The sequence below is a fragment of the Sciurus vulgaris genome (genome assembly GCF_902686455.1).
Source record: "Sciurus vulgaris genome assembly, chromosome: 3".
NCBI classification, from domain to species: Eukaryota; Metazoa; Chordata; class Mammalia; order Rodentia; family Sciuridae; genus Sciurus; species Sciurus vulgaris.
In genome coordinates this window covers 175,497,795-175,569,883 of record NC_136463.1, presented here as the reverse complement: position 1 = coordinate 175,569,883, position 72,089 = coordinate 175,497,795, and the positions used below count along the sequence as shown (strand labels likewise).

Below are 72,089 nucleotides of genomic sequence, written 5' to 3'. Positions count from 1 at the left end.
GTTTTCTCATTATTCACATTTGTATTATTATGTACAGAAAGGACACTTTCTACGAATATTTCTTTATTAAATTTAGAGACATACTATGTATGAAATATTATATCTTCACTTTAAAACTGAACATAAACAAGCAATTTTACATTAGTGGGTGTTAAACAACTTTGAAGGAATAGGCTCCACAATTTATTTGACTATTCTCCCATCGTGTGGATACATTCCCATTTATTATTATCCTCCTTGAAATTTAGGCTACTATTTTCTAGTTTCACAGATTTGCAACTCCCGCATGCCTCTGTCCACAAGTGCTTCCCAGTGCTTCTCCTATTTACTTAGAAAAGTTTCCTGGAAGGGAACTCACAGAATCAAACGATATTAACGTTGTTAAAGCTCTTGATGGCCCGATTGTTTTCCAGAAAAAATTGCACTCTCCTCTCTGCCTCTGTATTACAGAGCTTCTTTGGCATTCCACCTTACTCTATCTAGACTGAAATCTGTGTGAACCAGGCCCGTCTTGGATTTATTCCAAGAGATATGTTACTAAAGTAACACCCTCTGGGGTGGTCTGGCATCAAAAATGACCTCGAAGCATGGATTCCCAAAGACAGTATTATCTTGAGTCTCCTGCCTGTTGATTTCTTCATTATTCTAGGGAGATGTGTTAGTATGCGGGTCTGGTTTCTTGACCTATAAGTGAGAGAAAACTGCAGAGGAGGTTGGTTAGTTTAAATTCACTGAGCGTTTCTTCATATCGGTGAAAAATTACAATTTTTGAATAGATACCCGTATTTTGGCTGGTCCTATGGTGCCTTGAAGAATTTAGGGCATGATTAAAAGAGATGAAAGGAAACAGTGTCAAAAGACCTAGAAAATCTAGTGTGTTGAGCCTGAAAACGGATTTCAAGCTTTGTGACTTACAGTCACAGCTGGGCTTCCTGTCAGATTTGGGCCACTGGGTAAATATGTGTGCAAGCTAGCACTGACATTCAAGGAAGATTTTTTTTTAAACCTGAGAACAAGTGAAAAATTGGAATTCCAATTGTCTGACAAGTTTTCTGGAAAGCAGTCATTTTTGTTCTTAATGGGGTAGGAGATGACTCGTTGAGTCCAGTGAGTATTTTTGGCTTGTCCATCTGTGTCTTGAGTATTTAATTCTAAAATCCTATTGACTGAACGCAGTGAGGAATTGTTCACAGGTTTGACTGTGAATTGACAAGGACACAGGATCTTGCATGTGCACGTAGGGAATGGTGGTGCAGATTTATTTTTCTGTGGACAAGGAATCAAGGAAGTCCACCGAGGTTGGTCTTCTTGAGAGCCTGCGTGGCCACTGGTCCGGAGTCCAGGGAACCCAGAGCAGACAGGCTCCGTATAAACATGCCTATCTGCAAAGCATTAGTGCCAGTGCCAATACCTTCCTGTTGTCCCAGGGCTTGCGTGGCTGGATCACAGAGATCCCAATCTGTGCTTGGTCATGCTGGCCTTTGAAGGCGGCTTGAGTGTGAATTAATTACTAGGTAAATGGACTATTACTTCTAAGAGTTTAAAAAAAATTTTTTTAACAGCATGTTTCTTGATACTATGATTAGGCTATTTATAGGAATCTTTTAAAAGCACTTTTCTGAGTATCTTTCTGTAAAAGCAGAGATCCAGGGAGTGGAGATGGCAGAGGGGAGCAGCAGCCAGGGTAAACTCTTCAGGTGAGACCAAAGTGCTAATGAGGGCATGCCCCAGGAAGACCAGAAAAACAACTGTGGCTGCTAGGACACCCTCATCGTCACCAGCAATCTCAGGCTGGAGGCTGTCTGTCATGAGCCAAACCCGGTTGATGGGAGAAAATGGTCCAGTCCAGACTCACCTCCTCCTGTGGGGCCTCTCCTGGAGATGACTTATGATTACCATCCTGCAGCAGGACAGCTTTCTTCTTGGCGGAGAACTGGAATTATGCCTCATGAACCAGCCCTGGCTGTACCTTGCGATGCCAGCTGTGGACTGTCAAGGCTGATCCTTCAAGCCGGCACAGGAGGGGCAGGAGGGGCAGAGTGTTCTGAGTGGCAGCAGGAAGCCCTTGGCAGAGCCGGTTGTAAACAGGCCTTCTGTCCAGCATTAGTAGCTCTTTCTGGGCACGTTCACACCACACCACACACTCTCAGTAAAGTCCTCTCCGTGAGACAAGGCACAAAGATGCCCTTTCCAAGCCACATTTGACCGTCCCTCCAGCTTCCAGCCCCCCATGGGGAGACACAGAGCTGGCCTAACCAGGGTGGAGAAAAAAGCAGGCTAGCAGGGGACTTTCTGATCGCAAGTGTTGTTGACACTTGCAAATGATAGCTTCTTTTTAAAATTTTTATTTGTTCTAATTAGTTATACATGGCAGTAGAATGCATTTTGACACATCATAATACATGGAGTATAGCTTCTCATTCTCCTGGTTGTACATGATGTAGGCACTGGTCATATAAGCATGTGTGCATGGGGTCATAGTGTCCAATTCGTTCTATCATCGTTCTTGCCCCACTTCCCTCTCTATACTCCCCTCCACCCAATCCAAAGTACCTCTATTATTTCCTAGTTCCCCCCAACCCTGCCTTATTGCGAATATATGCCTATCAGAGAAAACATTTGGCCTTTGGTTCTTTGGGATTCACTTATTTTGCTTAGCATGATATTCTCCAGCTCCATCCATTTACTGGTAAATGCCATATTTTATTCTTCTTTAAGGCCGAATTATATTCATATATATATATGTATATATATATATATATGTAATTTCTTTATTCATTCATCTGCTGAAGGGCACCTAGGTTGGTTCCATAGTTTAGCTATTGTGAGTTGGGCTGCTAGACACAGTGATGTGACTGTGTCACTGTAATATGCTGATTTTAAGTCCTTAGGTATAAGACAAGGAGTGGGATAGCTGGGTCAAATGGTGCTTCCATTCCAAGCTTTATGAGGAATCTCCATACTGCTTGTCATAATGGTTGTACCAATTTGCAGTGCCAACATCAATGTATGTACCTTTCCCCCCACATCCTTGCCAACACATATTATTGCTTGTATTTGTGATAATTGCCATTCTGACTGGGGTGAGATGAAATCTTAGAGTAGTTTTAATCTGCATTTCTGTAATTGCTAGAAATGTTGAACATTTTTTCATATATTAGTTGATAGATTGTAGATCTTCTGTGAAGTGTCTGTTCAGTTCCTCAGCCCATTTATTGATTTTTTCTTTTTTTATGTGTATGTGTGTGTGTAAGTTTTTTGAGTTCTTTATATACTTGGAGATTAATATTCTATCTGAGGACAGGTGATAAAGATTTTCCCCCAATCTGTAGGCTCTCTCTTCATATTACTGATTATTTCCTTTGTTGAGAAGAAGCTTCTTAGTTTGAATCCATCCCATCTGGATGGATTCTTGACTTTACTTCTTGTGCTTTAGCAGTCTTGTTAAGGAAGTCAGATCCTAGGCTGACATGGTGAAGATTTGGCTCTACTTTTTCTTCTAGTAGGCAGAGAGTCTCTGTTTTGGGGTCTAAACCTTCGATCAACTTTTAGTTGAGTTTTGTGCAGGGTGAGAGATAGGGTTAAATTTCTTTCTGCTACATATGGATTTCCAGTTTTCCCAGCACCATTTGTTGATGAGGTTACCTTTTCTCCAATGTATGTTTTTGGCACCTTAGTCTAGTATGAGACAACTGTGTTTCTGTGGGTTCGTCTCTGTGTTTTCTATTTTGTACCACTGGTTTACTCATTTGGAAAACTCTAGCTTCTAACTCACTGGGAGAACTTCTCTGAAGTTTTTTTGTCATCCATCCTTTTTCCTATCATGTTTATTATTAGTGCTTAGAACTCCATTTTCAAAACCAAGTGCAGTTGAAAACATTTAAAAATGAAAAATAATACTATTACGATTATACCTTTATTAAGTGAGTAATCTTTATTTTCAAAGGATCCTAACTAATTCAAATGCAGCATTCCATTTAAGAAATAGATAGAGCTTCCGTGGTACTAGTGTGATAGAAGTAAAAGGCTCATGGTAAACAATTTGAGAGAGATGTCAAAGAGTGGCTGTTCTTTCCCTAATGAAATCTCAAAGACTCTTTGCTTTGGGTGTCCAATGAGCATAGTACAAAGTAAGAACTAATTTATTTAATCTACTGTTTTTATTTTTTTTCGTACTGGATGTTGAACCCAGGAGCGCTTAACCATGGAGCCATACCCCCAGTCCTTTTTATTTATTTTTTTTATTTTAAGACAGGGTCTCACTAAATTTCTTAGGGCCTCACTAAGTTGCTAAGGCTGACTTTGAGCTCATGATCCTCCTGCCTCAGTTTCCTGAGCCACTGGGACTACAGGTTTGCACCACCATGCTCAGCAATCTATTTTTCTGAAAGTTACCATAGCTAACATTTCTCCCTTAAGTACTGACCACTCATCACTAAAAATTAAGGACATTTCCCATTTACCCACAATGCTACTGCACCTTAACAAAATCAATAGTAATTATTTAGTAGTCTTCATCACTAGTCTTTTTTCCCCCAATTTCCCCAGTCATCCCTAAATGTCACTTGTAGTTGGCTTATTTGAACCAAGAGTCAGTCAAGGTCCACAGAATGCATTTGGCTGTTCTGTCCTGAGTTTCTTTCGATCTCCCCTCTGCCCCATCTCACTGACTGGATGAACTCTAGCCAGCCATTCTTTAGTAATTTGCTTCATTATATTAACTACCACTAAGAAGGCAGAAACAATGGGAAAAACACTTAGGATCTTAATGAAATTTGGTGACTTTATTCCATGATTGATGGTATTGATCTGGAGTTTACCAAAACCCAACCTCAAGAGCAAAGGAAACCAAATAAAACCCCTGATGTGTTGAATTCGGCCCTGCCCGTAGTAGCCTGCAGTGGTCACTGTGATTTACTTCTGCGAATGTTGGGTCGAGTGGCTGTCTTTCATTGCCCAGTTCCTTTAAATGCCCACTGTGACGTCCTGCTCCTTCGTGGCTCTCAACCCAGTTTGCAGACAGTCGACAATCTTCCCCTGTGGGCTGCCTTTAGAAGGTGCCCCACCTCCACCAGCTCTGTAAAATGCCTCCCTGGGAAGGAGATTGCCCTAAGTGGAAAGACGGCAACGAGACTTTACTTCCGCTTGGTGACAGCTGACCACTTTCTCGATTCTTTTCTCATGTGAAATGCAAGCTCCCGTGACAGAATAGCAATTGGTAGCAGCATTCTCTCTAGGAACCTTAAATCTCGCAGTACGAGTGCGTGGGGATGTGGCTGATAGGACTTCATCCACAGTGAAAGGAAATCACCATTTAAAAAATACCACTCCTACGTGAGATAGTTAGAAAATGGTACCTATTAGTTTACTGCTAGGGACTGTATCTGTATGATCACATTCTAGTTCCCATTGAATCATTAAGGCAGGTGACCTGCGGTAACCCATTGACCTTCCTCAGTCTCACAGTCTCAATCTAAAAAGTCAGGTGAGAGTGTAAGGTCCCACCCAGCTGTTGCGTGAGATGACTTCATCAGGTTTAATAGCAGCTCCAATTTTCCCATTTTGTCACTCCTCTCCTCCCGTCAGGGACCTCTCCCAGCAGGTTCTTGCCTTCCTGTGTGAGGGGAGCCTCTGTGACGATCAGGGAGCCGTGAGTCAAGAGCTCCTTGTTCTTAATCTTCCAGTCTGACTTTGCTGAACAGGTAATTTCCTGTCAAAGTCTACATGCCTTAGGTTTCCCACATATAGAAACGACTCACCTTCTCACTTCAGATTCCAAACACATGTGTAGTAAAGTGTGCTTGAAACCTTGGGTTCTGAGTTTGCTTAGAATCGGTTGGATTGGAAAAAAAAAAAAAAAAACAGAACAAACAAATATGGTAGCACTGAATGGAATTGTTGAAATTTAGCACACGTGTTGCCTATTCTGAGAAAGGAACGCATTGCTGCGCCTGCTCCCTGGGCCAGGCATGCAGTGCAGGCTCATTATCACTAATGACACAGTGACCAGAGGAAGAAGCTGGCCTGCCCATTTCAGAACAAGTAGAGCAGGTGGACCTGGCACATACCAGCTAGGATTCCAACTCAGGTCTTCTTCCTCCTGGGCCATTTCTCTTTCCAGTGTTCCAACTCAGCTTCCCAAGTTGGATATCTGAGCAATATTCTTGTTAATATTCATGCAGCCCCATTTTTCTCCAGTGTTATCCTACAGAATAGATGCCACAATGAATTTAGAAAGCTTGCAAAATGATGCATCTTTGGAGAAAGATTCTGCCACCAGGTCTTCGCAGCAGGCAGTCACAGAGTCCACAACCTCCATCTGTCTTATGAAAGTTCTCTTATAAAGGTGAATAGACCAAAACTTCCTGCTTTGTATTTGAAGAATGGATTGGTTATGAATTTCTTTCTATTTTTGCTGTCTGGTGGCACAGCCATGGCCTTTGGAAGCAGCTGGGATATAAATATAAAGTGGGAATGGAGGCCCATTAGCAGAGGGAACAGCTGACAAAGCACAGCAAAGCTCCCGGCTCTGCAGGGCGGCCGACCAGCCCGGGCACGTTGGTTTCGGTCTGATTGACTTGTCGGCTTTATGCTGAGCTGGCTTTAATGATTTAGAGGTTGGCACGGGAGGCAGGCTTCCTTGCCATGAGCCTATCCATCTTCATTTGTGATCTACGTGGTAATTAAAGCCAGACGTTTTGTTGGAGCGTCGGCTTGGGTAGCATTTGAGCCTGCGATTCTACGATGTGTCCATTTCTAGCTGATGTTTCAAGGGTGCACATTGCGTGTGGATAAAATGTTAAAAAATTGTGCATGGTTCCAAGATGTCATCCTGGCCACTTGGTAGATGGGTCGGTTGGTGAATGGAAGTCTTCACTTTAGAAAGGTGCTTGTCTAAAAGCAAGGCGAGCCTTTATAACGACATGAAGGATCAAGATTCCCTCTGCCAACCCTGGTGGGGGTTTTCTTTCTGTTCTTTTGCTTTATTTGTTTTTGGAGGGATTGTTTCTTAAACTTCTCATGGGGGAAGATGACTCTTGTTTATTAGTAAGAGCTGGCCTACAACCCAAATTATCCACTCTAATATGTTTCTATCAGGGAACTAGAAGTCGTGTGAATGTGCCCAGTGGAGAGCTCTCTTCTGCTTTCTGCTCACTAGAGCAAGTTGTCCACGGGTTGACAGCTACTCTGGTATAACAGTGGTTGGTTGTGTAGATGTGACCTCAGCTCTCCAAGAGGGCACAGCTATTTTGCCTGTTTGGCGAGCCCTAAATATTTTGTAGAAAAAAATACTTATATTCTTTTTTCCTATTACAATAATTAAAGGTTACTTTGGCTTTAAATATCAGAAAGCACATGACACAAATTTCCATGTTCCTGTGTTTTCTATATGTGCCAATGTTTAGAACTGGCATAGTGCAAGTGCTCAGTAAGTACTAGCAATGATTCTTAGTTGTCGAGCAATTGTCTGGCTTTGCTGCTGATCGGGGTAGTTAGGAGCATATTGAATCACGAACGCACATACATTGCAGTCCAGGCAAACTTGCTCTTTTTGCAGGATTTCCTATATCTTGTCATATGGTACCACCAGTAATGTAAGTTAGCTTCTTCCACTGGCCTTCCACCTGCTACAGGGCCTTTGCCTACGCTGTTCCTTATGTTGGGATGTCCTCCTCACTTTTTCCAGTTAACTCCTGCTCTCCTTCAAAGACCACACAGCTCAAGCCTCCTTCTGCAGAGATGGCCTGTTGAACACCCCTGTATAGTCAAATTCTATGTACCACCTGTCTGGCACTTAATATGTTGTGCCACTTTACATTTAATCGTGTGATTATTCGATTAATGTCTACCTCTTCCACCAGTGTATAAGCTCCTGAGAATTAAGGCTGTATCAGTTTTGTTTTTTTTTTTAAACATCATGTTATTCCCAGAACATAGTCCTATCCCTAAAGAAACAATAGTTGAAAGAATGGATTAGAAGGTTGTAGAACCTGTGTTATGTGGACTGGTTCACATATTGTTTATTATTTAATTACAAAGGTGATACATAGTGTTTGTAATAGATAGTAATAATTTAGAAATATGTGAAGAAAGAAGACTGCTCCTATACCCCATAATCTCCTCTCCCAGAGAATCCACTATGGACACACTATTAACACAAGCTTGGCTTATATACTTCCAAACTTTTTCTTCCTCTGTGTTTAACAACCAAATGCACTTATAGAATTCTTACAGGAAAACAGAATCATAAGTTACATTTTTTTTGTTTTATTTACCATTATAGTGAAACTGTCTTTCTGGGTCTGTGCATAGTAGATCATGCTTATCAAGTGATTATAAAATACTTCAAAAAGGCCTAAGGAAAATAAAATGAGCACTCTTGAATTTCCCACCCAATTTAAAAAAGATAGCACATTCCCTTCACTATTTCAAATTTTGTAGTTTTTTTTTCTTTTTTTTCTTTTTAAGAATCTTATTTCATAGTTTAATTCTTTTTTTTTTTTTTCAAATGGGGTACATCTTTTTGTTACTATGGTTGTACACAAGGTACATTCACACCATCCATGTAATCATACATATACATGGGGTAATGATGTCTGTCTCATTCCACCATTTTTCATATCCCCCCTCATTTCCCTCTACGTAATCTAAAGTTCCTCCATTCTTCTCTCACCTTCCCACCCCCCACCACCATTATATATCATCATCCACTTATCAGGGAAAACATTCAGCCTTTGGCTTTTGGGATTGGCTTGGTTCACTTAGCATGATATTCTCCAGTCCCATCCATTTCTCTGCAAATGTCATATTATTCTTCTTTATGACTGAAACATATTACATTGTGTGTGTATGTGTGTGTGTGTGTGTGTGTGTGTATATATATATATATATATCTCACAGTTTCTTTATCCATTCATCTGTGGAGGGCATCTAGGTTGGTTCCACGATCTAGCTATTGTGAATTGAGCTGCTGTGAACATTGATGTGGCTGTGTCACTGAAGTATGTTGATTTTAAGTCTTTTGGGTATAAACTGAGGAATGGGATAACTGGGTCAAAAGGTGGGTCCATTCCAAATTTTCTTAGGATTCTCCAGACTGCTTTTCAGAGTGGCTGCACCAATTTGCAACTCCACCAGCAATGTAAAAGTGTGCCTTTTCCCCACATCCATACCAATATCTATTATTGTTTGTGTTCTTGATAATAGCCATTCTAATTAGAGTAAGATGAAATCTTAGAGTTGTTTTAATTTGCATTTCTCTAATTACTAGAGATGTTGAACACTTTTTCACATATTTATTAATTGCCTCTATGTCTTCTTTTGTAAAATGTCTGTCCAGTTCCTTGGCCCATTTATTGATTGGGTTCTTTGTATTTTGGGTGTAAAATTTTGTAAGTTCTTTATAAATTTTGTAGATAAGTGCTCCATCTGAAGTGCGTGTGGAAAAGATTTTCTCCCACTCTGTAGGCTCTCTTTTCACATTCTTGATTGTGTCCTTTGCTGAGAAAAAGTTTTTTAGTTTGAGTCCATCCCATTTATTCATTCTTGTTTTGATTTCTTGTTCTTTGGGAGTCTTGTTAAGGAAGTCTTGTCCTAAGCCTACATGATAAAGATTTGGACCTACCTTTTCTTCTGTTTGGTGCAGGGTCTCTGGTCTAATTCCTAGGTCCTTGATCCATTTTGAGTCGAGTTTTGTGCAGGGTGAGAGATAGAGGTTTAATTTCATTTTACTGCATATGGATTTCCAGTTTTCCTAGCACCATTTGTTGAACAGGCTATCTTTTCTCCATTGTATATTTTTGGCTCCTTTGTCTAGTATGAAGTGACAGTATTTATGTGGTTTTTTCTCTGTGTCTTCTATTCTATACCATTGGTCTGCCTATTTTGGTGCCAATACCATGCTGTTTTTGTTACTATTGCTCTGCAGTATAGTTTAATGTCTAGTATTGTGATACCTCCTGTTTCACTTTTTCTACTCAGGATTTTTTTGGCTATTCAAGATCTCTTGTTCTTCCAGATGAAGTTCATGATTGCTTTCTCTATTTCTAGGAGGGATGTCATTGGGATTTTAATTGGAATTGCATTGAATCTGTATAGTGCCTTTGGTAGAATGGCCATTTTGACAATGGTAATTCTGCCTATCCAAGAACAAGGGAGATCTTTCCATCTTTGAAAGTTTTCTTCAATTTCTTTCCTTAATGTTCTGTAGTTTTCATTGTAGAGGTCTTTCGCCTCTTTTGTTAGATTAATTCCCAAGTATTTGTTTTTTTTTTTTTTTGAGGCTATTGTGAATGGAGTGGTTTTCCTAATTTCTCTTTCAAAGGATTCATCACTTATGAATAGAAATGCATTAGGTTTATGTGTGTTGATTTTATATCTTGCTACTTTGCTGAATTTATTTATTAGTTCTAGAAATTTTCTAGTGGAGTTTTTTGGATCTTCTAAATATAGAATCATGTCATCAGCAAATAGTGACAGCTTTAGTTCTTCTTTTCCAATTTGTATCCCTTTAATTTCTTTGGTCTGTCTAGTTGCTCTGGCAAGTTGAATAGAAGTGGTGAAAGAGGGCATCCCTGTCTTGTTCCCGTTTTTAGAGGGAATGCTTTCAGTTTTTCTCCATTAAGAATGATGTTGGCCATGGACTTAGCATAGACAGCCTTTACAATGTTGAGGTATGTTCCTACTATTCCTATTTTTTCTAGTGTTTTAAGCAGGAAGGGGTGCTGTATTTTATCAAATGCTTTCTGAGCATCATGTGATTCTTAACTTTAAGCCTACTGATGTGATGAATTACATTTATTGATTTCTGGATGTTGAACCAACCTTGCATCCCTGGGATAAAACCCACTTGATTGTGGTGCACTATCTTTTTAATATATTTTTGTATGTGATTTGCTGGTATTTTGTGAAGGATTTTTGCATCTATGTTCACCAGGGATATATTGGTCTAATGTTTTCTTTCCTTGATGTGTCTTTGTCTGGTTTTGGTATCAGAGTGATACTAGTCTCATAGAATGAATTTGGAAGGGTTCCCTCCTTTTCTGTTTCCTGGAATACTTTGAGGAGTATTGGTATCAGTTCTTCTTTAAAGGTCTTGTAGAATTTGGCTGAGAATCCATCTGGTCTTGGGCTTTTCTTGGTTGGTAGACTTTTGATGGTTTCTCTATTTTGGTGCTTGAAATTGATCTGTTTAGATTGTGTACATCTTCCTGATTCAGTTTGGGAGGATCATATGTCTCTAAAAATTTGTCAAGGTCTTCGATATTTTCTATTTTGTTGAAGTATAGATTTTCAAAGTAGCTTCTAATTATGTTATGTATTTCAATGGTGTCTGTTGTGATCTTTCCTTTTTCATTATGAATTGTAGTAATCTGAGTTTTCTCTCTCCTCTTTGTTAGTGTGGCTAGATATTTATCAATTTTGTTTACTTTTTCAAAGAACAAACTTTTTGTTTTGTCGATTTTTTGAATTATTTCTATTAATTCAATTTAATTGATTTCAGCTCTGATTTTAATTATTTCCTATCTTCTACTATTTTTGGTGTTGATCTGTTCTTCTTTTTCTAGGGCTTTGAGATGTAATGTCAGGTCATTTAGTTGTTGACTTTTTATTTTTTTAATGTATGAGCTCAATGCAATGAACTTTCCTCTTAGTACTGCTTTCAGAGTGTCCCAGAGATTTTGATATGTTGTGTAATTGTTCTCATTTACCTCTAAGAATTTTTTTTTTATTTCTTCCCTGATGTCTTCTGTTATCATTGCATCATTCAATAGCATATTATTTAGCCTCCGGATGTATGAGTAGTTTTTGTTATTTCATCATTCACAACTTCCCCTGTTTTTTCATATTGTTTCTATATATTCCCCTCTAGCAGTGAAGATCAGAGATACTGAAGTTCCCTCCTTGCAGGCTTATTATGACCCTACAGTTTTCCACTACCTCTCCTTTGAAGGGGAGATCAATACCAGGTGCACCCAACACCGAGAAAATGCAGCCCTGACCAGATAGCCCCATAAAGACTTTAACATTATTGTAATGAACAGAATCAGTTCGATTACTATTTATAGTATTTCTAGTTGTGAACAAGAGGATGGGGAAGGGTGTAGGATGTAAGTGAGTAAATAGAGGTACCTGTCAAAGGGCCTCCAGTCTCTGGTGGGTGTCTCAGAAAGGGAGCCGCTCTTCTGATGATGATGGCCACACCCTCAGGAATAATTCACCAGCCTCCAAAGAAGTTGGGGAGCCCCAGCGAGGTTGCGCGCTGAGTCAGCACAGAGGCAGGCGCAGTGTCCCTCAGCAGTAGGGGGGCAGGCGGGCAGGCTCAGCTACAGGCTGCAGTCCTGGGTGTGGGGGTGGGCTGGGGGACTCAGCGCCAGGTCCCAGGTGGGGGCGGGCTCAGCTATAAGCAGTCTTGAATCTGCCTTCCACACATAGGTGAGAAGTTTTCTCCAGTCTGTTTGGGAGGGCAAGGCTGAAGGGCAGGATGCGGTGAGCTCTAGTTCCTGAAGTTCTGTCCATTTCTTTATGCCTACATGGTATCCCATAAAAATACCATACACTCATTTATTTCATAGTATTCCATAAAAATAATGGACACTGACTTATGTATTTGTTCCCTGCTGCACATCCTGGATTTATTTGGGGTGGGTAAAGCAATGTGAAATGTGAGCTCCCGAGTTGAGATGAGGGCGCTGGAGGGCTGGAAGGCCTCTGTGGTACTGGGACTCATTAGATCCTTTCCACGGAACTGCAGGGAAGGGATTTCAGGTCCTCAGTGGATGCTCGGCAGAGGCAGGCGAAGGGCCCAGGCCTGCAGCTCCCATGACCAGCCAGAGCCTGGGAAACAAGTCACAGCAGGAGGCCACAACAGTCAGGAGGAAACTCCCTTTGTCTGCACCTGTAAAAACCCCAGTATCAGCTCCTGGCCTGCATTGTCCTGGCAAAGGGGAAACAGATGGCAATTTCATAGGAACCTGATAGCATTGTTTGGGACTGAGCAGGGGGTGTCCTCTGGGGAACTGGAGAGAAGTTGCAGCTAAGAATCACAAGGGCTTAGGGAAGGTGCTTTCTGGGGCTACTTCCTCCCTCCCCCACCTGCCCTAGAAGCCTTGAGCTGCAGAAGATGTGCACAGGCCCCCCCACGTCAGCTTGCTGCCGTTCCTGCCCAAGCACCTTTGGGGTGTGTGTGTGTGTGTGTGTGTGTGTGTGCGTGTGTGTGCGTGTGTGTGCGCACGCTAGGGGAAGGAGGGTTGGGATGGTGGAATACACGCTAAGCAGAGGGGCCTAGGACATGGGGCATGAATGTGTCTGGGCCCTGGGAATAATCCTCCCTCCTTCGTCTTTCCTTTTTTGTGTTGTGAACCTCAAAGGATCTTGCCTCAGTAGCTACAGAGGCTGTGTCTTGCTCTCCTTAGCAGTGGTGGGGAGCATGGTCCCCAACCCAGAAAGCCCAGCCGTGCCAGCAACCAGCCACAAGGTGCTGGGAAAGTCCTGCGACCTCCCAGGGATTCTTGTCCCTTGGGAGATGCCCAGGGTCCCCCTCCATGACAGAGCCCTTCGGTGCCTACCCTGCAGTGTGGGTTACAGGCTGCTGTCAGGGACTGAAAGTTCTTTCTCAGTTCTGCCTCAGGTCCACGGAGCCAGATCCCTGCTCAGAAATGGAGAATCAGAGTTAAATTCTCTTGGGAAAAGGAAACGGAGTCGGCGTGGCTCTGAGGTCTGCTTAGTCACGGTGCCTCTTCTGAGTTTGCCTAATTGAGAAGGAGTCATAAGTCACAGGTGTTATCCTGAAAGACCAGGTGACAAGCGATGAGACTGAGACCAGCCAGAGCCATGGCCTCAAATCCTCGCGCCTCGGACACGAGCTCCCACACAGGCTTGGGACCACACTCTCGTTTCTATGTTTCTCTAGAACATCACTTCAATGTCACTTGTCCCCGGAGTCCTCCCAGCGTCCCATGCTCTTCCCTCCCCTCCTCCCCCTGTGCATTCTCCTCCCGGGGAGCCCGTCTATTCCCATGGCTGCTTCGAGGCCAGGGTTTCCCCAGCCCACCTCCTCTGACCTGCTGCTCCCCTGTAGGTCACAGGGGAAGGGGCTGCTGGATGTCTTCACTCTGGTGTCCCTGACATCCACTCACCAGGTCTACACTGCAGCCCTCACCCTCACTCCTGACTGCCCGCTGTCTCCAGCGGTCCTCACCAGACCTGCCCAGGTAACTAGCCCGCCCTTTGGCTTCCCATGTCCCTCCTGTCCATGGTTCCTCAAAGCACTGCCTTTTTTTCTAAGCCAAGTCCCCTGTGGCTCTGTTCACGTTACAATACAGCCCAGCCCTTCCTGGTGGCTTGGGAGGCCCTTCCTGACCAGGCCCACTGGCCGCCTTCCAGCCTCTGCTGCCTGCCGGCCGCCCTCCAGCCATGGTGGGTCGAGCCAGTTCCTTTCAGTGGCTCGCGGTCCTGAAGCTCCTCTTCCCACCAGCTTCCTCTCTCTTGGGTGCTGAAGCCAGAATTGGGGACAGGCAGTTATTGTAGAAATAGGGGATTGGGTCGAGGAAATGATGGCCATAAAAGCCATCTGCCTCTGGAAGTTGGAGACCACCCTGGGAGAACGGAATGTCAAGGATCTCTGGAGCCCATTGATTACTAAATTTACCTGCCTCTGTCAGGGACTGCAGGCAAGGAGCTGCTAATTGATGCCCCCTGGGCCCCTGCCTGGCTGAATCACTTTGGCCCTCCCTGTGCCCATTCGCGTCTCACTTTATGCATCTCACCTGCAAAACCAGGCCTAGTCACCTAGGTTGGAATGAGAGATAAGGGGGGAGAGAACCGGAGAACAAGAGACCTTAACCTATAAAAGATGTAGGGTGTGTTCACTTCTGGGGATTCTAGAACATCAGCTGTGGCCCCCTTCTCCCCCTCGGGAGGGAGAAGTCTGTATTATCACTACTTTTAAATGAAACCTGCTTGATCTGCTTGCCTTGGTTGCTTCTCTAGCATTCAAACTTCAACATCAGAGGGAGCAGAACTCGTCACCGGTAAACGGCGGTATCAGTGCCAACCTGAGCGCCCTACCTGTCTGCCTGATGCCATAGACTTGTCAGGACTTAAGTGATGCCTCTTTTCCTCCAGGCTGCCTGTGGCTCTCATCTAGGTGGCTCCATGGCATCCTGCAGTGCCCTGGATCGTGACACTGGTGACATTCTTTAAGGTGCTCCTCCAAAGTGCACAGTCACTATCTGCACAGTGCCCGGCCATCTTCTCAAGATGGGGGATAAGTAGACGAGTGCTGTACGTTAAAAATGAAAAGAAAGTTCCTCAGACTTTTCTTGGGGCCTGGGTTGGGACTCTCAGGGCTTTAGCATGTCCCACTGTACTTATGAGACTGGCAGAAAGGGGTGAATTCCTGTGAAGTCCATGGGTTCCAGCAAACCCTCATCGCTAGCTGATTTCTTCGACTTCCTTGGACTACCTGTCGCCAGCCACCCCACTTTGCTGTGAGACTGGATCACCTGGCTGCTGTCCAGGAACGACGCCTGACAGAAACCTGGCCATCCTTGCCAAATTTAGGGACAAGAAGGTAGAGAACCACATGTCAGCTGCCCAGATGCTGAGAACCAAAGCAGATGGCTCCCCTGAGTATTCTCGTCTGTGTCTTCCACAGAAGCTTCTGCAAAATTTAAGGTCATGGTGGAGCACAGCTGAGAATCCGGCATTTGTGATGAGCGGCGGGGGTGTCAGTGACCCGAGGGTCAGGATTTCATAGTGTTCCCGGAGAATTCACTGCCCAGGTAGCCTCCCCACTGCACGTTCTTAACCTTTTGGATGCCAAAGATTAATGAAATTTTAAAAATCCCCACCAAAACGATAACCCCAAGAGGGATAAAAATGTTTTTGAAAATGTTTCCTACGTAAGAGCTTAAACACTTGCCTGAACTACATGTTTTGTGTTAAGGGTGTAAAATTCTCCTCTAAACTTTAGAATTATTTCTATTATTTCCAGAATTTCAAAAACTGTTGTAAAAGTCATGGTTCTATCTAAAGCGATCCAGCACAGTAAGTGAAAGGACAGGAGGAGAGGAGAGGGGTTTATACCAAGGGATGAGAAAGTTATTATATTTAAATGTCAGCATGTGACATGAATTAAGAGTTAAAAAAGAAAAACTCAAGAGCTAATGTTAGGTTGTGAAAAAGGGGCAGTTATGGTTTGTCGCTAGCTCCCAGAAACGCTCCACAGATACAGGTCTCATACCAGGAACCCTTTATTTTGCACAGACGAATTCACGTCTGCACGGGGGAAAGGGGAAAAGAAGAGAAGAAGATGGCGCAGGGTTCGTCTCAGACATAGGAATTTCGCGGGCTGAGAGGAACCAATGGAGGAGAAGAATTCTTACAGACTGTCTGACGGACCAATGACATATTAGGACGTAATGCTGGAGGCAGGAAGCAAAGTAAGCCGGAAATTCCTGTAACGTGAGAGGCGGGCTAACACAGATTGACAGGTGGTGGGGGAAGCCGGGAATTCCTTACAGCTAACACCTTCAAAAAATACTCTAATGATTTTTTTGAAAATTGAAGTAAAAAGAAGTTCATTACTGAGTTGTGCATGGTAATTGAAAAGCAATTTATCTGTTATAAACTGTATACATATTTTTCCAATAAAGACGGCATGAGAGTTATGAAATTCAAATGATTAGCATTGTATATAGACTTAAAAGTAAATCTGAATAGAAATTATTCCTGTCCTTGGGTGACAATTTTTCACTTTAAAATTGGTTATTATACTACTAAAGGAATTCACATACATAAAATCAAAAAGCAAGGTATAGTTTTCATCTGAAAAGTTTCTTAATTTATAAAAAGCAAAGTCACACTGTGTTCCATTATAGTGTTGATAAATTGCTTCTTTTAAGAAGAATTACATTTAGAAAAACGTGCCTGTCCACATCTTTAAAGAAGCGCAGCTATTAGAATAGCAAATTATTTTTGAATTGCTATTTAGAACACATTAGCAGATTTTGTTTGAAGCTTGACAATATTCTTAACGAGGATCATTCAATTTAAGATTCAGCAGCTCACAGTCTCCCACAAACGTGTCAAGTAGAAATTGCTGAGACATTCTTTCCCTACCAGTAGGAATAAAATCTGGGCTGGGCCTTGTGGGCCCCAGGGGGATAGTGTAGGATGTGGACCTCTGAAGTTCCTGAGTTCAAATTCCTATGGCCACTTCTTAGTTGAGAGACTGTGGGCCAGTTACTCAACAGCTTTTCTATGACCCAATTTCTTTATCAGCAACTGGGGACTAATATTCCCTTCTTTTTAAGTTTGTAGGATGATAAAACCTGTTAATATGAAGTTTTCAAACAGTTTATGACTACTTAGTAGATCCTCAACAGATATAAGCAATTACTATTATTGATTTCTAAATCTCTTTTTCCAGAGTTTGTATGAATCAAGGGTGATTTTGTTTCTCAACAACTTTTTAGTTTCAAACTCTGCAGTGTAGCCAGTACTTACTTTTTTATTTAGGTAAAATACTTTCTCTGCATGTCCTAGCATAAAAAGTTCAAAAACAACATACAAAAGACCAAGGGGGTGGGACCCTGGCAAGGGTTCAAGTTTTGAGACTTGTTTTAAAGAAGTCATTGTATTCAGGTGGCCTGGTAGGCTACTGTAAACACCGGGAGATGTGAGTAGGAAACCAGAGCCCATTGTGGGTCAATCAAATGGATGTCTTTTCAACTAAACAGATGGCTATCAGGCGACCAGAGCTGCCTCCGTTCCTTTCTGCCTGGTCATTTCCTCTGCAGAGTCTGCAAGAACCACCCACTTGGGTGGTTCTCAGGATTATAGGTTTTTAGGTCACACAGAAACCCTGGGGAATGCCTGAAAGAGCCAAATGAGCAGTTGCATTCTGCGCAGGCTGGTGACGTGACGTGGAGCCACTGCTGTTGTGTGTAGCAGAGGCTCACGAGTCCATAGCCATGTGACATTCCCTCCGTGTGCATCCACGGGCCGGCCGGGCTGTGCTCTCTGCCTGAGGGCTGGGTTCTGAAGAAGCCGTTGGAGCTGAGGATACTGAGGTGGAGCTGAGGATACTGAGGTGGGTGCAGGCTCCGTGGGAGGCCCCAAGGTGGCCTCAGCCACTCCTTCGGTGACCTCAGAAGCCTGTGCACTTGCTTCGCTCCACCATGGATGAGACGCAGGAGTCCCTGGTTATGACCGTACACCTCCTTGCTGACTCTGGGCACGGCTCACTTCTACAGAAGGCTCTGGACCAGCTTCTGGATGTCATTTGCCCAGGGATGCGCCTCTTCCTGGTGTCAGAGCGGGTCAGACCAGTGAAATACTATGAGAGGCACCACCCCAGGCGGTCCCGGTTTCCCGGAATGTCTGTTCTGTTCTTCCTGCATGAAAGCCTTGGCGAGAAGCGTCTGTTTCGCGTTCTGGACTCGCTACAACATCCACCCTGGCAGTGCTACCCTCCCCAGGATGCGCAGGGGAGACTTTGTCCATACCTCCTTGCAAATCAGGAGTTCTACAGCCTGGACAACCAGATGCCTGTCTGGGGCGTGAGGCAGGTGCACTGTGGGACAGAGATCCTGAGGGTGACACTGTACTGCAGTTTCGACAACTACGAGGATGCCATCAGGCTCTATGAGATGATCCTGCAGAGAGAGGCCACTTTGCAAAAGAGCAACTTCTGCTTCTTTGTGCTCTATAGCACTGAGAACTGGGCTCTGCAGCTCTCCCTGAAGCAGCTGCCCCTGGGAACCTCGGTGGACCCCAAAGAGTCTTGCGTGCTGCAGTTCCAGGTTCAAGAGATCGGCCAGCTAGTGCCTCTTCTACCCAACCCGTGTGTTCCCATCAGCAGCACCAGGTGGCAGACGCAGGACTATGATGGTAACAAGATTCTGCTGCAGGTATTCCTCTTCTCGCTCCGGGGTCTTGCACACCACAGGGAACTGCATAGTTTTACATCTGAGCATGTCTGAGAGATGATTTAGTCTTGTGGTTCTCAAATTTGGTTGCATATTAGAAGCCCTTGGGAGCTTTCAAAAATTCCAATATACTCTAGACTAGTTAGACCAGAATCTCTGGGTGCCCACAGATTTTTTTTTTTTTAAACAAAGTTCTTTGGACAATTCTAATTTGTAGTGTGAGAGCCACTGATCTAATTAACTATGCTCATGTGACAGATAAGAAAGCCAGACTTGAGAAGTTTGCAGTGCTATTGACTTAGTTTTCAAGCATCTTAAATCACTGTCAAATTTCACCCCAAATCAAGTTAGATGGTTAGGGCCTCTTCAAATCTTAAAATTAAAGCCTCCTTTCCTAACCATTCTATTGAAACCAAACACAGCTGGTGTATTTCATTGTTGTCTCTTATGTGTACATTGTGGCAAGTGAGCTTTGCCACTTAGTAGCTATGTGACCTTGGTTCTGTTTCTTAATTAGCTCCTTGAAGAATACTGGCATCTTCCTGCAGTGAAGGTTCTCATCTGCAAGGAATGCTCTAATACTTACAAATCACATCATTAAGATAGTGCTCAGAATTCGATTTTAGCTATTATTGTATCTGTTACACTATACTAAGGTTTCTAAATTGATAATTTTATTTATTTATTTATTTATTTATTTATTTATTTATTTATTTATTTAGTGGTGCTGGGGATTTGAACCCAGGGTCTTGTGTTTGCAAGGCAAGCACTCTACCAACTGAGCTATATCCCCAGCCCTAAATTGATAATTTTATTTAATACTAATAACAACCTAGGAAGTTGCTTTTTTTCCATTTTGCAGATGGCAAAACTGAGTTCAGTTACTTGCCCAAGATAAAGTTTAGGAATCATCTATCAGGTTTCAAAGTCCTTGTGGTTAACTACTGCATCTCTGAGCTCCAAGGGTGTGTTTGTGTTTGTAAAGGTGCAGGCATAGGGACACACACAATGTTTAGAGCAAAATATTCCATGGGGTCTGTCTTGAGAAATGATCAGAAACCCCCATAAGGCCTACTGGATAAAGGAATAACAGACTACAGCAGGACTTGTTTTTCCCTTTAGTTAATTTTTTTTTTTTTTTTTTTTTTGTCATTGCTCTGACTTCTAAGTTAATAAAACATGAATCATGCTGATTCTGCCTTAAATGTTTTCTAAATTATGTACCTTCTTGTTCACAAAATGCTGCTAGGCACTTTCTTCTGTTTATTCTATGACTCCCTAATTTCTAAGGCATCTGAAGTTTCTCTTTCAGTTTTAATCTCCAGAATTTAAAATCAACCTCACTGGCAAACAAAAATGTAACATGCCTGAGGGGGCCGGGGACGCGTTCTTACTCATGCCTATTTTAAAGGCTAACTGGTGTTTTCTTTGAAACCACAGCTTATACAATTAGTTACTTTGGAAGGTTGAATCAGATTTGGGGAGAGTAGAAGGGATTTTGGAATGAAGGGAAAACTCATGAAGACTATGGAACTAGCCCTGGTCCTCCAGGATTGTTTAGGGGTCTGTGTTTGTCCTTTATTCTCAAAGCCCACCTGGAGACCCAGCTCCCTCCTGGTCTTCTCTGGAGCTCTCCCAACTTCCTGTATTTCCACTTCCCCACTCCAGAACAGTGGCCCTGCTTCCCTCCCCTTTGTCCCACCACCTCCATGACTTTAAGGTTTTGCAAACAAAATGAGGGCATGTCTTCTGGAAAATTCTGCCCTGGCTTCTTGTCATACAAGTGCTGGAGGAAAGTGCAAAAGGCTTGGTTGTGGCACACTACAAGAGACCGCATACTGTAGCTTCCATAGGCTGTTCGACTCTTAGAGTGGAGGGAATTTTTCGGATACAAAGTCTAGGCCAAACTTTCTGGGAATGGAGGGAGAGGAAAGGGTGCATGTGTGTGAAAATCTTGACTGTGTAAGTAGTCCAGGCCCGAATCAGCATGCTCGGGATCCGAATCTCAGCTCCACCACCTTCTTCTTTGTTATGTCCTCAGCCGGCCGGCTGCCAACAGCCCCAAGGACTACATTCTTCACATAGCGCAGTTTTGGTTTGGACATGAGGTGTCCCCCAAAAGCCCATGTGTGAGGCAATGCAAGAACTTTTGGAGTTGAAATGATTGGGTTGTGACCTAATGGGAGGAGAGTGGAATCACTCCCCTCATGGCTTGGAGGTGAAAGAGGAGAAGGGAGCATGCTGGGGTCCCACCATCTCCTCCAAGGGCGTGCCTCATTGTCCTTCTTGTCGATTTCCCCCTAACTTACATACGTAGATCCTTCTGCCTTGGTTTACCTGCTGTCACCCATCTCTTGGGCACTTCTACCTTGTGCAATCCCATAGTGGACGACATGGCTTTGACGTCAAGCTTCTGGCAGAACCCATTAATCCACCAACATGGGTTAACTGTGCGGTAACTGTAGGCAGGCAGAGTGTGACTGGCAGAGGTGGGTCACTGAGGAGTGCCTGTGGGGGACTGTGTTTTGTCCCGGGTGAGGACGGCCTTCTCTCTATGTTTCCTGGTTTTCATTTCCTGAGCTTCTTTCCTCCTCCCTCTCCTTCCGCCATGATGCGCCGCCTCACCTTGGGCCCAGAGCCATGGAGTTGGCCATTTGTGGATTGACACCTCTAACACTGTGATCCAAAATAAACTTTCCCTTCTCTAATTGTTCTTGTCAGATCTTTTGGCAACCGGGATGAAAAAGCTGACAAAAACAGGCTCTGAGTGCCCACAATAGTCCAACAAAAGTTCTGGACTCCACTCCAGTCAGACCCAGTTGGACCTGATTGTTTTCTCTAAATCAGTGACTGCACTCAGGAGAGAAGGGGACCCGGAGGATTAGCTTAGTCCTGAGATGAAGGCCCTACTCTCTACATGAAACTGCAGAGTCAAATGGGCCTCTGGGAATCTCAGGGATGGTCAGTTTCTCCTGTGAAGATCAGAGCAGAGGAGACAAACACCTAGTGCTCCCAAATGCTGGATGTTCATCAAATAAAAGAAAATAATACCCACTCAAGGGAGGACCACAACCACAGATGAACCCTCCCACAGATAATCCCTCCTGGGGGCCAGGGTGGAGGCCTGTGTGCACAGGGGCCTGAGTGTGCGGGGTGTTAGGCCCAGGGGACCATGGAGAAGTTCTCCTGAGGGGCAGAAGGAAGGAGGGGCATTCCAAACAGAGGGGCCAGCGGGGATGGTCGGTGGTGTGGCACTTTCATAGCAGGGCACATCTAGCAAACTGCCTGGGAGTCTGTGTGGGTAGAGTGAAGGCTGGGGTGGGGGGATAATGGCCAGAGGCCAGATCATTAGGAGCATGGTCTGCCATGGGATATAAGTGCCAGGAGGATCTTTTCTTGGAACCCAGACCAGTGTGTGGCATGTGGTAGGCAAAAGCAGTCTTGTAGGAAAGAATGGGTTTCTTGAGAAGCTAGTTCTATTATAACCTCAGTGCAATGAGTGGTCACTCACGGATCCTGAGAATGGTACTGACATGTATAATTTGTTATGTGAATCAAAGGAGAAAACACAGGTGGAGGTGTTTTGTAAAGTAGAAATTGCAGAACACCATGAAAGAGCAATGTGGGTGTCACCTGTGCTGCTCAGAAGGCCACAAACTCCTGCAGTATGCACACACAGGCCACGTGACCTCTCGCCCCTGCAGATTGCCAGTGCTTCTCAGAGTCTAGGATGTGTGTGCTGCGAGTGAGATCAGACCATCTAGGAGTCGCTCTGAAAACGAACGTGTATGAATAGATGAGCAAGTGAGCCCATGCTTCTTCATTCCCAAATATTTATCGAGTGCCTACCTGGAGCCCGACCCTGCTCTGGACCCTGTTCTGGACCCTGCTCTCCTTTCGGCTGTTTTCACCCTGCCGCTTCATTCTTAGTGGATGCACATGCAGACTGGATTTCCTCTTCCCTCTCCCCATCGCAGTCCCTCGACTTTCTCCCTGTGTTTTTGTCACTGGTGGGAGCAAGGACGTCTGTGTGTGCAGAGTGAAGTAGGATGGCGACGATGCCCTCCTCTTTCATAAACCTCCTGCCAGTCAAACCCTGCTGTCCATCAAATAAGCTGCTTAACAAATGAACCACACATGGGACACGCAAGTCAGCACTGCTGGTTCTCAGCTGGGCCCCAAAGTGGCATTCATTGTCCTTCTTGTCGATTTCCCCCTAACTTATATACGTAGGTCCTTCTGCCTTGGTTTACCTGCTGTCACCCATCTCTTGGGCACTTCTACCTTGTGCAATCCCATAGTGGACGCCATGGCTTTGATGTCAAGTTTCTGGCAGACTCAGGTTTCCAGGTCATTGAGTTAGGAGAGAAGACTTATTCTGTTGGATGTTCATTGGGGGAAATTTATAAATGAGGAAGATGACACCTTCCTAGAAGTGACTTGAAATGTTCCAGCCAAGTCTCTAGGCTATGGTCATGTGGGAGATGAGGCCGCCATGCTGTTGTTCTGTGGTTTGGATTTTAAATGTTCCACCAAGGAGCATGTGTTAAGCGTTGGTCTCTGGTGTGGAGTGTGGGGAGGTGGTGGAAACATCAGGAAGCACAGCCTGTGGGAGGTCTTCGGCTCACTGGAGGCATGCCCTTGGAGGAGATGGTGGGACCCCAGCATGCTCCCTTCTCCTCTCTCACCTCCAAGCCATGAGGGGAATGATTCCGCTCTCCTCCACCACTGTTCTCTGACGTGAAGTGAGAACTGCCTTGTCACAGATCCAAAAGAATCAGGGTCAGTTAACCGATCATGGACTGACACTTCCAAAACTCTGAGCCAAAGTGAACCTCAGTTGTTCTCAGTCGATATCTCAGGTATTTGACAGAGTAAGAGAAAGCTGACTACACATTTTGCTACCCTCTGGTTACATGTTCTGTGTGATGCCACGCTGCCCTTCCAGTCTAATGAGGAGTGGACCTACCCACCTGTGCCTGTAGCACCAGGTGACCTGTGATAAATGTGAGTAGGAAAAGGCAAGGTTAAATTGACTAAGGGCACACAGGAAACGGACTTGTGTCCTCTGACTTGGAGGGTGATTTGAATTCCTTGTAGCTGAGTGTTGAGGCGGAAAGTTCAATTGAGTTAAGGAGAACAATTTTTGGTCCACCGAGAATGGGTGCAGAAGAATATAGAGTAGACTTTGAAAAAACCCATTTATTCGGGATTTTAGAGAAGAGACAGACATGATCATATCTATAATATGAAAGTTAGAACAGTAACTCTGGTACCATCAAATACGATTGGATGGGGAACAGACTGAACACTTGTGGTAACTTCAATTGTTCATTTAAGAGTCAAAGCAAAGTTTTTTGCGGGCTACCGGGGATTGAACTCAGGGACACTCCACCACTAAGCCACATCCCCATCCCTGTTGTGTATTTTACTTAGAGACAGGGTCTGACTGAGTTGCTTAGCACCTCACCATTGCCAAGACTGACTTTGAGCTTGTGATCCTCCTGCCTTAGCTTCTCCAAGCCGCTGGGATTACAGGCATGCGCCACCACATCTGGCAAGAGTGAGCAAAGTTTTGAAATAGGAATTTCACAGTGGAAACATGGGGTTAAATAGGAGCTGTGCTGAGAGGAGTTAAAACAATGAATTAGACAGAGAGGCTGTAGAAGAGGGAAGTGACGATGAGTCTGGACACACTGGGTTTGAGGTGCTGGGTTTGAGATCATTCAAGAAAGGACAATTCCATAGTCAGGTGACCACTGAGGGTTGCAAGTGTTGATTGAAGCCCGAGGAAAGAGTAACATTATCAATAAAGAGAGTAGAAAGTGAGAAGAGATGAAACAGGACTTAGAAAATGTCTATACTTCAAGATGGGGAGAGGAGAAAGAACCAGTGAGAGAAACTGAGAAGAAACAATCAGGAGAACAAAAATCACGATGCCACAGAAGCCAACATGTCAGTTGGTGTCCTGAAGTCCAAAGATGTGAATTCTTAGGTATACTAAACCAGTCCCTCAAGTTCTTCCATCTAAGGCCTCACCAGGCCACTGGTCTCTTGTTGTGCTGACCTCGCCCTTGAGAGGTCAGCACCTGCTGCCTACCCTGTCTCCACTGGTAACTGCCACCGCCAACCCCTGGGATTATGGGTAAGTCCCCACCATCCTAATGAGACCAGAGTGTAATTTCCAACAAGATCTCTCTGAAGATTTGAAGATGAAGCAGAAAAAGACAAATTCTGTAGAAGAAGAATAACTGACAAAGATTGGTAGATGTCAACATCGTTAGGTCCTTGATAGATGTCCTCCATGTTTTGTTCATAAAAGGGTTCCAGGCCAGACCCAGTGGAAGGAGGATGACTCCCTCCCACCCCTACCCCTTGAGGTTCACCTTCCAGGTCTTTTTTTTTGGCTAGGGTATCTCCTTCCCAAGTTGACTGAAAGGGGAAACTTCACATCTTCCTCACCTCGCATGTCCAGGGATGGTTTCTTGTTCTTGGGACCTGGGTGGAACAGGTCAATTACATCAGCACGTGAACCCAGCATCAGAATAGTCTGGGGTTTCCAGTCTCAGCAACTGATGGTGGTTGTCAGCCATTCATTCCAGTTGATTTTCCCAACCTATTCTTCCCAGTGAGCACCTGTGCCTCCTTCTGGAAGTTCTTCACCTCACCTCTGGGTCCCCAGCAGTCAGTCTGAGTCAGAGTCCTCAAGAGTATACAAGACACAGGGAGCGAGGGTGGATGTCACGTGTCTTTGGAGAACATTCCATTTCACATATACATTTCTCTTTTCCCTCTCCAGTTGAGACTCATTCCTAGGCTTACACTGTCCTGTAAAATTTTCTGCAATGAAAAAAATATCTACACTGTTTAATATGGTGGCTGCTGACCACATATGGCTCCTGGGTAATAGAATTGTGATCAGTCAAGTTAAAGAGCAGAATTATTAATTTCATTTAATTTAAACAATTTAAATTTAAAAAGCTTCATGTGGTCGGTGATTATGGAATTCAACAGCACTGATCTGGGCGATTTGTTAAGTCTCTTGAAACCTGAAACTTCTGTAACTGCCCAGAACATAGCTTCATCTCTTGAGCATGAAATTCCATTTTTGAAAAAAAAAAAAATCAAGAAATTTAGCATCGATTTTTACTGAAAATCGTAGGTGGGTTAAGCAATTTTTAGTATTTTTTTTTCATGATTTAATGACTTCCACACATTCATTGTATTTGAACTTTGTTTTATCCTTAGATTTGATAGCTCTAGTAGGATAAGAACCTGTGTGTTTTCACTCACCACTGTGTCCTAAGAACAATGTCTAACATAGAGTATTTGTTGAGTAGATGGATCAGTTTCAGCACCATATTTACAGATCAGCATCTGCAGTGATGTACTCTGCCTTACTGCCAGCTCCTGTAGATAGGCCTCTATCCTGTAGATGGTTCCTAGATGACATCCCCTCTTACCTGCTTAGAGAAGCAGTTCTATTCTCTCTTGCATCATCAATTTCTCCCTCTTCTTTTTTTTAAATCATTAGCAAAAATAATTTATTTAAATTAACAAATAAAATTATATATATTTATGGTATACCACATGATAGGTTTTGATATACATATATACTGTGGGATGGCTAATGTGTAAGTATAGTGAGGACACTTAAAAATTTTTATTTTTAAAAAATTAAAAAATTTTTTGCCTTAGTTATACATGACAGGAGAATGCACTTTGATACATCATATCTAATGGAGTATAATTCCTCATTCTTCTGATTGTACATGATATAGAAACTCACCAGTTATATAGTTATATAAGGACATAGGGTAATAATGTCTGATTCATTCTATCCTTCCTGTCCCCATACCCCTCCCCTCCCTTCAATCCCCCCTTCCTAATATAAAGTAACTCTATTCTTCCCTAGCCTCCCCCCTCCCATTGTGAATTAGCATCCACATATTGAGAAAACATTTGGCCTTTGGTTCTTTGGGATTTGCTTATTTCACTTAGCATGATATTCTCCAGCTCCATTCATTTTCTGGCAAATTCCATAATTTCACATTTTTTAATCCATTCATTCATTGAAGGACACCTTGATTGGTCCATAGTTTAGCTCTTGTGTGTTGAGCTGCTATAAACACTGATGTGGCTGCATCACTGTAATACACTGATTTTAAGTCCTTTGGATATAAACCAAGGAGTGGGATAGCTGGATCAAAGGGTGCTTTCATTCCAAGTTTTATGAAGAATCTCCAATCTGCTTGCCATAATGGCTGCACCAATTTGCAGTCCCACCAGCAATGAATGAATGTACCTTTTTCCCCACATCCTCACCAACACTTATTATTGCTTGTATTCTTGATAATTGCCATTCTGACTGGGGTAAGATGAACTCTTGGAGTAGTTTTGATTTGCATTTCTCTAATTGCTAGAGATGTTGAACATTTTTTCATGTATTTGTTGATTGATTGTATTTCTTCTTCTGTTTGTATGTCTTCTTTCTGTCTGTTCAGTTCCTTAGCCCATTTATTGATTGAGTTATTTGTTTGGTGTGAAGTTTTTTGAGTTCTTTTTATATCCTGGAGATTAGTGCTCTGAGGTGCATGTAGTAAAGATTTTCTCCCATTCTGTAGGCTCACTTCATGTTATTGATTGTTTTCTTTGTTGAAAAGAAGACTTTTAGTTTGAACTTATCCCATTTATTGATTCTTGACTTTACTTCTTGTACTTTGGGAGTCTTGTTAAGGAAGTCAGATCCTAGGCCGACATGGTAATGATTTGCATCTACTTTTTCTTCTATTAGGTGCAGGTCTCTGTTCTAGTGCCTAAGTCTTTGACCATTTTGAGTTGACTTTTGTGCAGGGTGAGAGATAGGCGTTTAATTTCATTTTGTTACATGTGGATTCCCAATTTTCCCAGCACCATTTATGGAATAGGCTATCTTTCCTTCAGTGAATGTTTTCAGTACCTTTGTCTAGTATGAGATAACTGTATTTATGTGGGTTTGTCTCTGTGTCTTCTCTTCTGTACCATTGGTCAACGTGTCTTTTTTGGTGCCAATACCATGCCATTTTTGCTACTATGGCTCTGTAGTATAGTCTAAGTTCTGCTATTGTGATGCCTCCTGCTTCACTCTTCTTGCTAAGAATTGCTTTGACTCTTTTGGGTCTCTTATTTTTCCAAATGAATTTCATGATTGCCTTTTTTAGTTCTATGAAGAATGTCATTGGGATTTTAATAGGAATTGCATTAAATCTGTATAACACTTTTGGTAGTATGGTCATTTTGACAATATTAATTCTGCCTATCCAGGAGCATGGGAGGTCTTTCCATCTTCTATTCTTCAATTTCTTTCTTTACTGTTCTGTAGTTTTCATTGTAGAGGTCTTTCACCTCTAGGATTATATTTTAAGAGCACAAGATATGTTGCTCCCTAGTACTGAGGGTGGCTGTTTTATTTTAACACTGAAAGTCAGATTTCCCAGGGTTTGAAACACCAGTTATTTTTAAAGCCTCCTTTTTTGCAGAACCCCCACATCTAATCATTTGCCAACCATTCTGATTTTTCTTTGAGGTCCTTTCTTCCTCCCACCCTTCCTGCTTTAGGCCCACATGACTTCCAAAGTGCATTATGATTATGGAATTTTAAATTTTCTGCTCTGACTCCAGGCTGCTGCATTATCCTGCACACTATTGTCAAAATACCTTTGTAAATGACTGCCCGATTTATGCTCCTTCTCAGTTCAATAACAAGAAAGTAAGCAATAGCATCAAACACCCCTGGCTCAGCCTCCAAGGCCCTTCATAAGCAGGGCCACCTAACGTCTCCCTTTGTGGCCTCTTCCTTGTGCCACCACTGTCTTTCTTTCCCCTCTTTCCAGAGTTCTAGGCTCACTCCTCGTGAATGCTTGTTTTTAATTATTATTTTTTATTGTGGCAAAATGTAGATCAGAAAACTTCAGTATTTTTACTCTTTAAAAATTTTTTGTAAACCTTTTTCTTTTAAAAAATTTTGGTGAAATTCATGTAACATTGAATTTACCATCTCAGAAGTGGAATGCGGTGGTACACACCTGTAATCTCAGGAACTGACAACTGGAAAAGCTAAGGCAGAACTGCAAGTTTGAGGTCAGCCATGGCAACTTAGCAAGAACCTGAATAAACAGTGACATAAAACAAAAAAGGACTGGAGATGTAGCTCTGTGATAAAGTGCCTTTGGGTCCAATCTCCATTACTGCAAAACAGAAATAACAATGGAAATAAAACTTAGCTGGGTGTGGTGGCACACACTTGTAATCCCAGAGACTCAGGAAGCTGAGGCAGGAGGATCATGAGGTTGAGGCCAGCCTCAGTAATCTTTAACAAGGCCCTAAGTAATTTAGTGAGATCTGGGCATATAGCTCGATGATAAAGTACCCCCAGGTCAATCCCCAATACCAAAAACGAAACACAAGACAACAAAACACAAACAAACACCAATTTTTAAAATGTGCAATTCAATATCATTAAGTACATTTGCAAAGTCATCAAACTATCACCATTATTCATTATCTTAAACACATACTCTATCCATGAAACCAAACTCACCTTTCCCTTCTCCCTCTAGTTTCTGGGAGCTTCAGTTCTATTTTGCCTCTGTGAATTTGTCTATTCAAGGTAATTCATACAAAGCAGAATCGTGGTGCTTATGCCTGCAACTTACATGTTTTTATGTCTGGTTTATTTAATTTACCATAATTTTTCTAAGTTCATCCATGTTGTAGCATTTATCATAAGCCCATCCTTTTTTGTGAATAATATTCCATTGTGTGTATGTCTGTATCCATGCATTGCCTGATCTATCCATATCCAAGCATGTCTTGCATTTACTCTTCAATTTTCTACCATTAAGGCTCAGACCAAATTATGCTCCTCATTGAAACCTGTGAATCTCAAAGGTTATTAACTCCTATTCCTAAGCAGAACATTTTTAAAATTTTTTATTTGTTTTAATTAGGTATATGTGACACTAGAGTGCATTTTGATGTATCATGTATAATGGTGTATAATTTCTCAGTCTTCTGGTCATACATGTTGTACCTAACCAGAACATTTGACACTAAATCTTTGTAGTACATAACTGATTGTGTATTTTCCCATTCTTACATCATAAACTTGTAATGTGGAACTTAATGACTCACTCTGATTTTTCAGTATTTTACGAAATAAATGTTTATGTTCTTTTATTTCTATGACTAATAAAGAACATAAAGGTAAACATAGCTAAGTACCTTTTGATGAAATGAATTGAAATGCATGCTCGCTTATGCACAGGCCAAAAATTTCCATTCCAAATGGAGAAACAGGGCATAAAAGGAAGGAATGGGACCAAAGCAAGGCTGAAATCCAGCTGGACAAACAAGTCCTGTAGTGCCATGTCCAGCATCTGGGGAACATGGTATTGTGGGGTTCTCTCTAAAGGGCTTGTGTAGTTCTTCCCCTATGACCTTGCTGGTTGCCGCCTACATAACCTCTCTCTTGGCTTATCTCAACTTGAGTCCTGCAGCTTTCCTCAGCAAATTTTCCACATTATTGACACCTCTTAATCTTGGGATCTTCACTGTAGTTTTAGCTTCCTTCTCCCATCTTCATGCATTCCTCTCTCTGGGGCCGCCTTCAGGGTGTCTGACCCTGCAGCACTCTGCCTGGTCCTTGAAACCCTTTGAAATCTTGGCAGAAGCCTCCAGGGTCCCTTAACTCTACCATTCTCAGTTCCTATAGAACCAGTGCCAGGTAGACCTTTCCTAGGTCTGCTGCCTTCTCAAGCAGTAGCCAGGCTTCCTGGAATCATGGTTGCAGCAGCCTCTGAGTGAAAGAACTTTCTAGCCCCTGTGCTCCCACTTGTACAAGCAGGGTGCCCCACAGTCTCTTCTCAAAGGAAGTTTTACTTTTACACCTTTGAAGCTGAAATGGATGTGGCCTTGCTAATGCTGGAAATGCTCTTGTCATCTTTCCTATTGCTTCTATGTAAAATACTTAGAATCTCTTTAGTGGCTGTAATCTCTTAAACAATCACTAACTTCCTTGGTCCCAGTTTTAGACACACTTTTCTGGCCAAATTGCAAGTTTTTCAAATGTTTCTGCTCTGTCTTCTGCTTCTGATTATTACAATAACCATGGCTAAAAGCCACCACCAACCTCCATTCCATCCCCTGAATGCTGTGCTGCCTTGAAATTTCCTCCACCAGATAAATTAGTCCATCACCTTTAATTCAGTCTCATAGAAAGTCTAAGGGCATGGGTAAAAATGTAGACAACGTCCTTTCCAGGATGTACCATGAGTAGGCTCCAATCCAATTTCCAATAGAGTCCTTCTTCTCTGAATCCTTATGAGCCCAGTATTTACTGCCCACAATTCTGTCAGCATTTTGGTCTTCTGATCTCCTACCAGAATCACTTATTAAGCTTTGCTTACATTCTAAGTCTTCTCCAAATTGCATCTCCTAACTTTTTCAAGCAACTCCTACAAACCAGTTCCAAATGCTTCCAAACCATATGGTCAGGTTAGTCATATCAACAACCCCAGTTATTGGTACCAATTTCTGTTTTAGTCAGCTTTTTCTCACTGTGACCAAAAAACCTGACAAGAAGAACTTAGAGGAGGAAAAGTTTATTTTAGCTCATAGTTTCAGAGGTTCAGTCCATGGTCAGCTGACTCCATATTTCTGGGCCAAAGGTGAGGCAGAACATCATGATGGATGTGGCCAAGGAAAGCAGCTCAGGACATGGCAACCAGAGGGGGTAAGAGAAAGAGAAAGAGAGAACACTCACAAGAGGGAAAGAGAGAGAGAGAGAGAGAGAGAGAGAGAGAGAGAGAGAGAGAGAGAGAGAGAGAGAGAGAGAGAGAGAGAGAGAGAGAAACACTTATAAGAGGGAGAGAGAAATAAGCCAGAGAGCCAGGGACAAAATATAAACCCCAGTGACCTACGTCCTCCTTGCCTACTGTTACCACTCAGTTAATCCATTCAAAAGGACTAATCTACTAATCCTGTAAATCTAATCACTTCACCTCTGAGCATTGCATTGTTTCACACTTGAGCTTTTGGGGGACGCCTCACATCTGAACCATAATAGCTGCTACAATAGCAGGTTGATATCAGTGGTTTTGGCTAGTTCATCAAGTACTTTCGAAAACCTCAGTAAATTGGAAAAGATCTATTTCAACTATGAACTAAGTCTGGCATTATTTGGGGGTTTCTTATTATCTACATAATTCTTTTCCATGAAATCATTTTCCCCTAATGTTGGAGGAATCCTCCTTGGCTGTTCTCTTGAAATCATTTTCTGTAAGAAACAATATTGTTTTCCTTTCATGTTTAATCATTTTTTTTCTGATGCATTTTCTCTTGTTTTTGAAGAGGTGAGAGTCGTAAATGAGTGAAAACTGATTGCCCTGTTCATCCTGATAGTTGCTAATGTTCCTGAACTTGGAAATCTCTACCCTTAATTTATAACATTTCACAAACATTTCTTAGAAAGATGAGCTCTAAATAGCCAGAATTTCTACAAATGCATTTCAATTTGTTTTTTTGGCAAGAGGAGCTCTATTCCTCCTCAAGAGATTCAGCTCAATCACTTAGAATTATGTTTCTCCTGGAAAGTCTTCATTCCAACTGCGTGAAACTGCATTTCTATGTTAATAATGTTACACTCAATTTTGCCATATGGTCTATGAATCTTAGACTTCTTTTTTTTTTCAAAGTTGACATTTCCTTGTCTTAAGAAGATTGCAGCAATGTCCATCTATGATATCAAGTCACTTTGAATTTTTTTCTTATTTCCTTATTTTATTTTATTTTATTTTATTTTATTTTATTTTTTGTTGAGAATTAAAACCCAGGGCCTTGCACTTGCCCAGCAGATGTTCTATGCTGAGCTATATCCCAGCCCTGAATTTTCTTAAGAAGACTTTATGTCTGCTTAAATAATAATCAGGGGCCAAATTTATAGATGCTCCCTTTCGGTTCATTTCTCTGTGCAAAAATTTGTTTTTCGCCTCTTCAAAATGTTAACCCTTACTTACTTTTTTAACAGATATTTAGTTATTACTTATCATTCATTAGGCACTGTGCTAGGTATCAGAGATATTATGATGAAGAGACTGTACATACACCTTGTTTTCCAGATGGCAGAATTAGGGGAAAATACAGAGGGATAAACAGCCAAGGGTAAAATAGTTCGGTAACTACTGAGACATGGAAATTAGCCACTGTGAGAGCTGCTAATAATGTGAATGACGCTGATTGCAACCAATCTGTATGTAGCTTTGCTGTGTCCCAGGCACTGTTATTTTTTAACCTCCACAATCCTATGATGTTGGCACTTATTATTATCTTCTTTTACAGATGAGGCAACTGAGGCACAGAAATACTAAGTAACAGTCCCAAGTCTCATAGCTGATAAATGTCAGAGTCAGTATTCAGGAACATCTAGCTCAACTTTGGTGATATTGAGCAGGCTTCCAAAGTGAAATGATTCATAAACTTGGAATTGACATGAGTAGAATTTTCAGGCAAAAAGATTAGAGGAGACCCAACCCAGCTAGAAGAAATAATATATACAGACCTTGGCAGTAAGAAAGAGCAAATCATCTTTAAGGAAGTGAAAGAAGTTCAATTTCAGCATATGGAGATCAAAAGGGAATTATCAGACTGGAGTAATGGGGGCAGACTGTGAGGAGTAAAGTCGGTCAACTGTAGGGCTTGGATTTCATTTTAAGAAGAGTGGGAAGCCACCGAGCAGGACGCTAACACCATCGCACCTGTTTTCAAACTTCCTCTTGGAGTGGAGAATGGAGCAGTGGGAAGTAAGGGGCAGCAGCTGGCTGTTGCAGTCATTCTGGGGTTAATGGTGGTGAGACTGGAGCGAGAGGAGGACCTGAGTGCTCTTTAGGAGGCAGTCTCTGGGAATGGGCGACTGGGTACACACTGGGTATGCAGAAGGACTCTTTCTTGAGCAACACGAGGGCTAACGGTGTGTTATCTTCTAAGACAGAAATGAGGAGGCAGAGCAGATCTGGCGTGAAGAGGGAGATGAATTCAATGGTCCAGAAGATTCTGGGCCTGCTGAGTTTGAGGTGCTGGTGCACAGAAGGCAGTTGGACAGGTAAAGGTGAAGCTTAGAAGACAGATCCGAACTGTACTTTGGGGATCCTTTATCATTTTGATGGTAATTGAAGGTATTGATGTCCAGTTGTGCTTAAGAGACTATGCGTAGAGAGGAGCACCCAGGCCAGCTCTAGGTAACCACTACATTAGATGAACCAAGATGGAAAGAGGCACCTTTAATCAAAACTGAAAAGAGGTGAGAGAAAGGAAGGAGAAAATCCAGAACAATGTGTGGGCATAAAAGCTAAGGAGAAGACAACTACAAAGTAAAGGTAAAGACTTTGAAGTAGACTTCTAGAAAGTGCTCAAGAAAATTCATGACAAGGAGGTTGACTGCAGAGATAGATCAAGGTGGGTGATCTTGGTTAGAGCACTTTCATAAGTGGGTAGGAGAGCAACCAATGCTGTGGGCAAAGGACATGGGAAAAAATGAATGTGGACACATTTTACGAAGAGGTTTGAATGTGAAAGGGAGAAGGGAGAAAGCTTTAGGCAGGAAGAGGGTAGATGGCGACTTGAGAAAGTTTAATTGCTGTTGGAAGCGGGTAGGGAGAAAGACTGAGAGGGAGAAACTGAGACTGAGATGGAACATCCAAGATACTTCAGTGGGAGAAATGAGTAGGAGCGGTCATGGGCAGGGCAGGAGGTGCTGGAATTCATAGCACAGGTTGAGTGGCCCCTTCCCTTGTGCAGTGGAGGGGTGAAGTCACAGGTGAGTCTGGTGGCAGGAAAGGCGAGGGTTTCTCTGTTACATAAATGGTGAGATCCTCTGATGGGAGAGTGAGGGGTGTGGAGAGCCGCTGCTGCTTGCCGTCGGGCTGCTTCAAGCGGCTCCCGCCGCTCTTACGAAAGACTGCGGCTTCTTTGCCCGGCGGCTCCAAGCGGCTCCGCTTACTGAAAGCTGCTTGCAGAAAACTGCCACTCCTTGCGCTTTCCGCCCGACCAGTGACCAGTGGGACAGAAGACATGTACTCTTTAGAAGTTCATGAAGCAGCTTCCCCTTTATTCCAATAACACCCTCAATATATAAGCAGTCTCATGCATAAACAACTGTAACCAGATATGTCCATCCAATCCTATTAAAGGTCAATCAGTCACTCACTTGAGCATACATGTAAAGTATATCTGTCCACATGCTAGGTGGCTGAACTGATTATAATACAGCCAATTGTAAACACTTACTGCCTTTCTCCATGCATATTCAGAATGCTGTTTGCTCTCTGCCAGTCACCATCTTTGGATGCATGTGGCATAACCCTGGGCCCTGGGTTCCGCCCGCCACAAGGGGACTGTGGCACTGAAGGTGTCAGCCAGGTCAGAGGGTGTGGATCCACGGCCGTGAGGAGGAGAGAGAGCAACTGTGGGACAGGAGGGCTGGAAAGCCGGGGTGAAGTTGGCACCACGCCCTCGTTGTGGCACCAACCTTCACAGCCACGTGTCTCCCACAGCCCCTGGGGTGCACATTCAGAAAACGTGGGCGAGGGACTCCCGTCCTGATTCCCATCCAGCCATGGGAGATGGTGAAGGATGTTATGGCAGAAAGGGAGTCGTGCAAGTGAGTTGGAGGCACCGGCAAGGAGAGGGTTGAAGGGATAGTCTTGGGACTCCAATGAGCCATGGAAGGAAGTGCAGTTGGGGGTTCCAAGAAGGAGCAGGTGGGGATGGTGCTGGTTTGAAGAGTAGTCGTAAGGGGAGAACTGAGTGCTGGAGTTGGTGGCCTGAGCGGGCTGGCTGTTAGGGATGGAGCACCTTAAGGGAGACAAGATCCAGTGAGGGGCAGTGGGACTGGGGGACCAAAGCTGAGCTGGGGGTGCGCTGGGCTTGCTCAGTGGGGTCCACTGGCTGCGCGGGCTGAGGAGGACTTTTCCTGGCTGCACTGAGATGTCTTGGCCTGGGCATGGCTTCTGGAGACCTTCCTCCTGATCTGAGATTGCTTGGGTAGTAAGGGAACTGAGGAAGACTTTCTTTCTCCACACCAGGTAGTCTAATATCAACCTTGAGTGATTTCTGAATATGCAAACAACAACAAACAGACCAACCCACGCCAGTTTCTATTCCTAGAAGAAAAAGACTGCATGGAGTCAAATAAGAAGACACAATCTGGTGATTTTACAAGAGGCAATGATGGCAGCTGCGCCCCTTGCAAGATGGAGGGAGTTTGTTTACCCATGAGAGGGGGATCCCTGTTCATGGCAGATGGTAGATTTTTTTCCATCTAATTTGGAAAGGATAAGCAAGATATATATATATATATATATATGTTTGATCTCTCCTGTGTTTTTATTTTCTAAATGAATGGGCAAAGGCTATACTATGACAAAATCAAGAGTTTTGACTGTCACTTCTTTCCATTTAGACTTTTATTTTTTATTTTTTTGACAGTGATAAATATTTTAAAAAAATTATTTTCATACATGTATATAGGGTAATAATGTCTGTCTCAATCTACCGCCTTCGTCAACACTTATTATTGCTTGTATTCTTGATAAGAAGCAAGATATTTTTTAAAAGTGAGAACTTGGGATGACTTGAGGTTGGGATGGGAGACAAGCCTTTAATTTTTACTTTATACATTTGTGCAATTAAATTACTTTTATTGTGAGCAATTACCACCTTTATACTAGGAGATTGTAGGTCACAGTTAAAACTCAGGTGCATTAAAAATATTGTATAAAATTACTTTTGGGTTATGTGTGTAAGGTGTATATGAAACATAAATAAAATCTGTGTTTAGGCTTTGGTTCCATCCCCCAAGGTATCTCATTACATATATATATATATATATATGCTGATATTCTGAAACAGGAAATAATTAAAAATCTGAAACCCTTCTGGTCCCAAGCAATTTGGATAAGAGGTTCTTGACCTGTAATAAGATATTTTTATGCAAAACTAATAGATGAAAAGGAAAGACAGGGAGGTCAGGGGGAAGGAAAGAAAGAAGGAAAAGAGGGAGAAAACAGAGCCCAGGGAAACACCGAGTGAGGGAGTAACAGGAGATGAGGTGAAGGAAGGAAGAGCAGGGAGAGGAGGTGAGCTGCAGGCCTGAGGGAGACCCGGGGCCACAGCAGAATGACCCCAGGCACGGCTTTCCTGGGCATATGCAGTGCGCCCCAACCTTTGCTGTGCACTAGGGAGAGGGGCACTTCCTAACAGCCCGATTGCACCCTGGTGATCAGAGTGTCTGGGGCAGGAGCAAACGCAGTGGTTTTGTTGATCCCTAGGTGGTTCCAATGTGAAACTGTCTGGGGACAGACATTTCTCCTGTACGCTTGTCAAAGGGCCCATGGAGGTGCAGTGTCTCCTCTGGACAGTGTTTCTGATACTGGCTGGAGCTCTCTTCCGTGCAACCTGGGCACTGGGCTGAATCCCACGGGCCTGGAAATCACGAGTGAGGTGGGACTCGGGCGTGTGCAGCTCTCCGGGGAACTGGCTTGGTCCAGAGGTAAAACTTAGAGATTCTAAAATAATGGTTTTCAAACTTGGTCCTGAGAAGCCTATGGACTTTGTGAGGGGGCTCAGCAGCCACAAAGGCAGGGGACAGGGGCAGAACTAAGGGAGTCCCGGTAAGCAGTCTATCCTGTCCCAAACTGGTCTAGATAGACTGCTTCATTTCTTGGGCTTCCAGGTGAGGCAAGGGTGGTGTGTGTGAGTTGGCGGGGGATGAGATAGAGATAGCTATTGAGAGAAGGAGAATCATTGATCTAGAGAGCAGGGTTGGCCAATGATGGCCCCGGAGCTAAGAAAAGGTGTTTTAATTTAATTTAATTTAATTTTTTATTTTTAAATGATTGGGAAAAAATTATGATATATAAAAATTATATGAGATTCAAATTTCAGTATCCATTGAAGCACAGCCATGCCATTTATTTACGTCTCATCTATGGCTGCTTTGCAGCTGGGTTAAGGTCTACATGGCCAGCAAAGCCTCAGACATTTACTACGTGGCCCTTTGTGGAAGATGTTTACCAACTTGTAAAAGAAGCAGTGGAAGTTCCCCTTTGTGTGTGCATGCATGTGTGTGTGTGTGTGTGTGTGTGTGTGTGTGTGTGTGTAGTTTGGTAATTGTCACCTCCAAAGAGCAAATGGAGAGGACATATGTGTGTCATGTACACAAACACCCTGTGTATGCATGCTGGGATTTCTCACTTTCCAACTCTTTTTCACATTCCTGCCTTCCTCCTTATTGCCTTGGGAGATGAATGTGTGCCACTCTCCTCTTCTAAGTAGCCAATCTTCTGGAGCCACCTTAGTTTGCAGCAAAATTAAGCAGGAAGTACAGAGATTCCGTGTCTCCCCTGATCCCACAGACACATGGCGTTCCCCACCACCAGCACCTCCCACTCCGTGACACATGTGTTCCATGCCGGGCCTGCACTGGCATATCATTGTCACCCAAAGTCCAAGGTTACATCAAGTGGTATATTCCATGGGTTTCGGCAAATATACAATTCCATTCCAATATCATCTGGAAGAGATCCCTTGTCCCTGGTATCTTCCGTGTCTGCCTATTTATCCCTCCCTCCCACCAATACCTGTCAATTACTGATCCTTTTATTCTCTGCATGGTTTTGCCTCTGTCAAAAATCCTGTATGGTTGGAATCAGTATGTGGCTTCTTTCAATTGGCAGTTGGCATTTAGAGTTCCTCCCTGTCATTCTTTTTGGTATATGATTAAGGGCTGGGTCAGGTGGGGATGGGTCCTGGATATCAATTTCTAAGCGCTGCTAACAAGAAGGAGAAAATGGTCTTTTCCAGAAATCCTCTTGGGGAGAGCACTGTGTAAGGGGTCGGGTGAGGCTCCTGAGAGTCCAAGGATGGACGATGGCCATGAACTCCATTTGGAGCATGCAGGTCCCCACAGGGTGGGAGTCCTGCTGAGACGGAGCTTTAGGATTGGAACCAGAGTGGAATTGCCAGGGATGAGAACACCAGAGCTTCCACACAGAGCTTCGCGTTTTTGTTTTCCTGCACCGTACTAGCCATTGCTCTAGTGCCTGAAGAATATAAGAAATATTTGTTTATAAAAGGTGCCAAATTATTATTAGCCTACCTGGAGTGTCCACCTGTCTTGGAATTGCCCAAGAGATACATCATTATGAGATTATGAGCACTGTTTAAAACAAAGACCACGACCTTGGAAGATGGAATTCTCAACCCAGTCCTTATCTGGGCTATAACCACATGTTTTGGTGGCATTATTATTTTTTGCATGGTTGGAAACACATCACTTGCATCATCCAGCAAAGTCACTGAACTACATTTGAATATTTTTATGTTGTTTAAACAACTCAATCTACCAGAAGTGTGTGTTTTCATCAAGTGGCCATTTGTTTCATAATGTTGCCCTTAGCAAAAATTTAGCTTGGTGGGACGAGAGAAGGAGAAGGAGGAGGAGGAGGAGGAGGAGAGGAGGAGGCGGAGAGGAGGAGGAAGAGAGGAGGAGGAGGAGAGGAGGAGGAGGAGGAGGAAGAATAGAGGAGAGGAGAATCACGTTTGTGGCTAATCATGTTTGTGGCTGATGCTGATCATATACCTCATGATCAGGTTTACTTATCACTTCTGTTCAATCACCTTTACTGATAGTCTGCGGCAGGCATGGCCTGGCAATGGGTGGATAAGGTGGTGTGCTCTTGGCACGTAGGTAGCGGAGAACTTCTTTCACTTGTTCCTCCTTTCCTTGTCCCACAGGTCCAGTTGAATCCAGGACCTGGTGTTAGGAACGGCGAACTTTCTTTTCTGAATGGCACCTTGGGTGCTGGCCGGCTTCACCAGAGCTCCAGGCCGAACCCTGTCCCTGAACAGAGAACCCTAGAACCAAGGAGACGGAGGAGCCAGAGCAGGAAGTTCAAGGTGCGTTCTCTGGAGTTTCCTGAGCTCAGTGGGGCATCAGACAGCTCTAGTGCCACTTCATGGAAAAGCCCTTGTTGGTCATCCCCGGCTAGCAGCTCGGTCACAGGTATCCAGCTGCATCCTCCACTTGAGCCCAGGGTCAGAATGAAGGTCCTCAGGGAAAACAGCCTTCAGAAGCTGGAGGCAGAGACCAATGTTGACACCGGCTTCACCATCATCAATTCTGAGCCCAGACTATCTTTTCTGAGCAGATTTCCAAGGGATTTGTGGATCACCCAACCATCCTCCTCCTTGCCAGACTCTTCTTTAGAGGGTGCTACCTCTAGAAACAAGGGCATCCTTCGGGAAAGGATCCATCCTTTGTTGCTTCCTAGTCAAGGTGACCTTGGTGCAAGGAAGATAATCTCAAGATGTTCCCTTCATCTGCCAGTCCAAGGGGGAGAAAAAGAAGAAGAATTTTTTATATAGCATAAAACAAATGTGTTTTTTAAAAATACAAGATCAGATAGAATGTTCTAGAAATGGAGCACTGATCCAGAATCATCTTGTTTCTTGTTCATCTGAGGGAATCTGTGTGCTATCTACACACAGATCTGTATTGCTTTCATTTCAAATGTTCAAGTTCTGCAGATGCCTGGAGTGATTGTTGGTTTGCTGTCCCAGTCATAAGGAAACACAGACAAGTACAGGGAGAAAGCCCAATGCCCACGTTCCCTGGAGACTCATTGACCCAGCTGGATGTGCCGAGTTCAGCATTTATCAGGATAACTGCATTGTATGCAAATGAATCGGATATGTTGTGCAGAGCTGATTAGTGTATGTAATTTGGTTTTAATTTCTACTTGGGTTACATAGCTCATCTCCCTGGACAGCATGGACTATTTATTCTTTAGTGCTTTTTAATTTTTATGTGACCTCCTTTGGTAACTAGGTCCTGTTCACCACATACCCTCTTGTGATTTCGCCTTTAAAGTTATTTGCATCTGGAATTTGTGAATATGCAAAATGTTTTGAAAATTACAAGCAACATTTTTTTTCTCCTCTTTAATGAGCAGAAAACCTGGAAGTTAGAAAAATCAGGTTAAAAATTAATGCTAGACCCTAAGGTTTTCCTGCTCTTTGATTTCTCATTTGTTTCTGCCCTACTCTGAAGAGGCCAGCTGTTTTTGTTACAAACCAAAGAAGACATAGGATGATTGGATAATTTGAGATCTCCACTGAGCAAGGTGGGAAGACTGGATTGGCTGGGTCAGAACTGGAGCAGAACTTTGGTGCTTCTAGCCATTTTTGAACCCCCAAAGTCCTTTATGATACCCATCATTTATTTATTTATTCACTCCATAAATATTTATAGAACACCTGTGTTTGAATAAGACATCATATATATGGTACATACACATTCTCTGACCATCAAACCCAACTTTTGCAGCTATGATTAATCCTACCAGTTCTTAGAAAGATATTGAAGTCCAAACCTGTTCCTCCAAGAGCTTCTCTCACAATCAATGCACACATTTGCACCACGGAGTTGTAGTAAGCATTCACAACTTGCAGATGAAGACTGGGCATATTGTAAATTGCAATTATAATTCCAAGGGAAAAGCTCCCCATTGCTTACATGCTGGGTTGTTGAGTTAAGGTCTATGCACGTGTTTAAAAAAATCTGAGATTTTGTGTTTTAGTTAATTTGTAAGGTTATTTGACCATATGAACTTCAATTTCCAAGATGAATAGTACATAAGAATATAATGACTTTTTTTTTTTTTTTTAGTTCAGAGTATCAAACTCAGGTCCTCACCCATGCTAGGCAAACACTTGACCACTGAGTTACATCCGCAACCCTAGCTGGATGTTTTAAAAACCTGGAAACTCAGTACACCCACCATGAGGGAAATATGAGCTCAGGCTTGGCCCAGAAAACACCAGAAGTAAGAAGAGTTGAAAATGGGCGAAAAGAGACTTCTAAATGGACTTTCTCTGTCTTTAAGACATCCGTACATCCTCATTCCCATGATCTCTCTTTCCCAGACTAAAATTTCTCATTAGGAAATAGAATGAAGAACTTTTGATATTACTTTCTGTAACATCAGGTTTTGTTTTTTTTGAAAGTCGTACACCAGCTGAGCCATTGAGCTACCTTGAGAATCACAGCAGGGAGAAGTTTTAAACTCTTCTTCCCACTTTTTTCCCCCTGAAATTATCTAAATTTCTTTAACATAATACATGGGTAAGAACATAAGTACATGGGAATGATAAAGAATATTTAGAAGTTTGAATGGGTACCTTACAAAACTGGCTTACAAAATAATATATTCTTAAGATATCACCTCCTCTATGCTACTCAGTGTAGCATCTAATTAATGGAATGATGGGGTGGAAATACCAGTAGATTGGGTTGGAGATGGGCAGATTTTAAACTTCCTGTTTAGGCGACCTTGAACATGTCAGGTTCATTGATCCTCTGGTGCCTTATCTACTGTAACAAAGGCTGTTTGGAGAATTGAGATGATGTATATGAAAGCATTCAGATGTCAGTAAGCCCTATAAATGTGGGAGTTTTTTTTTTTTTTGTTACTGTGTTATATTTTATATTACATTGCATATAGTATTATAAATACAATTGATTGGCCCTCTAGACCCACAGTTTAAAAATGTCATGAGAACAAATTTTTTATTGAGCAGTTTTTAGTAAAATCAGTGAGTCAATAAAAAAGAAATCTACTTTGATAAGATTTCTACTACATGTCATTTATTGTTTGTTCCTGTCTCCTGTAGGAGGATTATGTACAGCAAATAATCAAATGTATCCCAGAGCTCAGTAGAGGTGGTGTGCAACAAGACTAGGCCATGGATGAGCTTGATTCAACTTAACAAATTAGTCAGACATGATGAAAACTACACTGTATTCCCTAAAATGTAAAATGTCTCATTTTTAAAATGTGAGAGTCACCTAATCAGAATTTTTTTTTTTTCTTAGAGGTATTGGGGATTGAACCCAGAGCCTTGTGCTTGCAAGGCAAGCACTCTGCCAACTGAGCTACATCCCCAGCCCTGTCTTGCTACTTTTAAACTTATTAAAAGTATTTCACAGTTTTTTTTTTTCAATATTTTCTGGACATTGTTAAACATGGGCAGAAATACTAACATTTGGAAATTTGCAAAGATATTGGTAGGTTGGGGGAAGTAGAGTGAGGGACGTGGAATTTGGGGTGGGAGGAGAGGAGACCCAAAGGGTGGTCACACCTCGATTCCTACAAGGAGGTGGGGCTGGTGGTCAGTAGCAGGGGCCACCTGATGGCAGCTTTGTAAAGGTCTGGTCTTTCTCCCTCTGGGCTGGGGCAACTGTGCCTGGAGGAGGTGCCAGTGGGAGGCCCCTTTCTTCTCTCCCAGAGAATGGGGAAGGGAGATGCCAAAGCAGAGAATGGAGCCACAAGCGCACACCCTGTTTTCTGTTGATTAAAAACTCCTAAATTTCACTTCCATGTTATCAAACATCTTCAGAAATTCCTCAACTGACTTTCTAGAATCTTCTCCATGCCCTCATGCATTGGGCTTCTCTCCCCACTTTTCCCTTCTTTCCTTTCTCTCCTCTTCCTTTCCATTTCTCTTTCCTTCCTTCCCTCCCACCCTCCCTCTCCTCCTCTTCCTCCTGCTTCTCCTTCCTTCTTCTTTTTTTTTGCGTGTGAACTTGATGCTCCTTTCTTGACTGTTTTAAAACACATTCTCTTTGCTGGGTCTCTCTGGATCCTCTCAAATGGATGACCTGTGACTGCAACTTTTAAAGGGCCTCCTTGACTGAGCTCTGAGGGAACAAGAAAGACAAGGTGAGTGTGGAGGAAACTCCCTTTCCAGTTCATCCTCAGGATTCTGCTCAGTGCCACCTACGCCCACTTCCTGAGGAAGCAAACCAACCTCCCCTCCCACAGTGCTCTTCTTTCACCCCCTCCAGAACTTTCTCTGAGGCTTGAGACGTTTCTTGGGCATTTCTCACAGAGATAGGAAAAGAAAAGATGCACACGGCTCTTGGGGCACATCTTTAGGAGTTTTGTTATTAAAAAGTGGGTTTAAATTTTATTTTTAAACATATCATCTAAAAAATATTGTTATTCCAGAGAATCTGCCTGGGCTATTGAAGACACAACAAGGTCTCTGCTTAGCGGGAGGAGAAAAGTTCTGTTTCCCCAGCCCACCTCTGATTCAGATGTTTCTGGGGTGTTTCTTTGAAGAACAATAATTATAAACAGGGACAGTACTAACTCTGAGCTGACAGTGAGACTTTGCAAAGGACTCTCCTGAGCCTGTTGACAGTCCTGAGAGGGAGAGCATGGTAGTTCCCCTTGTACAGAGGAGGAAATGGAAGTGCAGATAGGGCAAGAGCCTGATTCAGAGCTGCACAGGAGCAGGCAACAGTAAAGACGAGAAGTCAGGCGGCAGCGGGCGCCTCCGGCCTCTCTCCCCTCCAGCCTCTCTCCCCTCCAGCCTCTCTCCCCTCCTGCCCCCGAAGGGTGTCAGAGGAGGCATCTCAGCTCAGCAGGGTGTCCACCCTGCCTGCACCGGCTACCTGAACAACTGGCACACTGCCCTGCTGCCTCAAGCACAGGGCTCTTTCTTGTCATTTAGAAAGATTCAGGTTAAAATTCCTCCACAGGGGCTTGTCCTGCAGCCACCTGCAGCCTCAGCGCCTAGTCCCTTGCCCAGTGCTGGGGCCAGGGTAGTGCTCCTATGAATATATTGTTCAAAGAATGTATAGCAGCGGGTAGAAACGTGGAATTCTCCTTCCCACTCAGGATTGAACCCAGGGGTGCTTAACACCGAGTCACATCCCAAGCACTTTTTATTGGTTATTTTGGGAAAGGGTCTTGCTAAGTTGCTGAGGGTCTTGCTAAACTGCTGAGGCTGGTTTTGAATTTTCGAGCCTCCTGCATCAGTCGCCTCCAGGAGCCGCTGGGATGACAGGTGAGCGCCACCACCGCACCTGCAATTCCATTCATTTTTAGATCATAAAATAGAGAAATATTTTTAACAAACGCTTGAGACATCCTATAACTGACTTTAAGGAGAGTGAAGAAAATTCATCAATGTTTTATTCATTTTAATATTTTTAAAGCGTATTTCCTGAAGCTGGGAGTTACAGACATGCTCTACCTATCCTGGCTGCTGCTGCTGCCTCTTTGGGGGCACTAACCCCATCATGAGAGCCCCATCCCCCTGACTTACTCAGCTCCCAAATGGGTCACCTCGGGGACTAGGCTTGGACCTCTAAATTGCAGAGGGGACGAGACAAAAGCATTCAGATCATCACAGACATGAGCACTGCATTCCGGTCTCGGTCCAGCTTCTGTGCCTGCTCCAGGGGCCCCGCCTGCATCTGTTTGGTCCCCTTTCTCAGGTGAGCGCTCCTGGCTCGCACGTTCACTGGAATCTACCGCAGCTCAGGCGCCTCTCTTCTGTCTCAGGGTCCTGAGCAGATGGACTTGGCCGCATATTTCCTCCAAGGCGCGTCTGCTGCGCTCCAGTGCGCGCTCTCCAGGCTTGGGCCTCTGTCCATTCCACAGGCACGTGGCCAGACCCCAGCTTGTCCCGTGTCCTGACCTGCGAGGCTCACTGTGGGAGCGCGGCTCAGCTGGGGGGCTTCAGATGGTCAGGTCTTCTCATCGGTCAAGAGATACACGCAAGGGTCACAGCAGAAAGGACGCTGACTCATCACAGGTCCCTTTGATTTCCTGAGGGCGTGGACTGCGGTCCATTCAAGCCAACATCCATGACACGTCACGGTCCTTTTCTCTCTCTTTCACAGGACGGCAGTTGCATTTTGGAATCGTCTCTTGCTTTTGACATGATCTCATTAACCCCCCAAATTAAGTAGGACTGAATTTCATCAAGATTTTTTATGGGACATGTAGTTACCTGTATGTTTTTTAAATCTATCAAAGTCTGTCACTAGGGGGTACTGTTGTGTCATAATCTAAATTACTGAGGGGCAATCACCAAAATTTAGTATTTTTTTTCAGCTTCCTTCCAAAACAAGACATAGTAAAGATTCAAAAATTATTCATGTTGAGGAGATTTCCCCACAAGGGCCTTGGTTGGAGGAAAGCCTCGCCTGAAAGACATGTCTCTTCTGACCTGGGCTGCCCTGGACTTGGCCAGTCAGGTCTTGTCCCAGGAGCTGTGATGTCCACATGCAGGAATGGGAAGCCTTCTTGAGGGTGGGTGAGGGGCAGCCTTGCTTCAACCCAGGCGGACTCGATGCTGTTTTTGGCTGTGGTGGTAATGCAGCCCTTAGACCTAGTTGGTTCTGGGGCCCTATTTTGGTTGTGACTGTGCTGGTCTATCCCTTTTGTTCTTGTGTATTTTCTGAGCCAAGTTCTCCAGCCTTTCTTGACTAGACTCAGCCTGAACCAGTGCTGTTCTGTTCCAAACAGCTAAGGGATTCAGGTGCTGCCCTGGACAGGTGTTACGCCAAGGACAAAACTTGGGTGCCATGTTAAGAAATTACATTTTCAAAGGAACGAACAAAGATATTAAAAACTGTTCATCTGGGGTTCTGTGCCTCTCTGAAGTTCTCTTGGCTGTGATTCTTTTGCTCTTTGCGTTTTGGATTGCTTCTTCCTCAGGGCTGTGACAACCAGGACTGCTCCCACCCCGTTAGCAGGCCAGGAAGGAAGCAGGACAGGACCTGGACAGAGGGAGGCAGTATGCCTTCAGAGAAGCAGGTCTGCCTGAGACTTCTGCCCAGGACAGACAAACACACACCGGCTCCTGGCCCAGACTGTCGCTGGCAATGACGCTGGCAAAGATTACCCTTTGCATGTTCCCTGAAACGGCCCTGCGTGTGAGCTTCTGTTCATCTCTGTAACCAGGAAAGTGCCTCTTGTCAATACGGGACCATCCAGGACCTGGTGTCTGGACCCATCCGTTCAGTTGTCTTCAGGGTCTGCATTAGCTTCCTAGGTTGCCGTAACAAACGGCCACACACAACATGACTTAAAACAGAAAGTGATTCTCACAAGTTCCAGAGACCAGGAGTCCAGAATCAAGGTGTCAGCTGGGTGGCTCTCCCTGGGAGGCATGGGGAGGGGCTCCTGCTGGGCCTCCTGCAGTTTCTGGAGGGTCCCCATGCTCCTGGGCTGGCGGCTGCAAGGCACCATCTCTGCCTCTTCCTTCTTTCCATCACAACCTTCTCTTCTTTGTGTCTTTTTGGTCTCTTACAGGGACATTTGTTATTGACTTTAGAGCCACAAGTTAGCCCAGGAGAGAGAGAGAGGGTTTGTATCATCTATCTCTCTCATGTTTTCCCTTTTAGTATTATTCAGCTTTCTGTTCCTGTGACAAAATACTTGGGAAAAACAACTGAAGGAAGGAAAGATTTATTGTGGCTCAGGGTTTCAGCCCATGGCTGATTAACTCCATTGTTTCTGGGCCTGTGAGGCAGAACATCATGGGGGAGAGGGTGTGGAGGAACAAGGTGGCTCATGGCAGCTGGGAAGCAGACAGAGAGGAAAATGTGAGGAACAGGCACAGTCACCAAGGACCCCTCCCTTCCACTGGCTCCCACCTCCTATGTTTTCCCCCACCTCCCAATAAATAGTCCACTCAGCTGTGAGTCCAATGATGGATTAATCCACGGATGAGGTCAGAGCCTCATGATCCACTTTCCAAAAACCCACCTTTGAACATTGCTGCCCTGGGGACCAAGCCTTCAATACATCAGCCGTTAGGGGACATTTTATAACCAAATCATGACACACTCTGGTCACTGGAGTTGGGCCTGTCGATCATTTCCATGATTGTATCCATCGGGCCACCAGCAGGGCCTGGACCACAACCAGCCTCAGTGAATGTTGACTGACTGAAGGAGGGATGACAGGCTCCACCTCCTTGGACTGTGTCCCCTTGGCACTTGCATCATACATTTACTGCTGCTCTGAGCTCACTGGACTGCTGTTGGGTATATGCATCTTTTTGTCCGTGGTTTTAATATGCACTCTGAGGCTGGTTTTCATAATTCTAAGTAATCACTTCTGCCTTATAATTCAGAGCAATGAAATTTATGCACCAAATATTGTGTTCAGTGCTGCCCTGGAATTCAAAATAAAGACAAGTATAAACACAGCCCACATATTGCATAGGTTTGGTTTCTCTTCATTACCTGTCCAGATGGAAGTGATTTGTCTCCTTCCCCTTGATATTTTTCTTATATCAGATTTTAGGTTCAGCTAATAATCATTGATCCAAGTGTGGCCAAAGACTATTTTTCCTAAATACAAAAAGGTACCTTTTGTATTTCAAAAGAGGTACCTTTCCCAATTTTTATTTTCTTATATTGGTTCTGAACAACTGTGGAAAGAAGCCTTCAGATGCCACTAAACTAGTTCCCACAGATTGAAAAGTAGGAGGCTAAACCCTATTTTTGACGCCTCCAATCTAATAGTTAAAGGAATCCAAATGAGCATGTTCTGCTGCCCACACTGTGGCCTCATCAGCCTGAAACACCTTCCAGGGAGACGTATTCATGGAGTTGTCTCTGCTGAGACACTTTGAAGCCACAGAGTCATTCAACGACAGCACTGAGGCCCAGAGCCTGGAGCGTCCGTGCACAGCCCCACTGTGTGCAGCGGATTTTTACCCAGACTCCAGCCAGGCCCACTTGAGCCCCTGCTGCCAAGCAGAACAGCGCTCGACTCTTTGGAGATGTGTGCCTGGTTTGAGACCTTGGGGATTTAAGCTGATTCCTGTCACTTTATCACCAGACGCAAGTCCCCCCATTTCTGAACGAAACGTGTATGTCAGAGAGCCAGATTTCAATTATTTTGCATACTGCAGAGCTGGATGTGCAAGCTTTAAATGGGCCCGTGGGCACCACAAAAAATGTTCCCCACTTGCAAAAGCACAAGCTTCTTTTTGTAAATATTGTTCTACTGTAGGAACCACAACCTAAGGAATGAAAACCAGATTGGGATCAGATGCATGAGATCCATAATTAGTGAATAAATCACCTCCCTAAATAGTTACTCACCAAGTCTGCCTCACTGATGTGGGCTTGCTCTTGCTTTCAGTCACACCCATGAGAGTCTGGGCGAGTCTGAAGTCACTTAATGTATCATTCGACTTCGGGAATATCTGCAGTTCGCATATAAAAAGAAGATAGTTGAATAAGGCTATAGAAGTCCCCATGCTAAGGAAATATTTTCTCCTTTGTTGTGTTGATTTAGGAAAGAGGCGAAAGTATAACTGTCCCAGGCAGCCTTTAGTAAGTGTGAAAAGTGACTTACTGGAGAATTAAGTGGTAGTATAGCTCCTCGGCTTTCAAATGCAGGGCCCTGCTCAGTTATGCTATAGGCTGAACCTTTCTATCCTAGGCTGTGCTAAAATGAAGATGTGCATCCATGTGAAGTGTTGTAGGGTTCCTTTGCAGGGAACCTACAGAATTGGATGAAAATAGAAAGTCCATAATGAAATCAGCTGGTATGTTCTCAATGGCCACAGTCCCTTTGCTCCACGGGCATGAAGAGGAGAGGCAGGGACGAGGAAGGGGCCACAGGGAAATACACTTTATAGTTCATTGGGAGAGTGGTGACAGATGCTCAGGTGTTACTCGATTGATAGCTTGGCTTCTGTTTAGTCGCCCCCAGGTCCACCTGCCACAACGTGAACAACTTGGGTCCCGGGAGCGATGGGTGGCAGGAGCACAGCTCTGTGCTAGGAGAGGCACTGCAGGAAAAGGAAGTGTGTCTCTGGACAGTGACTTTCCAATGCAGAGCTGGGAGCACAGGGAGGAGGGAACCTGCAGGACTAAACCAAATCCCAGGAGCGGGACTGGGGAAGGGATCTGCCTGGCTCCGCTCTTTGTTGCCAGTGGCCACGCAACAGGACTTTTGTTCAGTGCGACAAGAGTTGAATCGATGTCCCTGCCATGGGGAGGATCCTGGGCATCTTAGATCTGAGGCTTAGAAAATACAGGGCAGAGCCAGAGCCCTGGCAATGGCCCTGGAACTAAGGTGTCCATCGGTCTGTGTGTGGGATGCACAGTCCTTTGGTGGGATAATAAGAATCCTGACGAACATTCCATATCTCTGAGCTGCTTAGGTGTTTTGTTGATTATAATCCCCAAAGACACAATCCTGAATATTGTAATTCTGAATGTTGAAATCTCAAAAGATCAAAATCCTAAAATCTAAAATTCCCCAAATCATAATCCCTTAGGATTAAAATCCCTAATGTTGGAATCCTGAAAGCCAAACTCCCGTAAGTATTATTTCCCACTGGAAAATAATAATAAGTTGTGCAGGAGAGAGCAAGCTGAATTCTGGAGAAGAGATGAGTGCATTCTTGGTTTCCAACTGCACAGCTGATCTAGTTGGGTGGAACAGAGATCTAGAAACTCCAATAAGGCATTATTTTGTTTCCAGAGGAGACCAGCACATGGCCAAGAAAATAACCAGACTTCTGAGTGGTGGCAGGGACTTGAATGGTTTGCAGACTGTGAGCACTCTTCAAATGCAAGAGTTGTTGGTGTCCCAAAGATCACAGAAGTGAAAACACAGAAAAATAATACAAGAAATTGAAAAATGATTCGATCACATACTACTTCTGCCCCTCCACACGTTGTGCTAGGATTGCCTTCAAAAATGCCCTTTGTCAGAGGATAAAAAGAATTTGATGAGTACAGCGATCTTCAGAACCAAAGACATCTGCTGATGGAGGTTCCTCCAGTGTTAGAGAACATGTGAAATGGTGGACCGTTCTGGGTTAGGGATTTGACCTCCTACATAGAAAAAGGTTTAATATGGTTAGTGGAGAGTACTTTCAAAACTCCCCACTGTTTTTTTTTTTTTTTTAAATCAAATATGTACATCTTATGCTACTGTTAGACTGATTGTTTATGTACTAATGACTTGAAAAGGTGAAGCACTTTGTAAACACTTATTTGAAGATGTGGAGGATTTTGCAGAAGAAAATTTCAATTGAATTTCTAAACTCTGACAGATCTGGAACTAGATGCGATCCAGGTTCCTAAAAGTGAATTGTAAGGTGTTAACCAAGAAAGGTTTTTAGGGTTTTTTTTTTTTTTTTTTTTTCAATTCAGCTTAATGCATTTAGCAGAAAATTCAGATGAGTGGGTTGGAGAAGAGACACAGTGGCAATGAAAACATCAGTTTAAAAATGCATCATTTGTCTGAATTGGCATTCCTTCATCTGATGAAATTCCAGGAGCTTCTAATTAATTAAAATTGCATTCACCTGAAGAAGCCAGGAAAGTTACTGACTGGTTTGAAAATGATTCTGTGCATGGTAGGGTATGAAGACTCTTGATGTTGTGTTGCTGTTCAGTTGCCTATATTGCTCACACCAACTCTGCACGAGTGCATGTGTGATAGATTTCTGCATGCTCAAAACAACACAGAGGCATGACTCAGAAGACAGGAAACTTAATAGGCAATGCTCATGTCAGAGCATATCAAATCATAGAAGAAAGTCAGCAAGAGCAGCTCCAGGTAGAAAATGAATGCGAATGTCTCTCCTTTTTATTCAGCATAAAAATCACCCTCAAGTGACAGAATGGCAAGCTATGGAGGCAAATTATATAACAGGAGATTTAAAAAGATTTCAGAATACTTTTGCTAATTTCCATTGTTAGAAAACTTTATGTAAGCAATCTCCTGGGCTGTGACTAGGCCAGGTTAGTCAACAATCCAAACACAAGTGGCCCGCACATATGGATGAGTTTTCCAAGTCTGAACATTGCTTCACTCCTTTCACAGCTATGTGCAGTAGAGACTCAAACTTTGTTACTCTGGAGCATAAAAGTTTTGTCAGATGTTGAGTTAAGAAAGTCCTAATTTTAAAAAAGTGATTTTTTATGTCTTTATAAATCTCCAAATTATCACTGCACAAACTTAGTTGGGTGGAATAAAAGATATAATATACATGAGAAAAAATAAAATTGTCAGATTCCCGCAGTAGTGGAAATCTCTTCCTAGAGTTCATCTATCCTTCTGCCTTCTCATTTCCTTGTGCCTCTTGGACTCCACCAAAAACAGAGTCCATGTGATTTAAGTTGCTCATGTACCTGGTTTTTCTAAGAGGGGGCAAGACCAGGGGGTCTGAAGATTATTCAAGCATACCTGTATTTCTCAAGCCACACAGTTGTGTTTAGCTCCTAATAGATCTTAAATATTAATCCTTTGCATTTTATTGGCAATCATGTAGAATTTTATTTTGATACCATTGAAAATATCCATTATTTCAATGCTGTCTTGTTAAAATATTCTAAAAGGTAGGTTTTATCATTTTTCAGCTATGATGAGGCCCACAGATCAGGGAGTGGCTGCCAGAGTGACGCTTAAAAGGCAGCTGGTGACAGCTGTGCAGAGGAGGGGCACACTGCCCCCTTGGTGGCCCCATGGGGACGTGCCCGGGTGGTCGGGGCAGAGAGGGTGAGGGGGTAATGTGAGCAAGAGCCTCTGTGGTGGGCTTGAGGAGAGGCTTGGAAGTGTTTCCAACACTGAAATGGTGAATGTTGGAGGTGATCGATAGGCTAACCAGCCCTGCATGTCCAGGTAGCACACGGTGCCCACCGTATATGAATATGTGCAATTATTATGCATTAGTTGAAAAACGTCAAGGAAAGAGTATTGTGGCTTCCCTGAGGAGGAATGGGTGAGGCAGAGTTTGCAGGATTAGGATTGGCTAGTCTGAATCATTTCAGTGGGCTCACGGGGGCAGGGGCTCTATCTAGCTGCCTTATACCTGGCCCTGGTGTGATTAGGACAGTGGCCCGTGGAGAGGCCCTGTGAGAACTCCTAGAGGAGGTGGCTGTGACTGGGCTCAGGGAGTGTTGGGCCGTCCATGACAGGCACACTCACAGATGAGTCTGTTACTCTCTGTAGGGCCTGCCAGCCTGACAGAGCTGGTCTCTCTAGGTCAGCAAGGCCCCAGATGTCAAGGCATCAGGATGAAGAGACATGCTTCCTACAAACGGGGAATTCACCTCCCGACATGTGGAATGCTAGGGATGTGACCAGTTCCTGCCCGCTCAGCACTTGCTTTGTCCTGGCCTTGTGCCCAGTGCTTTGATCTCAGTCCCACACAGGCCTCTGATTTGGTGCTGTCACAGGCTACTTGCCCAAAGGCATCTGCTAGTAAATTTCTAAATTAGGATTACCAACCTAGACAGTTTGGTTCCCAAGACCCACAAAGGGGCACAGTACTTTTTAATGGAGGTGACATGGAGCAGTTAACAGAACACAGCATTGGTGGAGAAGGAGCCTGGTGAGGAGGTGGGTGCAGAGTGGGCTCTTTATTTTTCTGAGTGGAGAGAAGAATGAAAGATTATGCTTGGAATGAATGAAACATACCTATCCACAAAATTTTATTGAGCGAAAACAAATGTATATTCTTAATGACATACCATTCTGGTGTGTGTTCAAGAAAATTGAAGTTTATTGACTTACATTAAAATGAACTTCTTAAAGAAAAAATGGTAGTAAGGTTCAGCTCCAGTAGCCAATGACTATGTGAGGGTCCCCAGCAAACAGACATGCTGGGAGCAAAAAGAGCCAGCTCAGGGAGAGAGCTGGATTGATGTGAGGGAAGCAGGTACCAAACTTCCACCCAGAGAGAACAGGGCTGGCAGTTCCATGTGCCAAGTCTCAAAAACCCAGGCCTGTGCAAGTCGGAGGGGATTTCCCTTCTGAAGGGTCAGAGCAGGGGCTGTGTGGAGGTGACCTGGTGGGAGGTCTGGGTCAAAGGCCACATGGAACAGGAGGGAAGCAGGTCAGCACCCAGGCCACTCCAGCTGGCCTGTGAGGACCCTGCCATTTGTGCAGTTTGTCACAAAGAAGCCCATTCTAGACTATTCTCATCTGAAAAAATTCCAAGATCATGTTCTTTTGGAGCTGTCCTGCCAGTACAGCTTGAGGCTATGCCAGGGACCTACTCAGGTTCTGTCATATTTTAGAAGCTTAACTCTGTTGAGATCACCTTGCAAGGTTTGTGTTAAAATCAAGACTCTGTGGATTTCCTGCAGGGTAGCATTCAGAAAGCATTCATTCAAATAATTAAATTTCATTCGAAAAAAGCTTGACCTGAACAGGGAAAAGTGTCACAACACCCAGGGTTTTAACATGTATTCGCCAATTCCCAGGGCGCGGGGCGCCTCTGTTAAATGAGTGGGCTCCTGCGCCACCTTGTGCTCAGAAGTGGAAGTGGCGTCAGTCTGAGTGTTGGTTATGTAATTCTTCATTGAAATATGGATTCATTTCCGTTTGCTTTGGGTGAGTTTTTTCATTTTCTTGTTTTGTTGACTTACATACATTTACAAGAATTCTTGCTAAATTAAAAAAAAGACTAACTTAAAGTGAGCAAAACCCTAATCCACCAGAAGCAATGATGGGTGGAGCCACACCTATTGTTCTCAGATGAACCAAATCCGGTGACTTCGGACCAAATATCAGGACACCTGTAAGAGGGACTGCTAGGGACTCCAAACTGTTAAAGACAGCTGTTTGCAGGTGGATAGTAGAGATTTCACTGTGTTTAAGTGTCGAGGGGATTGGCGCTACCTCCTCTTTTGATTTTAGCAATATTTGGGGAGTGGGGTGAGAGGATTATTTTGAAAGCAGGCTACAAGTCTTGCAAATCTGATCTGGAGAGAACATTTCCAACTATCAGAATTGAAAAAAATGCTGACAGAAAAAAAAAACACAACTTTATACTGCATCTAACTGACATTCATCTTTTTTCTTTATATGTTTCAGAAAGCAGGGTTTTTTTCCAAAATAGAAAAAAATTACAGATTTTAAATGCCATTTATCTCCAATGCAATGTTCACTCTTTCCCACCAATTCCCGAATTGCCTCTGTAAGGACAAACTGCCTCTCAAAGGTCATCCGTGGGAGGCTGTGGCACTATTGTGGTGAGGGGTTGTTGTTCTTGTATTATTTCTTGCTGGGCTTTTCTTTTTCCTGTTCTGACTGCTCAGCATTCTCTCACCTTTCATCTCTAGAACCCATAACTGGTTGATTTAATATCCAAAAGGAGGTATTCTCTGCTGAGCATGGAAGGAGTATGTGTTTGCAGAAGACAAATGTGGGTCTTTTGTTTTCATTGGTTTTATTAGATTTTATAGGCCTTATTCCGATTTTCTCAACAACCACTTGGTTAATTAACAATATCCAAAAATGCTATCTGGTATTTAAAAGGAATTGTTGCCTTGTTTATGGAGACATCTGAGTTATTAGTTTAGGCAGAAATATAGTCTTAATCTGTGAAAAAAACATTAGGGGGTTGTACTAGCTTTCCATTACTGTGACAAAATGCCTGAGAAAAGCAAAGTGAGGGAAGAAATGTTAATTTTAATTCGCTGTTGTGAATGTAATTTTAATTCGCGTTGTCCATAGTCACTTGGACCCATTGCTGTGGGTTTGTGGTGAGGCAGAGCCTCACGGCGGTAGCACAAGGTAGAGCAGAGGCGCTCACCTCATGGCAGGTGGGAAGCAAAGAGAGAGAGAAGAAGCAACCTGGGAAAAATATGTCCTTCAAACATGCCCACAGTGACCTACTTCCTCCAGCTGGGCCCACACCAGTTTCCACCACATCCCAACAGTTTGTTTCATCATGAACCCCATCGATGGATCCATCCATCCGGGAGCTCAGAGCCCTCCTGGACCCGTCGCTTCCCAACAGCCCCACCTCTGAACATCACTGCAATGAGGAGACAAGCCTTCAACACAGGAAGGAGCCTGGGGGGGACATTCCAGATCCAAACCATACTAAGGGGTCAATCAGGAAATTGTATCCTGGGAGTAGTGTTAAAATGAGGACTTCCGGTCGGGGCTCTGATAGGGCTCATCGGAAACTGCTTGGGGTCAGGATGGCTGGTTTGGTTGTCCCAGTGTAGTTCTTGGACAGCACAGTCCTTAGTATTTCCCAAGCAGGTGACATCCATATTCCAGCTCCTTTGCACGTCCTTCCATCAGAGTGAGGTTGACATCTTAAGTGTGGTTATGGATTTCTGGAGCGGCGCCAAGACAACACTCCCTAGACTTGTGCCCTTTCATGTCTTACGATCATAGCCACCTTTTGTGGGTTTCAGCTCTGAAAACACAACTGGGTGCTCAGAGGAAGCTGAATTCTTGCATATTAGAAAAACCCTAAGATCACCTCCTCCATCTCTGACTATTAACTTCCCCACAGTCCTGGACTGAGCTCCTGCCTGCTCAGGAGCTGCTTTACCTCCCCGCTGCTGTCCAAGGAGGACCCGAATGCGCCAGGCTTAGGGTCAGCCTACTCAGCGCCGGCTCTCTTGGTACTTAACCATCTCTTCCTCTGGGGGCGTATTTTCCCACTTAAACTGGAAGCTCTTCCAGGGACAGGGAACCTGTCATCTCTCACCAGCCCTCAGGGAAGTCCTAGAAATCCCCAAGTACAGGGAGCTCTGTACTTGGTTGAAGAGAATAAAGAATGAAGGGGAAGAAAAGGAGAGGAAAAGGACAGAAGGAACAGGAAGAGGAAGCAGAGCAGGTGTCAGCAGGCACCAGTCTCCCCAGAACCGGAGGTCTGCAGGGTGAAAGAGACCCACAGTTCAAAAGCCTTGGACTCAAGAAGAATGTGTCCCCCCTGGGATCCTGGGCATGTGCACCTTCACTCGAATCTTGTCATCTCAGATTTGGGTCTTGAGGCGTATTAGGACACAAAAAGTCAAGGGAATTGTTTAGTAGAGGGCAAATTCTCTTAAGTATTGCCCAGGCCTAAAATACCCACTGTGCACAGTTTTTGTTTTTATAACTAACGAGGTCACAGACAAGCCGAAGTTTTGGTTGAGATATGAGATCAGAGATCTGAGGATGTTGTTGAGGACAAATAGAGTCCTTTCCAATGGCCTTTAAGCCCAGAAGGATGTGGAGTCTGTGCCTGTCCAATGGGGTGGTCTGACAGACCCTCTGCAAATGAGGCATTATTTAATTCTGAAGCCAGGGTGAGACTGTAGCCCTACATTGCAGCACTTGGTGGGATCCAACGATTAACTCTTAGATTTTACTCAATTCTGTTCTTAGCCCTCTTAGCTAACGGGACTGGAACTCTTCTTGTGTTTTGGTAAATAACATCTCACTGGATTCTAAAGGCTTGGGTCACTCTGCAGTCTGAAATCCAAAGTCACACTAATAAGGCACCATGGCAGGAAAGCCACCCTGAGTATAGCCTGCCATTTTAGGTGGCAGAACCCACTGGGCTTTACTTGTATAATTTGCTCATTTCTGGAGTAAAGTCTGTGTCCTGGGCTATAAAATATTTGGGCTATAAAATATAGTTTGGGAAAGAGTTTTTCCTCTTCTTTGTGGTTAAACTAGAAAAAAAAGAGGTATATTTAATGGATGCTTTCACAATAAACTGAACAAAACTATGTATAAATATATGTATGTGCTTCCTATAGATAAGGTACATAAAATACGATGTGAAAATAAGTATCTCTTCTATTTTTTAAAGGACAGATGTTGAATTTTATCAAATGCCTTTCAGAAATAGCAAAGATGATCATATAATCTTTGTATGATTTATTTCAACAGTAAATTATATTAGTACATTTCCTAGTGCTGAAACTTCCATCACCAATGTGAATCTCACCTGGTCATCATTTATCATTAAAGTGCTGATAGAATCGTCTGGTTAATATTTGATTACATTGTATTTATAATTAAAACTGCTCTGTAATTTCCTTTCCCAAGGGCTTCCTTTGTCAGACTTTGGTATTAAATGTAATTTCAATTTGGAAAAAAAAAGAGGAAGGTGTCCTCCTTTCTCTGTACTAATTTAAATAACATTGGAACACTTTTTTCCTTAATATGTAGATAGAATTATTTCTATCTCATTCTCTTTCTTCATATTTTCTCTACATCTTTTTTGTTGAGAAACACTTTCTCTTCTGCGGTATCTTTCAGTAATGAATATTTTCTAAGAATATTCTAAATATTCAATTCTAAGAGTTGAATAACATCAGTTCTGTATGGTTTCTTTTCTTCTTTGTTTCCAGTGCTGGGATTGAACCCAGGGCCTACCACATGCAAGGTAAGTGCTCTATCACTGAGCCACATCCCCAGCCCTCTTTATTTTGATCCAGGGTCTTGCTAAGTCACCCAGCCTGACCTCAAAGTTGTGATCTACCTGCCTCAGCCTCCCCTGGGTACCTGGGATTATAAGCAGGTGCCACTGTGTGCAAGGTACACACAGATCATAAAGTTATTTTGCTTAGATTTGAGTGAAGCATTTCATGATTTTAAAAACATCTTCAAGTCAGGTTATTTCTGCATTGTCATTCTTATTTATGCTATTTTCTACCCTTTTTTAAAAATTTGGATTAGATCAGGGTTTCTGAACCTTGGCACTAATGACATTTGGGGTCAAATCTGTAATTCTTTGTGTGGAGGGCTGTCTGGCATTAGAGTATGCTTAGTGGCCTCCCTGACCACCAATCACCAGATGCCAGTAGCAACCCCTTCCAGTTGTGACAAAAATATCTCCAGACATTGCCAAATGTCCCCTGGAGCTGGGATAGGGAAAATCGCCCATGTTGAGAACCGATAGATAAGGTAATGGGAATGGTGTGTGTGTGACTTTCAATTTATTTTCAAAGAAAAAGCTCTTGAATTTATTTTTCGATCTATTGCTTTTTAGTCACTTGATTTATTTCTTTTTATTTTTTCTCTTGAGTTTTCTTCGGGTGCACGTTGTTCGCGTCTGTCTGAACACCTGGGCTGGGTGCCTGATTTATTCCTCCTCACTCTTCCTGGCCCTGCCACCCTGTGGTGTCAAGTGCGATCAGAGGGACTTCTGCACCCCCAGCCCAGCCAGACACGCAGATATTTTCGTACTATGCAAAGGTCATGGACTGGTCTATGGGTGTTTCTTCACTTTGAAGAAGTCTCTCTCCAAGGTTTCCCGCTCTCTCCGGGATTTGTTTTAGTATTTCCTGTTTTCCTCAAAGATCTAGTTGTCATTTCTCTTTATTTTCTTAGTGCATTCTGTTCATTTTAGAGCTGAGAAGACGGCAGGGCACCTTGACTCCATCTTTTTATTTAAAAAAAGTCCAATACAATACTAGTTGTGTTGGGTCTGATTTGGGCCAACCACATTGTTGGCTGGTAATTCTCAGTACGTGTGTGCGGTTTTGGGGGCCAGTGATGTGTGCCTCCTGTTTAGATCATCTCTCAGAAGCATCATCCAATTTTTATTTTTGTCCAACTAAATTATACTTCCACTCTCCTGAAATACTCAGACAATGAATCCCAATTTCAGTGTGCCGATTTAAAAAGAGTGCCTTTCTTTCCGCAGGAGGAGTTCGTGACTGCTGAGTGCTGTGAGCTTGGTGGCCCTGTCTCCAGGCGGGAATGCTGCGGACAGAGAACAGGGCGGCCAAGCAACAGTCCTGGATGAAATACACTGAGAGATGGGCAACACTCTGGTTGCTTATGGAACGACTATTTTGTGGACAAAGCCAGTCAGCTGTGTACATTTATGAGTTTTTTGAGACCTTTTCTCTAAATCAAGTACACTCTTCATGTTCTTAGACCATAATCTCTTGTTCAAAACTTCAACTCGAAATGATGTATGCCCTGTCAGTCTTGACATTCTCTAGCACTGAGCTGAGAGGACTTGAATTTAATGAAATTTAAACTCTAAAAATAACCCACCACTCAGAGGCAGTAGTGACCACTTCATTAAAAACAGTTTGTCATTGTTAAGTGTCATGTCAAGTTTTGACTTGCAGTAGCAACACAGAGGCAGGGTTAGGAGAACCATTTGTTCTTCAAGATTTTGTTCTTCCCACATGTTATTATTGTGAACTGTGTAGTGGAAAATTGGGATTTAAAAAAAAAAAAAAAACTTTGTTATAATTCATGTGATTATATAAAATCAAACAAACAAAATGAATTATAGAGTGCCTCTGAAAGTTGTAAAAATATCAAAACTTCATGCCAAGTCTTTTAATCTCATCTTCACAAGAAACGTGCATTGCTTTTTACAACCCGGAGAATGCTATTACTGTCAGCAAAATGATGTTTCTATTATGAGTTATAATTCTCGGTGCCATTTAACAGTGTAGAACTATTAATAACTTTAAGTTAATAGCATAGATATCTTTCTAGCTTCAAAAAGAATGCGATTTTAGAAGCCTCTAACATTTTTTTTGTGATGGGGTGACAGTCCAGTAATTTCACCAGTTCTACCTTTCCTCCTTAGAAACTTTGATTTTTCTGGGGGTGTTACTGGAATTTTGATATTCTCTAAAAAGTTTCAAGAGTAGGGTTTCTGTATTGTTCTGAAACAAACTTGACTGAGTTTACAACTTGAATTGATGAAGTCAGAAACAGTGGACTACCCAAAATGGTAATTCAATTAATCTGTAAAATATCAAAGGGAATTGGTTGATTGTTTTGAGGAGGAGTTGGTCTTTATTTACTGAGGCCCTAAGGGTTTACCACACTCCCTCCTTGGCTACAGAATTTCCTTTATTGGCCAGGTTCCTCCTTTCCCAGAGGACCCTGCTACCTACTGGCCAAAGAGGAGAACTTCAGGCCCTCAGGGAAAAAGACTAGGTTGAGCCACAAGAACTCCTTCTAGGGAGGGAGGGACAGAGGTCCTTGATATGGAGTTAAGGAGGTGTGAGAGTTTCCTAAACAGAATTGAGAAGCAGAAGAATGGGCTTTGGAGGTGCTTTCAGGGGAATTATGACTTTCATTCTCTTTCCTGTTCTTTGAGGTGTCCCTGCCAAGAATACGTTTCTCTTTCAGTTACTACAGTTTGCGGAATTGGGCTTCTTTGAAGACCTCAGAGACTAAACCCTAAGTAACATAATATCCCTCATGGCCAATTTAATTGGGGGATTTCTCCTCATATCTTTGTAGTGACAACTGTAAACTGACAGTGGCTAGGAAATCATTATTTTTGAAATAATAATCTGTTATATGATTTTTAAAAATCAAAGTCTTAGCATGTAGTCTTTGTTGTAGCTGTTTGTCATGATCTTGTGCTGGATGATGTAATATGATAGGGATTTTTACCATATTAACCTTTGCATAGAATTAGTGAATCATATAATATTCTCTTCTTGAGTGGTATTTCATGTAATTTTAATTTTTAGTTTTAAAATTAGTATTTTTTGGGGGAAAGTATAGAATACAATAAAAAAAGAAAGAATTGTTACTTATAATCTAAGAGAACCATTGCTAAAATCTTGACTTACATTTGTTTGCTACTTTTCAAAACTCATAGAGTGTTTAGTTTCATATCCTGTTTTTTTCTAATAACATTGTTGCAAGCATTTACCCATAACATTAGACAGCTTTCAAAACCATGACTTACAAAGGGAGCACGGGAATTATATTCCTTACATGGATAAGTTACATTCATATAATCATTGATAAATGGTTCTATCTTTCTGCTACAATGTGATAGGTCCCTGTCCTCAGGGCCTAAGGAATGTCAACCATCACATCCATGCTCCTCATAGCCTGGTAAAGATGGCACAGAAGGAAAAGTTTGACCTGCACAATGCAAACTGAGAGGCTGTCCTGTGATGGGATTTCTGGAGTTTCTCCTCAGTGCTGAGGATGGGAACAAAGTACTTGAAGTAAGACCTGGGACATGAGTGTTCTCATTCTTTCTGCCCCCTGCAAGTATGTCAAACAAATCCTTCTCAATGCCAGAAATCAAATAGACCACAACACAATAATACTAGGCGATTTTAACACACTGCTTTCACCACTGGACAGATCCTCCAAACAAAAATTGAACAAAGAAACCATAGATCTCAATAACACAATCAACAATTTAGACTTAATGGACATATATGGAATATACCATCCAACAAAGAGCAAATACACTTTCTTCTCAGCAGCACATGGATCCTTCTCTAAAATAGACCATATATTATGCCACACAGCTACTGTTAGCAAATACAAGAAGATAGAGATAATACCTAGTATTCTATCAGATCATAATGGATTGAAATTAGAAATAAATGACAGAATAAAAAACAGAAACTTCTCCAATACCTGGAGATTAAATAATACGCTATTGTATGATGAATGGATAACAGAAGATATTAGGAAGGAAATTAAAAAATTCTTAGAGGTAAATGAGAAAAAAGAAACAACATATCAAAATCTCTGGGACACTATGAAAGCAGTTCTTAAAGGAAAATTTATTTCATGGAGCGCATTCAATAAAAGAAGAAAAATCAACAAGTAAATGACCTAACGCTATGACTGAAAGCTCTAGAAAAAGAAGAACAGAGCAACACCAAAAGTAGTAGAAGACAGGAAATAGTTAAAATCAGAGCTGAAATCAACGAAATTGAAACAAAAGAAACGATCGAAAAAATTGACAAAATAAATAGTTGGTTCTTTGAAAAACTAAACAAAATTGATAAACCTTTACCTGCACTAACAGAGAGAAGAGAGAAAACCCAAATTACTAAAATTCGGAATGAACAAGGAAATATCACAACAGAAACGACTGAAATACAGAACATAATTAGAAGCTATTTTGAAAATCTATATTCCAACAAAATAGAAAAATCGAAGACATCAACAGGTTTCTAGAGACATATGAATTACCTAACTGAACCAGGAGAACATACACAACTTAAAGAGATCAATTTCAAGCAATGAAATAGAAGAAGTCATCAAAAGCCTACCAACAAAGAAATGTCCGGGACCAGATGGGTTCTCAGCTGAGTTCTACAAAACCTTTAAAGAAGAGCTCATTCCAATACTTCTCAAAGTATTCCATAAAATAGAAGAGGAGGGAACCCTCCCAAACTCATTCTATGAAGCCATTATCACCCTGATACCTAAACCAGACAGAGACACATCGAGGAAAGAAAATTTCAGACCAATATCCTTAATGAACATTGATGCAAAAATTCTCAACAAAACCATAGCAAATTGCATACAAAAACATATTAAAAAGATAGTGCATCACGATCAAGTGGGTTTTATCCCAGAGATGCAAGGTTGGTTCAACATCTGGAAATCAATAATGTAATTCACCATATCAATAGACTTAAAGTCAAGAATCACATGATTATTTCGATAGATGCAGAAAAAGCATTTGATAAAATACAGCACCCCTTCATGCTAAAAACACTGGAAAAAATAGGGATAGTGGAAACATTCCTTAACATTGTAAAGGCCATCTATGCTAAGCCCATGGCCAATATCATTCTAAATGGTGAAAAACTGAAAGCATTCCCCATAAAAACTGGAACAAGGCAGGGATGCCCTCTTTCACCACTTCTATTCAATATCGTCCTTGAAACTCTAGCCAGAGCAATTAGACAGACCGAAGAAATTAAAGGGATACGAACAGGAAAAGAAGAAATCAAACTATTCCTTATTTGCTGATGACATGATTATATACCTAGAGGAACCAGGAAATTCCACCAGAAAACTTTTAGAACTCATAAGTGAATTCAGTAAAGTAGCAGGTTACAAGATCAATGCTCATAAATCCAATGCATTTTGAACTTTTTTTTTTGGGGGGGGGGGGTGCCAGGGATCAAACTCAGGGCCTTGTGCTTGCAAGGCAAGCACTCTACCAACTGAGCTATCTCCCCAGCCCCACTCATAAATCCAATGCATTTTTATACATAAGTGATGAATCTTCAGAAAGAGAAGTCCCCCCCCCCCTCAAACTACCCCATTCACAATAGCATTGAAAAAAATATAGTACTTGGGAATCAATCTCACAAAAGAGGTGAAAGACCTCTACAATGAGAACTACAGAACACTAAAGAAAGAAATTAAAGAAAACCTGAGAAGATGGAAAGATCTCCCATGTTCTTGGATAGGCAGAACTAATATTATCAAAATGGCCATACTACCAAAGGTGCTATACAGATTCAATACAATTCCAATTAAAATCCCAATGACGTACCTAACAGAAATAGAACAAGCAATCATGAAATTCATCTGGAAGAATAAGAAACCCAGATTAGCTAAAGCAATCCTCAGTAGAAAGAGCGAAGCAGGGGGTATCACAATACCAGATCTTCAACTATACTACAAAGCAATAGTAACATAAACAGCATGGTATTGGCACCAAAATAGGTAGATCAATGGTACAGAATAGAGGACATGGACACAAACCCAAATAAATACAATTTTCTCATACTAGACAAAGGTGGCAAAAATATGCAATGGAGAAAAGATAGCCTGTTCAACAAATGGTGCTGGGAAAACTGGAAAACCACATGCAGCAGAATGAAACTAAACCCCTATCTCTCACCCTGCACAAAAATCAACTCACAATGGACCAAGGACCTTGAAATCATACCAGAGACCCTGAATCTTATAGAAGAAAAAGTAGGTCCAAATCTTCAACATGTTGGCTTAGGATCAGACTTCCTTAACAGGACTCCCATAGCACATGAAATAAAAGCAAGAATCAATAACTGGGACAGATTCAAACTAAATAGCTTTTTCTCAGCAAAGGAAACTATCAGCAATGTGAAGAGAGAGGCTACAGAGTGGGAGAATATCTTTGCCACTCATACTTCAGATAGAGCACTAATTTCCAGAATCTATAAAGAACTCAAAAAACTCTACACCAAGAATACAAATAACCCAATCAACAAATGGGCTAAGGATATGAACAGACACTTCACAGAAGAAGATCTATAAGCAATCAACAAACATATGAAAAAATGTTCAACATCTCTAGTAATAAGATAAATGCAAATCAAAACTACCCTAAGATTCCATCTCACCCCAATTAGAATGGTGATTATCAAGAACACAAGCAACAATACGTGTTGGCAAGGATGTGGGGGGAAAGGTACACTCATACATTGCTGGTGGGGTTGCAAATTAGTGCAGCCACACTGGAAAGCAGTGTGGAGATTCCTTAGAAAACTTGGAATGGACCCACCATTTGACCCAGCTATCCCACTCCTCCACCTATACCTAAAGGACTTAAAATCAGCATACTACAGAGATACAGCCACATCAATGTTCATAGCTGCTCAATTCACAATAGCCAGACTGTAGAACCAACCTAGAGGTCCTTCAATTGATGAATGGATAAAGAAAATGTGGTATATATATATATATATATATATATATATATATATATATACACAATGGAATATTACTCAGCCATAAAGAATAATGAAATTATGGCCTTTGCAGACAAATGGATGAAATTGGAGAATATCATGCTAAGTGAGATAAACCAATCTCAAAAAAACCAAAGGACGAATGATCTCATTGATAAGCCGATGATGACACAAAATTGGGGGTGGGAGGGGCAAGAATGGAGGAAGGAGGGACTGTATAGAGGGAAAAGAGGGGTGAGAAAAATAACAGAATGAATCATACATTACCCTAGGTAAATGTATGATTACACAAATGGTATGCCTTTACTTCATGTATAAACAGAAACAACATGTATCACATTTGTTTACAATAAAAGAAATTAAACTAAAAAATTGGAAATGAAAATCTCAATAAGTCTATTAAAAAAAACTAAGTTGAAAGCATAACCAACAGAGTAGATCAAGCAGGAGATAGAATTTCAGGGCTTGAAGACAAGTGGATGAACTAAAATATTCAAATAGCAATTAAAAAACAACAAGAGAATATACAAGACCTCTGGGATGACATTAAAAACTTCACTTAAGACTCATATGATTTGGACTGGGGATATATAGCTCATTTGTTAGAGTGCTTGCCTTGAAAGCCCTAGGTTCAATCCCGAGCACCGCAAAAAAAAAAAAAAAAAAAAAAAACAAACAAACAAACTCATGGAATTTGAAGAAGAAGATACAGACTAATGGTATTGAAAATCTATTCAGTAAAATAATCACATAAAATTTCCCAAATCTTGGGAATGACATGGACACTCAGGTACTGGAGATCTTTATAGACCCAAATGGATATAAACAGAAAAAAACTTCTCCATGATATATAATTAAAATGTCAAGAATTCAGAATGAATAGAGTATTAAAAGCTATAATAGAGAAACACCACATCACTGATAAAGGTAAACCCATTAGGCTAACAGATTTCTCAAGGGAATTAATAAAGACCAGGAGGGTGTGGAATGATGTATATCAAGTACTAAAAGAAAGTAGCTTTCAGCCTTGATTGCTATATTCAGGAAAATTATCCTTCAGACTCAAAGAAGAAATAAAGACCTTTCTGGGTAAGCATAAGCAAAATAATTCATGACCACTAAACCAGTACTATAGAAGGTAGTTAAAGGAATCCTACACAGAGAAGATAAAAACAGATTCAAGATGGTGGACTAGAGGGTGGCTGCGTTTCATGTTGCTCCAGGACTCAGAACTCAAGAAGAGGAGATATAGAAAGACTTGGGACCAACTCAAAACAGCTGGGTGAGTCTCTCCTGTTGGGGAGGCGTCCCAGACGGGGTGGTAGCCCCGAACACAGGGATCTTTGTGAAGTAGAAGCTGCCCGACGAGACACCCCTCCCCCTGCTGGAGCAGTAAACGCGGACAACTGGGTGCATTGGAGAGGAGGCTGCTCAGCACAGCGCTGGGACTCGGAGCAACCCACTGGGGCTTTGGAAGGCTGCTCAAAGGAGGGAGTGCGCGGTGAGCTGTTTGGACTGAAAGCGACCACTCCTGAACACCAGGGGCTGCCCAAAGGAGGAGGAGAAGCACGGGCTCGGCATGGCACTTGGACTTGGAGCAGCTGCACCAGGGCTCCGGGTGGCTATCCAGAGGAGCAGCGTGGTGAGTGGTTTGGACTCAGAGCAAACGCTCCTGAACACAGGGGGGTAGCCTGGAGGAGGAGGAGGAGCGCGGCGGGGTGCTTGGGCTCGGAGTGACTGCACCAGGGCTACAGGTGGCACTCGGGACGAGGAGGGGCACAGTGAGTTCCTGGGACTCGTGATGAACGCACCAGATCTGTGGGTGACTGCCTAGAGGAGAAGGAGGTGTGCGGTGGGTCACTTGGACTTAGAGCGACCGCACGGAACATCAGGCGACTGCCGGAGGAAGAGGCGTGTGGCGGGTCACTTGGACTCGGAGCGACTGTAAGGGGCTCCAGGTGGCTGCTCATAGGAGGGGCCGCATAGCCAGGCGATTAGGTGCAGAGCAGGGTCCCAGGGCCTAGGCGGCTTCTTGGTGGAAGAGCCGCACAGACAAACTGAGGGGCGGAGCGAAGGCTCCAGGACTGCAGGCAGCTTCTCTGAGGAGAGGCAGCCTAAGGAGATTCGTCTGCAAAGGGCGAGGCTTCCAGGCCCAGGAGGTAGGTCCAGGTCCCTGGGAACATTGCAGAAGAAGGCTGCCCAGCCCAGGCAGTAGTTGTGAATTGAACGGAACCTCTAGGAGGGGAACTGACCAGCGAGACCTCCCCACTGGGTGAGTCTTCCCTGCTGGGTGAGGTTCTCCCACAAGGACTGTAAAACCAGAGACACAGGCCTAAACTGGCCTTGCATCAGCCCACATCCTACTTCCCCTTTGGATGACCATTCGTCAGCAAGTGAAGGTACCTCTGCCCACTAGCAGGGAATATACCCCACCGGAAGGCCACCACCCCTAGAGAGGCAGCTTCCTTGTGGAGCACCATATTATCAACTTCCTCCAAGACTTCAGGCTACTGAAGGCTAAGAGGGGATATATAGAAATCTTCAGGGACATTATAAGTCAATAGAGGAAATCTGCAATATCTCAGCGGTCCACTGATACCTGAACAATATGAGAAAACAAGGAAAGAAAATGCTGCAAACAAATCTAGATGTTACATCAATAAAACCCAACGACAGCATGGCAGAAGAAATGAGAGAAAGAGAGTTCAGAATGTACATAATTAAAATGATCAGGGAAGCAAATGATGAGATGAAAGAGCAAATGCAGGCACTGAATGATCGCACCAATCGACAGTTAAAAGAGCAAATACAGGAAGCAAAAGATCATTTCAATAAAGAGTTAGAGATATTGAAAAAAAACCAAACAGAAATCCTTGAAATGAAGGAAACAATAAACCAAATTAAGAACGCCATAGAAAGCATAACCAATAGGATAAGAACACCTGGAAGACAGAACCTCAGATATTGAAGACAAAATATTTAACCTTGAAAACAAAGTGGACCAAACAGAGAAGATGGTAAGAAATCATGAACAGAATCTCCAAGAACTATGGGATATCATGAAAAGGCCAATTTTAAGAATTATTGGGATTGAGGATATCTTAGAGAAACAAACCAAAGGAATGAACAATCTATCCAATGAAATACTATCAGAAAATTTCCCAAATCTGAAGAATGAAATGGAAGATCAAGTACAAGAGGCTTATAGGACTCCAAATATACAAAATTACAACAGACCGACACCAAGGCACATTATAATGAAAATACCTAACATACAAATAAATACAGAATTTTAAAGGCTGCAAAAGAAAAGAATCAAATTACATCCAGGGGGAAACCAATACGAATATCAGCAGATTTTTCAATCCAGACCCTAAAAGCTAGAAGGGCCTGGAACAACATTTTTCAAGCCCTGAAAGAATATGGATGCCAACTAAGAATCTTATACCAAGCAAAACTTACCTTCAAATTTGATGATGAAATAAAATCCTTCCATGATAAACAAAAACTAAAAGAATTTACAAAAAGAAAGCCAGCATTACAGGACATTCTCAGCAAAATATTCCATGAGGAAGAGATGAAAAACAAAGAAGCAAATAGGCAATGGGAATAATTATCCTAAAGGAATTGTCAAATAAAGGAAGAACCAAGTTGTGTCAAAATAAATAAAAAATAAATAAAATGAGCCAAATGACCGGGAATACAAATCATATCTCAATAATAACCCTGAATATTAATGGCCTGAACTCATCAATCAAAAGACATGGACTGGCAGATTGGATCAAAAAGAAAGATCCAACAATATGTTGCCTGCAAGAGACTCACCTCGTAGAAAGAGATACCCATAGACCAAAGGTGAAAGGATGGGGAAAAACATATCATGCACATGGACTCAGCAAAAAATCTGGGGTATCCATCCTCATTTCAGATAATGTGGACTTCAAGTCAAAGTTAGAAGTGACAAAGAAGGACATTACATATTGCTTAAGGGAACCATAAATCAGCAAGATATAACAATCATAAACATCTATGCCCCAAACAGTGGCTCATCCATGTATGTCAAACAAATCCTTCTCAATTTCAGAAACCAAATAGACCATAACACAATAATACTAGGTGATTTTAACACACCTCTCTCACCACTGGACAGATCTTCCAGACAAAAATTGAACAATTGAACAAAGAAATCATAGACCTCAATAACACAATCAATAATTTAGACTTAACGGACATTTATAGAATATACCATCCAACCAAGAGCGAATACACTTTCTTCTCAGCAGCACACAGATCCTTCTCTAAAATAGACCATATATTATGCCACAAAGGTAATGTAAGCAAATACAAGAAGATAGAGACACTACCTTGTATTCTATCAGATCATAATGGATTGAAATTAGAAATAAATGAAAGAGTAAAAAACAGAAGCTACTCCAACATCTGGAGATTAAACAATATGCTATTACATGATGAATGGATAACAGAAGATATTAGGAAGGAAATTAAAAAATTCTTAGAGGTAAATGAGAACAAATAAAACATCATATCAAAATCTTTGGGACACTATGAAAGCAGTACTTAGAGGAAAATTTATTTCATGGAGCGCATTCAATAAAAGAAGTAAAAATCGACAAATAAATGACATAACACTACAGCTCAAAGCCCTAGAAAAAGTAGAGCAGACCAACACCAAAAGTAGTAGAAAACAGGAAATAGTTAAACTCAGAGCTGAAATCAATGAAATTGAAACAAAAGAAATAATACAAAAAATTGACAAAATAAATAGTTGGTTCTTTGAAAAACTAAACAAAATTGATAAACCCTTAGCCACTCTAACAAAGAGAAGACGAGAGAAAACCCAAATCACTAAAATTCGGAATGACTTAAAATCAGCATACTACAGAGATACAGCCACATCAGTGTTCATAGCTGCTCAATTCACCATAGCCAGATTGTGGAAACAACCTAGATGTCCTTCAATTGATGATTGGATAAAGAAAGTGTGGTATAAATATACAATGGAATATTACTCTGCTATGAAGAATGATAAAATTATGGCATTTGCCGGCAAATGGATGAAATTGGAGAATATCATGCTAAGTGAGATAAGCCAATCTCAAAAAACTAAAGGACGAATGATCTCACTGATAAGTGGATGATGACACATAAGGGGGAGGGTTTGAGGAGTTAGTGTTAGGGTTAGGGTTAGGGTTAGGGAGGTGGGTACGAATGGAGGAAGAAAGGACTGTTTAGAGGGAAAGGAAGGGTGGGAGGGGTGGGGGGGAAGGGAAAAATAATAGAATGAATCAAACAACATTACCATATGTAAATTTATGATTATACAAATAGTATGTCTTTAACCCATGTACAAACAGACAAACAACATGTATCCCTTTTGTTTACAATTAAAAAAAACAAACAAACAAAAAAGAAGATAAAAACAACTAGGAAAGCCTGGGAAAGAATGAATTTCATTAGAAGAGTAGATAAACAAATGAGAATTTTAAATGACTAAAATTTTAGAAATAAACAAAATGACAAGAAGTAACACATACTCCTGTATAGTAACACTGAATGTAAAACATCTTGATTCTTCAATTATAAGACATACCCTGGAGATTGGATTAAAACCAGGACCCAAATTTTGTTGACTATAAGAAACATACCTCATTGACAAAGACATTTACACTCTGAAAGTGAAAGAATGGAAAATGATATTTTATGCCAATGGAATCTAAGAGCAAGCAGGAGTAGCTATTCTCATATCCAACAAAGCAGACTTCAAGCTACAATTAGAAGTAATGAAGAAGGTGACTATATGTTGGTAAAGGGAACAATTCAACAAGATGATATAACAATTATATACATTTATGCCTCAACACAGGCGAATTCAGTTTCATTGAAAAAAATTACACGAGAAAGGAACAATTAGACCCCAATGCAATAATAGTGGATGAATTTAATATAGCACTCTCATCAATAGATCGATAATTCAGACAGAAAATCAACAAAGACATATGATATTTAAACCATACTACTGAGCATACAAATTTTTAGTGATATATACAGATTATTTTATCCAACAATATCTGAGTACACTTTTATTTGGAACTTTCTTGAAAACAGAGCACATTAGGCCACAAAACAAGTCTTAGAAAATACAAAGAGAGAGAGAGAGAGAGAGAGAGAGAGAGAGAGAGAGAGAGAGAGAGAGAGAGAGAGAGAGAGTGAGAATTCCTGGCATCTTATCAGATCACAATGAAATTTAAAAAATACAGAACTACAGAAAAGCCACAGATACCATACAAAAAAATGGAGATGGAAAAATACACTTTTGAATGATGAATGGGTCATCAAAGAAATTAAGGGATAAATTTTGAAAATTTTAGAATCATGTAAGATTAGAAACACATCATATTGGAATCTATGGGATATTGCAAAGGCATTCTAAGAGGAAAGTTTATAACTTAACGTGCATGTATTAAAAAGTAAGAAAGTTCTGAAATAAATAACCTAGTGACACATCTCAAGTACATAGTTAAATAAGAACAAGCCAATTCCAAAACTAATGGAGGGAATGAAATAAAGGTATAAAAGAACTATTCAAAGGATCAATGAAACAAATAGTTATTTATTTAAAAAATAAACAATGTAGGTGAACTCTTAGACAAAGTAACTAAAAGAGAGAGCTGACCCAAATTAATAAAATTAGAGATATAAAAGAGGATACTACAATAGCTACTACAGGAACTCAGAGAATGTTTAGGGACTATTTTTAAAAATTAAATTCCAATAAACTGGAAAGTCTAGAAGAAATGGATAAATTTCTAGACATATATGTGAACCAAGAGTTAGATCAACAACAAGCAATGAGATTAAAATTTAATAAAATGCCTCCCAAAAAGGAAACTCTAGGATCAGATGAATTTCTTGAATTTACAAGACCTTTAAAGAAAAACTTACACCAATTCTCCTCAAATGATTCCATGAAACACAAAAGGAGGTATGTTTTCAAACGGTTTCTATGAAGACAGTATCACACT

General features: G+C 42.4%; 1 protein-coding gene and 1 long non-coding RNA gene across 3 annotated transcripts; one reads left to right on the top strand and one right to left on the bottom strand.

Moving 5' to 3' along the window:
• Nucleotides 1–12,597: 12,597 nt before the first annotated feature.
• LOC306656299 lies at nt 12,598–14,263 on the bottom strand. 2 transcript variants are annotated; one of them, XR_013762464.1, is made up of 3 exons: nt 14,064–14,263; nt 13,569–13,648; nt 12,598–12,898 (listed from the first exon to the last, which is right to left on the bottom strand). It is a non-coding gene; the product is annotated as an uncharacterized lncRNA (long non-coding RNA). The 2 variants fall into 2 exon arrangements; XR_013762465.1 differs by having other exon boundaries at nt 12,598–12,837.
• A 3,447-nt stretch (nt 14,264–17,710) lies between these two features.
• Nucleotides 17,711–44,365, top strand: FAM124B (family with sequence similarity 124 member B). The gene is made up of 2 exons (XM_079133632.1): nt 17,711–18,917; nt 39,765–44,365. The coding sequence occupies exons 1-2, from the start codon at nt 18,186–18,188 to the stop codon at nt 40,392–40,394; spliced, it is 1,362 nt and encodes a 453-aa protein (XP_078989758.1). The 5' UTR covers nt 17,711–18,185; the 3' UTR covers nt 40,395–44,365.
• Nucleotides 44,366–72,089: the final 27,724 nt, after the last annotated feature.

Bases quoted from the DNA above. Each gene is read 5' to 3' on its own strand.
- FAM124B (XM_079133632.1), top strand. From the start codon at position 18,186: ATGGATGAGACGCAGGAGTCCCTGGTTATGACCGTACACCTCCTTGCT. The intron at 18,918-39,764 runs GTATTCCTCTTC...CTTGTCCCACAG, and splicing joins GTAACAAGATTCTGCTGCAG to GTCCAGTTGAATCCAGGACC.